Below are 58,110 nucleotides of genomic sequence, written 5' to 3' on the forward strand. Positions count from 1 at the left end.
ATTTTACAGTTACAAATTTCGGGGGGGTTTTTTGTCACCAACGAGCCGCAGTAGGCTTAATATATCATTTGTAAACCGGAATTAGTCATAACCTCTGTTATTTTTTCATCGTCAATGTAACAACAACATGGGAGGAAAGGACAGACAACTCACTCTCAAGGAGAATAAAGCAAAATTTTACCTATTGAAAGTGGATTAAAGTCGGCAAAAAATAGCAGATATTCTGCATTTGACTTCTTCAACCATCAGTAGGTTTTTGAAGCGCCTTCGTAGACGAGGTAGTGTCGAGAGTTAGCATCGAAGCACAGGGGCTCGTCACGAAGTTTTTTCAACCTTTTATATATACCACCTCTATACTATAAAATACACAAGGGAGGAATCAAAACTCGGAAAAATCGCTACCTCCCGATTTCGGTCGCCTCGTATTAATTCTTCTCGGACGTTAAACCCTGCACTCTAGGTATCATTAGATCGGGAAAGGACCATAGTTTTTAGGAATACATGTAAAATTTAAATATCGGCAACAATTTTAGAAGTTTTCACGCATTTTCTTCCAGTTTACTCTCCGGTGACACTTTCTTCGATCAGATGTTGCGCTCTCATTGGTCAATTCAATGTTGCTCAAGATAACTCGTACGCGGACTTGTATTTTAGAGGGATTTTCAAACGATATTCAAACTTGCTTTGATGCAAGAAATACATAGTCACGTCCTACCGAATGTCCGATGTATGGTTAAAATATTTCTACATAAATATGAAAATTAATACATATACTCACCACGTAATAAGAACTTCTTCACTCACCATTTGAATATCCCTCTAAAATACGAGCCAACGTACGATTTATCTTGATCAACAAAATTAACCAATGAGAGCGCATGAATAAATTTGGTGCGCAACATCTGATCGAAGAAAGTGTCACCGGAGAGTAAACTGGAAGAAAATGCGTGAAAACTTCTGAAATTGTTGCCGATGTTTAAATTTTGCAGGTATTCCTAAAAACTATGGTCCTTTCCCGATCTAATGATACCTAGAGTGCAGGGTTTAACGTCCGAGAAGAATTAATACGAGGCGACCGAAATCGGGAGGTAGCGATTTTTCCGAGTTTTGATTCCTCCCTTGTGTATTTTATAGTATAGAGGTGGTATATATAAAAGGTTGAAAAAACTTCGTGACGAGCCCCTGTGATCGAAGTGGGCGAATACGATTTATGACAGTTTGCAACCAAAAAGCACTATCAAAGATTGTAAAGAAGACTGGAGGAAAACTTTAACAGATATTACTATGGATTTTCAATAGATCAGTGCCTAAACCTGTTTTATGTGGAACTATCCAGCGAAAATAACATCGTCAAAAATATTGAAGGGGGACTGTAGCAAAGATATTGGGGGTCCGGTAAGTTTACAGGAAAAAAAGACTTAAATATTACAGGGGGAAATTAACTTGGAAGGTTGAGCAACACTGGAAAAATGTGAGTTTCAGCGATGAGATATCAAACCTGAGGGATAGCTCAAACTTTGGAGAAAAACAGAAAAGAAATGGAAAGGCTTTTGTTTGGGATACCTGGGACAGGGTCTAGCAAGTAGTTTAAAACTGATGGTTTGGGGACAATACAATGGAATGGGTATTTTGGCTTTTGCTGAAGGTAGTATGGACTCTCAAAAAAAGATCAGTGTTTAAGATGAACATCTATGTCCTGTAATTGTGAACTACTTCGGAAATTCATCTAAGTATGCCATGGACAACTATTTTTCCGTTCATTGCTCCCGAGAGACGGAAGACTGGAAACTAAGAAACAATATCTCATCTTTTTTTTGGCCCCCACAATCCCCTTATTTAACTATAGTTGAAAATGTTTGACTTATTTTGAAAAACCATGTAAAACCGTATTTTTCTACATCCGTATCATCGATGACTTAAAACAGGAATTGCTGTGTGCTTGGAATAATATTTCAAAAACTTACCTCCGATCCCTGTATTCTGTCTTTTCGAAAATATGTCGGAGAGTGATTGCGTCAAAGGACTCATCACAAAATATGAAGTCAAAATACAAAGGAATTAGGTCTAAGCTTCACTTTTATTCATGAATTTAAGGACCATCTTTTCACTTATTAAAACAAAAATTTCAACGGCCATCTTGGAAAAAATGGACATATTTTTGGCACGCAAATCTGAAACTTCCTTTGCAGCCAAACTCTTTTTTTCTAGCCTGTTCCATTGACCTTGGATTCTGCGAGTACTTCCATACAAGCTGATAATCAGGGGAAATGGAGGCCATAAATCTTATGTCCCACTTGATTCTGTATAATAATTTACACAATGTAGTTCGGCCAAAATTGTTGCTAGTACAATAATCAATAACTAGACAACATTGAGATGGTGACCATCTCAAAAGTCCCCGCTTAAATAATGCACAATAGGATGAAAAGAATTTTACACAATTTTGCTCTGACTTTGACCAATAACTTTCCAGCTAACATAGAACTTTTGTTCTCATTACCCTTTACATACAGGCATTTTTGTCCAATTTAAGCCAGTGTAGGCAAATGGGAAATATTCTACGGTCTAAAACTAATCATAATCAACTAAGACCTTGACTTGATTTAAAGTCACTGCAAGCCATTAATTAAACAGCTCTGTCTTATTGAAGTATTAGCTAAATAAGACTAAGTGGAGAGTATTTATGCTCTTAAAAAATGTTTTTTGCATGGTATATTATGACCTTGACACTTGGCCTACTAACATAATTCAAGGTCACACATTCTTTGATCAAAGGCACCATGTGGATGAAATATGAGTAAGACTGTACAAAGAGAGAGAATATATGCTCCGGACAAAGATTTTTATAAATTTCTGCTTAGACCTTCACATTTGACCTTTAAAATTGGTTCAGGTTACTACACATACATTACTCAAAAGCTCTGTGTATTCGAAGTATGAGCCAAATAGGGATAAGGGGAAAGTAAACATGCTCTGTAAAAAGGGTTTTCGCTCGGTCCGATATGACCTTGGCCCTTAACCTACGAACTTAATTCAAGATCACTGCATACCCTTTGACTATAAACAGTCTGTGAGTACATGTAAGTATGAACCAGATTGGACCATGGGGTAAAAGATATGCCCCGGACAAGGATTTTATTTATAATTCCGCCATGATCTTATAATTTTATATCTTATATGTAGAAACATGGTTCAAGGTCACTGCACATTCTTTACTCAAAATCACTCTGTGGGTAAAGTATGAGCCATATTGGGCCAAGGGAAGAGAAGATATGCTCCGGACAGGCTATCCCGGATGGACAGACAGACAGACGGACGAAGATACTGATCACTACAGGGCGCCCGCAGAGCGGGGTTCTAAAAAATAGAGAAGATTCTTGCTAGATACGATAACTTCTTTGTCATTTCTGCAAATTTTAAACTCCATACCTCTGCCATAATAACCCAATCCCAGTGATTTTCAGTCCAAAGCTTGTTTCCCCGATCTTATCCTTGCTTCAAAAGCTATATGCAATATGATTGATGAAACAACTCGCCAAACACTTATAAGATGAAGCTCTGCTAACACTGTGCAATAGGATTTTTTGGAATGTATAAAAGTGTTAGCGAAGCTCATCGTTCTGCAGCAAAAGATATCCGCCTATTAACATTTGAAAGTCGAAATGCAAGGACCATGTTTTGACTTTGTTTTAAAGTTTAAACTAATCTCTTATTCTGCTCCATCACATGAAGCGTTACGTCCCTTGTTACATTGATTACATTTCTTTTTTCCATTGTTTTTGTGTTTTGAAGATTCTTCTTAGGAAGGGATTTTCGGAGCATTGACGAAAAAATAAATTCTTTGATATAATCCCTAGACATTTGTTCAAAATTTGCTACTCACATGTTATAGTGGTATAACTTTAGCCCAGAAATTACATTCAAATGTCTAAGGTAAATATAAGTGTTTGTACTTAAAGAGACAGTACAGCTTAAAACGTGTGAATAACTTCAGATTTACCTATTGTATCGTTAGAAAATAAGAAACAACGTTGATTGTTATAGTTGAAATACTTAAATTCTTTTCCACATACTTAATTAACGTAATTATGAGCTTCCGGAAATTTAAAGAACTTATCCATCGTATATCAATATTAGCGTTATCAAATGACCAGTGGTTTGCTGATTAATTTGATATATTACTTAAGCAAAAACAACCAGGCGTAAGCAAGTTCTCGATGAAAATCTATTTTTACACACCTGAACGCGAAGTCTAAAAATACGAATTTCCGGAAGTGACGTCACATTAGTGACTCGACGATAAACAAGGAGCTTTGCCATGCCGAAAGAGAAGAAAAGAACCGGCAAGTATTGTGTGGCAGCGGGCTGTACGTCCACTAATGCCGATAATATTTCAGTCCACGAATTTCCAAAAGAAATTAAACGTGAACTTCGACGGAAATGGATTAATTTTGTTAAAACAAAGCGTCAAGACTTCAATCAGCCATCGAGATTTTCGGTGCTATGTGAACTTCATTTCGCACCAGATTGCTACCCAGCTGAATACAGAATTAAACACTCAATGGGTATTGAGATAAAGAAGAAACGTCTGCTACCAGATGCTGTACCAATCATACATTTGCCTATTACCGGTACATCGACGTCTTCGTCACACAATACCCCGATTCACAATGCCAGCCAAATACATGTCACACATATGCCCAACATAGGTGTACCAGCGTCTGCATCTACGCCAGTGAGAGGAGCATTTAGGAAAAGAGAATGTTTACGGGTATACCATAATGATCACATTTTAATTTCTGTTTGAAGAATGTAGAAAAATTCATGTTTATTCACAGGGGCTCGTCACGAAGTTTTTCAACCTTTTATATCTACCACCTCTATACAATAAAATGCACAATGTATTTTATTGTACCAGTAGAGGTGGTAGAAATAAAAGGTTGAAAAAACTTCGTGACAAGCCCCTGTGGTTTACTGAGAAATTATTAATTTAAAGTGGCAAACATTTTAGGGTTAACAGCTGATTAACATTTGGTTAATTATTATCAAAAAATATTATTATCACAAATTCCTGTTTCAGTTACTGGATTATAATAACGCACAAAACATTGAAACAAAGAATGTGGAGACACAAGAAGACGCAGAGAATGTAGAGGATTAATTAAACTTAACTGAGGTTTTTACCATTTTTTATCAACAAAAATTTTATTTCACCTATTTAATTGTTGACGTTGACCTTTTTAAAACTAAGAAAATATCTTTACAGGCAGCATGCTCTGTTGGTGTGCAGTGTACTGGGCGGAAACATCATCAAAGGTCCAAGATAATTCAAACAAAAATTAGACATTGTGAAAAGGGTGAGTACATTAATGCATTGTTGTGCTTAGATACAAATAATATTGCAGTACATTGTAATAATATTTCTCTTGTTTCTACATAGCTGTGCTGTGTGACATCCCAACCTATAAACCAAGAGTTTGCAGCATTGCAGTGCAGTGTAACAGATATCTCGAGGAATTGAGAGGTGAAAGACAATTTCATTTTTTTTAATAATGTTTTTGTTGTGTAAATTACAAAATAAAAACTCGTCAACATACATGTGTGACGGTCAAACCGGTTCGAATACTGGCACCATATAGTTCAGTTGGTAGAGCACCTGACTAGAGATTCAGGGGGCCCGGGTTTGAATCCTGGAGAGTGGTCTGGTCCGTCATTATTTCTCCCATCCCGTTCCACATGTAATTATTCATTGATATACTCTTTTTAGATAATTTTAAACCATGCAGAGTGATGGGTATGAGCACGGATGAGCAAGAAGATATTTCCATTCCCTCTAGTGAGGATGAAAATGCTAAACTAAATCACTTAAGAGTAACTAATACTTGTGGATATGCCAATCGTACAAACTGGAATAATCTTTTATCGTTTGTTTGTACCACGTGGACTTTGATTGACAGTAATTGACACGTGCTGAAAACTACAAGATCTTCGTCCGATTACGGTCATCATGGTATACTCTCTAAACGGAACACATCCTCACTTACCTGATATTTTATAAATGGTTTACCAATTTCGGTTCATTTTTAAAATGAACAGACATAAACATGTCAAATAACCCCTCCAGGGGCGTCATTTACAAAAATGAATTTTAGTTGCAGCAACTTCTATGATAAACACGAAAAATACAAAATAATAATTGTAGGTTTTTTAAAACTTTTTAACAATTATTCCCCGGGAGAAGTAGAAAACACACATTTTTATCAACAAACATGTCGAGGAGAACCTTAAGGAAGGAGTCTTTTCTGGTTTTCAACTTGTCAAACGTAAATTTGATTAATTGTTCATTAAATCAAGATGAAAGGAAATTAAAATAGTATATTTTTCTTTCTTTTTTACTATCGTACAACTTGGCATAGAAAAATGTAATCAATGTTTAGAATGGAACAAGGACTATATTTTGGGCGTAATATTGGCGTAGGAAAATATCACATGTTGCGCAATTCAGAATTGCTGCAGATTATATATATATATATAATGAGTCTGTTTTAGCATTTTAAAAACAATAACAATAATGTTGGATTTTTTTTACTAATGTGAACTAATAATATGATACTTGGGTTTCAGAATATGTTTTTAAAATATGATTTGCCTATCAAATAACATTTTTATAAGCTTTTTAAAGCGCCCATTATATACATTGATTTTTGTGAAAAAATCACTAAAATCAGTTTTTCTCTCTTATGAAACGGTCAATATATTAGCTTTTCTGTCAATTTATATCTTTATATAAAGTCTTCATAATACATAAAAATTAGAAATATTTTATTATTGGAAGCATATAAAAATAATCAAAATTTCTTCAAAATTTAAGAAAATTAGAGGAAATGCAGGCTAAGCAATATCAATTTTAGTATAAATATTTATTCCAATTTAGTAGTATAAGCTGATAGACACTCTCATGGTCTATGATTTCATCGAAGATTTGAACCTTCAAATCTTAAACAAATGTCTACAGAACTATAAAGAGCTACACTTATTTTTATCACTCTTTACGTTGAGGAAAAAAATAGTGACCTTGACCTGACCTTTATCCGAAAACAAAAAGGTCAAATTTAATTAAACTGATAGAATCATTAAGTAATATGATCCGTTTGACTGTGTCAAAATTTCATGCATTTCTTATTATAAGAAGTATGTTTGATAATGAAAAGACTCCTTCCTTAACGAGCCCTGCATGTGTTTTGTTTACCGTAAATACGCATGCGTAATAGTATAGAAGCCTGAACACCATAACACGTTGCGATGTAAATATATGATAGGTTATACGTAATTATTGATTTTAATGAAATAATATGATTTATTTCATGGAGAACTTTTAAATTTTCTGAAAGTTTAATATACAAATAATAGTACAAAAATACCGAACCCGATCGGAAAATGTTTTCAAGTCTGCTCTTTAACTCTGCCTCGTTAACAGCTATTCCTTATAATATATCATAGGTGTAACAGGTATAAACATAGCAATATTAAAAGCTATATTGCTATCATTTGCTTTCTCTAATTTCATTAATTCATCTCAAATTAAATGCACTTATTTACATTGATAGAGTCTTGAGAAAAAAATACAAGGACAATCTATCTGTTCATTCATTGACAATATTCACTACAAAAAATGTACTTATTAAGCATGATAATTTGTAAGCAAAACTATCAACAGTGTAAGTGTTGACAATGTTATAGCAATCATGTACACCATGAAAAAGAATTTGTCTAACATCAAGGACAGATCGTGGTATGTCAGCGTTTTAGCCTCGGGGGTTTGGGTTATTTCCATGACTTTTCCGTCTATAATGTTGCCATTTTCTTCATTTAAGCATGGCACAATTTTGTTTTCTTCTGCGTCACACCTGCGTTTCCGTCTTATTATTGTGAGGATCCAAGTAGGAGCAGCCGTTTCACCTTGAAAGTAGGCATACAGGGTTAGGATGACGAGGTTCACTGATATTGTACTGAACGCCAAAGTCAGTCCGAGGTAGATTGCTGAAACATAATGACAGCAATGAGATCCTGGACAGTGATTCAGACATGGCTGTGTAAACTAACAAGACACGATATCAGTGAAAGCCGTGTATATTATAAAACAAATTGTGTATGGTTTATTTTAAAGTAACTAAAATATTATATAAACTTACACAAAAAACATACACTCTTTGAGGTACTTGGGATGTTATCGGAGATAATGGACATATACACTGCGTAAGCCAGCAGCACCGTTAAACAGTACCCCATCTTCTCTCCGGATTCTGACGGTAGCTTGTACACCATGGGTATGAGAAACGCCATTAAAACCACAGGAAATATAGTGTTTATTATATGGAATAATGGTTTTCTTTTAAAAGTCATTTGAAAATACAACGTAGAAAAAGACAATCCTCTTTCGTATCTGTTGCTTGCGTAGTACGCGGATGACGAATGCAATTCCCATTCACCATTTTGATTGTAGTAATCGAAGTTTATTGGTTTATCTTCATCCAGCTGCAACAGAATTTCACCTTGTGTATATCCCCAGGTGGTGATTCGTATGATGCATGTCTGTGAGTCTAAGGGATAATACCTAATATCAGACTCGCATGCCACCTTAAAGATCCCTGAGAGGCTCCAGTATACTGCTCCGTCACTTGTAATTCGTAGAGGAATGTTAGTATCAGCCATGGTCGACACATCATCCACTCTAAAGTAAATACAGTTTACTACTTTGATGATAGGGGACCTTCGTTTTTTTAATGACTTAGTACCATTTTATCAAGACATTGTACTTTCGGTTGGACGTTATCTATTTCTAGCGTCAAAACAAGTTAAAATGACGCGATTTGCAAATGGAGAACGGCGAAAATAACACGGGGCGAAAAGAAGAAGAGACAAGGATAATTTAAGTATGCACAGTATTTGTTTTGTTTTGAGTAGATTGTAATATTTGTTTGGGTTTTTTTCAGTTCTCTCTCTCTTTCTCAACACCATGCTACTTTTAGACCAAGAACTGCAGCTCCATGGAAAATTCATGTTGATGAACAAAAGAGCTATAGTTTCATCCATACAAAAAACCTGTAGATTTATTGCGCAAAATATAAAAATGTAAATTTTTGTATATCAAAAGAATTCTTCGATATTTTACTACTGATTCATCACTTTACCTGCCTAAATATTTTCATTTTCCTATCCTCAGAAAATGGTGTATGTTAAATTCACTTTGAGATAGAGAGACAAACCACATTATTCACTTTACGAGACTGGTGGGTGTCTAAAATATATTCAAAGACAGATAAAGAAATGAAAATTTTTAAAATGTGTCAGAAATGCATTGGCATTAAATTTAAACAGAATATTTTCCTAAATTAGTAATGTGAAATCGGCGCAACGTTTGAGCGCAAAAAAGGTTTTTCATATGGACGGAACTGTAGCTCCACGGTCCGTCAGCCCGAATTTCCCGTAGAGCTATACAATTTTGCAGCTATGTCACTCTATACTTCAACGATTAATGAATATTGATAATACCAATAAATGAATCGATACACACCATGTTCAAGCTTTTCTGAGTAGCAACTAGTCTACACTATGATAAAGATTACTTAGAGAACACATATTGTTATTCAAAACGTTGAAACTTTACTGAAAAACAAATACACTGCCATGAAGACACCCTAAAACCTATAGCTCGCACAGGTACTTATCCTTAATTTCAAACAAAAGATATATAAAAACATGGTGCCATCCTTTACCGCTAAATGTACTCCGAAAAAGTAACCCTATCATACCTGCATACATTCAGTACTAGTAGAAGTGATTGTAGATATAGGAACAGTAAGTTGCAAAGTACATGTAATACGCGATATATGGTACATGTAGTTAAATGTTCTACTTACGAATTCTCAATGATGATCGTAGGGGTCCATAGATATTTTGCCGCGCTGAAGAGGTACACTACATTGGTATAATCTTGTGACGTTTTGGATGGATTGTTCCACGATAGCCGGTTATCTTCCCATGCCTAAGGAAAGACAGGAAGTTTATGGAAAATTAATAACTTTTCAGAAATTAAGTGTTGTGTTCGTGAAATTATGTTGAGTATATTGGAAATCTTACTATTGTAAGGTAACCAGAAATCGAAAGATACTGGTCTTTGATGTTCTGTAAAATATAAAATATTAGTGTTAGTGTTTTTATTTGATTCTCAGTACCTAGTGTATGTAAAATCATTTCAAAAAGTTATTTTTTTTACTTTTGTTAAACACTAGATCCCCAATAACTAATGATCTTGTCTACATGTTAATTAAACACAATAATAAATCTATTACTTCAAATGTTATTATTCATATTTTTTTGCAGTTTATTCTCTTATTAATTTTATTTCTACGAGCATAAATGAAAGCATTTACCTAGTATTTTGATAATAAGGTTCTGTATCTAATTTACCAAATGGATCAAATTTACAAGCTAACCGGTAAAAGATTTTACTTATTACAATCATGCAACAAGTAAATGCGGAATAAAGATACGCAAAAGTATTGAAAACTAGCTTCGTAAGTATCAATGGATGGCACTTACAAGTTCATTCACAGTGAGTATAGTTAAGGACACATTTGTTGTCACCCTTAAAACAGGACGCTGGAGTGGCGAATACTGGTTCGTCTCAAACAATTCGGTGCGGAGATCAGTCTCCAAAGAAAGTGAGTAAAATGGACGAGAAGGTTTCCCCTCTGTTTGACCAAGGTGAAACATATGCACCACTGAAAGCATACGATATCATATTATTAAAGTTTGTGAGTGAGTGGATCCGGTTTGAGGCTTCCGCTGACAGATAGCTAAAAGACGGTGCCCCGTGGTCTTTTTTTTTTACTAACAACATGTAACCCTTTAACTGACTGACTTTTATCGGTTAGAATTTAATATTTCTCTATTGCTTTATCTATAATGATAAAAATAACGGCAATCAGGGCAATTAGGAAAGATCTGCCTCAGAGTTTGAAGTAAATTATTCTTTTCCGGGCTCCTTTTTCTAGTTTTATCAATATGGGAACCAGTAGGCTAAATTCGGGGCATATTTCTTAATAAAGAAAACGATGTATCATCAATTCATGTGGATGATGCAAAAGTTTACACAGAAAGGAGTAGGTGGCGAACATATTTTTTTGAAATAAAAAAAAATAACCCATGGGATATTTTTTAAGGTTAATCTTGTAAAACGGATATCGAGTTAAGGGATTTTCCATCGATTGCATTATTAAAGAAATCTAATAATAATCTAGCTAAATAAATATAAATGATTTGATTTTTTCCGATAACTTGTAGTTTTCTCGTGTTATCTCTTAGGACTTATTAAAACTGTCTTACTAATGCATTGTAAACATTAAATCGGAAAAATAATTTTTGACCAATATCGTGACCATGCCCCTTTTAAAATACTTTGCTTTTTATTTTGAATAATATTGACAAACATTATTTTGCATTGATCAAGTTTTCTTTTAAAATCAATGTTTTAAAAGTAGATTTCTTGTACTTACTCTGTATATTGCAAAAAATTATGCCCAAGATCTTCATCTCAAAATCTGCTGAAACGGAAGCTGTTTAGACTGGTTTCCTTGGGATTACTAAAGTCCAAAGATCTACATATACCTGTCTACATTTATATGGTATTCTCGTCAAATGATCTGATCAAATTAGCTACCTGCTGACAAGACACCAATCCATGACGCATGCTCTGAATACATTTGTTTTATTGATAACAATTCCAATGAGAAAAATAACCGATTTTAAACTAGTTCTCTTCAGTTGTCGGTTATTATTACATGTAACTGCTGACTTGGTTAGATTTTATATCATACTTAATTTACGGAAGTTTGAGAGACTATGGATGTTAAATAGCCTTAAACAAAAGTGTAAATCAGGCCAAAATCATGAATTTATTCCTTTTCCAAATCGTTTATTTCTGCCCTCTTTGTTTATTCTGACTCAAATTTTATCAACAGTTTCTTTGATCAAAGGATGTGCAAAGACCTGAACAAAGTTATAGCCCAAACGTCAGCCCTTGTTAAATGTTTTGTATGGTTCATATGTTCTCTCCGCTTACCGTTTTGACCTGGTTCTTTACCAAAAGAGTGCTTTTGATCACAAAAATGCAGCAACATTAAACCGCGTCTTGAGAATAAATGTTAAAGCACATCTCTTAAACTCCAGTTTTTTTGTCACACTCCCTTTGACTTAATCTTGCTCAAATTTGCTTGTATATAATAAAAGGGTTTGCAGGGATTTAGGTCAAATTCAAACTTTTTAAAGCCAGATGATTAAATCAAAGTAAATTATATAATTTTAATCTTTGTGACAATGTAGACATAATGATATCGGTGCACTTTATCGGGGTTGGCATACTGTAATGTTAATGCCCAGTTTTAATGAATGAATTTGTAAGTGTGGGGAAATGGAGTGACTGAGAACCTTTGAATTAGTCTACACCAAGGGTATATCAACAGCTGTGCTGTAGACATTAGGGAATGGCACATGTAATAGAACAGCACGAGCGATATCATGAAAGAGAAGAATGGTAGAAATTGTTAAATATTAGACAGAAGAGATAGGAATGGCAAGCAACCCAGGGAATTAAAGTGAGGTGCTTAGTACACAGAAAGAATAATCTTACCGTGACCAGGCTACGCTCAGGTCACAGTAAGAATTCGTCCCAAATACTTGCAATGAAGCAGCCGCGATGCGAATCAGCTTCGCTTCGATTTTAAGTATGTTAAAAATAATATGCAGGGGAAAAACTACAATTTATATATTACAAACCTTTTTAAACAAGCATATGTAGTTTAGTCAACAAAATATCCATTTAATGAGTCGTACCAAGGCATTTTGTTAAAATACACGTTTGAATTTAACTGCCATTTTGTCGAAAATCACTCTGAATGTCTCGGATTTTATCATTAACATGGCGACCATAGACAGCCAATTTTCAAACGTGATGTTAAAAGTGGTAGTGATTTCGTTGTAAAAACAGTTATTATGGTAATATGGGCATATAACAGAGCAACATTGTAGGTATTTGAGACCAATTATATGAAAATTTAGGCGAGATACAGCGCGATATATTTTTTTTCATTTGCTAAGAAGTGAGTATATGGGACGAATTTTATCGTTAAACCGGGTCCGTAAGACTTCTGTCATTTTAACGATAGAACATTTTATCTACTTAGTACAGTAAATCTGACAACAAAGACTCCAAGTGCTTCTCTCAAAAGAAACAGGGTGCAGGAACACTATTAATATAATATTTTATTAAAGACCCCACCTTGTGTCCCCATTGATTTCAACATTATCCAATTAGAGTATAAATATTACGATACCAATCATTCTTAATCCATGTAGAGTTAGAGGAACATCGTCATATGATACACTTGGAACCCAGGTCAAAACACGTAATAATTAAATAAAATAATTGAAAAACACTACCTACCGCATCAAGAGAAATGGAGTACCTTAATATATGCAATATTTTGCCAAAAAATGACGAAGTTCAAAAGCTGGTATTTTTTCATTAATTTTATCAGAAATTAAAAGCCTAGCAATTTGCACACCTCTGATATATGTACAATTGATCTGCAAAACAACAGTTTCCTATCTTTAAAAATGTAGCAAGAGTTATCCGTACAAATAGGGTACCCGTTTTGCAACCGTCCGCCATTTTCACCATTTCAATAACCGGATTTTTCCGTTGGAAACCCTGATTAAAAATGAAACAGGTTCTTGAAATTCTATATCAAATTCTATATCAAATAATGGGAAAAGTTATATTTAAATTAATGAGGAGGTCAAAAGCTTGTTTAATGCTAGTTAAAGATAAAACTCTGAGGTGTGATTCTCATTTCCTTCATATTTAATACAAAATGACAGTTCAAAACAAAATATGTCATTGGGTTTTCCATACACAATATCAAACAAAGCTTTTGTTATGAAGCATCGTTAAAAGAATTTATGTCTGGAATTTTATAAACCTGTAGACACCTTTCATTTACTACTAGTATATCTTGACCTTAAGAAATATTAAAACAAATGTTCATCAGGATTGATCACGTGATTACATCCTGTGAATCCAAAAGGTTTTCTCAGAAGATTTGATCACCTACCAATCAAGTTCATATCCCAAAGAACTTTTTAACATTGCTGTTGTTAGGTCTTGAGACACGGGTAAAGAAAGTGATGTCTACAGGGATTTTGTATTGCAGCATGCCCGGATGATAAAGTTGAAACATTTTGCTAGGTATTCCTAATGACTTCCGAATTGAGAAAAGATGTAAACATTCCCCATTATAAATCTCCGTAAGAAATCTGGTTTTGTTCCTGTGATATTTTTATGGAGTGAAAATTGATAACGTGTCAATTAAGATATCTTGAAAATTTTTACCTTTCATGCATTTTAATTGCACTTCTTTCACAGCCTCAGACACAGGTGTGTATTTTTATGAGAAAAAAAAACGTCCAAATGTGCTACATAAATATCTTGGGACAGACTATAACTGAAATGAGCGTACAATGAACAATAATTATTCAGATACTTAAAAAATAAAGAATCGATTGTTTTCATTCATCGACGTAGAAGCTTTCAGTTTAGGAAATCCAGGGTATTATTATAATGTGCATTAATAATTGATAGCGCATTCATGTTTCTGCTAAGGATAAGAAAAACTGCTCAGTTATGTATGAAAAGCAGAATTTTTTTCTTACTAACATCTTTATAAATTAAATGTTAATATGAACTTAAGGAACTTGAAGTTTCCAACTGTATAAAGAATGTAATGAATGTATTCATATAAGAATACGAACGTATAATATTCAAAACTTTGATGGGACAACACGCAAATTAATGTACTACTAGTAAAAAAATATATATGCATGCGCAGATCTAGAAAAAATTCTATGCGGAGAAAAAGGTCATAGGGGTTATTTTGTTTGCAGGGCTGAGGTATCCAATATCTTGTTTTGGTAAATTTACCATAATTATGTGATTTCAATATTCGGCCCCCTCCCTATGATACATTTGTGTAGACATTGATTGTTTGTTTAAAGAAAAAGATGGACATAAAAAACCTAATTGATCTGAAAGATAAAACATTTTATGCCGCTGTGCGGTGGAGGGGATCAATCAATGCGACCACACAATCACAAAAACAAGAGAGAGTACTTTTAGTCATTGTTTTATATTTAATGTTGTTAACGCCTTTATCTTTTACAGGATTGGAGTACTTTGTTAAATTCTATAACGTGTTGAAAGGCATTCTTACATACTTAAATCTGAGTCATCTATACTCTACACATGTTGAAAGATAAGGAATATGCATAATGCCAAAACGCACAAGGGAACACCCCACCCCCCTTGACCCTTAACCATAAAACATTCACCAGTAATCTTGAAGAATGAAGGAGAATAAATTAAAAATTTTCAAGGAACATGCAACAAGGTTCAAAGTCGCTTCTAGTACCGGTAATTTCACAGATGAATAGCCATTTTCCACCAAACCTTTTAGAAGCTGTTAGTAGAATATGCAATCGATTTTGAAGTCGACTTCCGCACGTTATCACTCTGATCGACCTGTGCGTTTGCTTAAGTGGACAATGTCTTTGCTCCGTTGGCTTGTCAATTAACGGAGATTGATCGTATAGAAGTAACGCTTACTCTTGTAATGTTCTTCCCGTTTTGCATGTATTTAATTATGATTTATTGCGGAAACGAAAATGGAAGGTGTATACATTAGTGTGAATCTTTTATAAGATGAACGATTAATTACGAAGCCATATCGCCACCATTAAGGCAACAGAGAGCAATCTTTACAGATTTTATATAATTATATAGATGTATCAGATGCATTATACCATACAGATTTTACTTAGTCTCATAAATTTATCCTTTTTATTGTCGACTTTGATTTATTTTGATGTGACCTCTAACCGATCGAGGTTAAGGGTGATTTATCTCAAAGTCGTAGAATATCCATGAACCCATTCTACACCAACATATGGGTATCCATCCAGGTATATTGAAAGTTTCTGTACCTATAATAATCTTCCTAGAACCCTTTCCGTCTAACTATCTGCTGTAATGGTGTACAGATGCGGATACCTTAGACCTTATCGTGATCTAAACGGACTTGTTTCGCCCGTGTAGTCAAAACTGCTGTCAAAGTATTTCCCTTGGTGCTAAAAAGTTGGTGCGCGAAAGGTCTGTGGTCTGAGAGTTCTTTGGATGGCTTTCGCTACATCTGATACATTTATGAATGCATTCATTGAATGTACAGCAAAACTTGTCATACTGTAGCTGCTTTGAAATATTAAAAAAAAATGGAATTATTTGTTGTGAAGAAAGTGGTATAATAAGTGGTTTGGTATTGGGGTTGACCATTCGGCTGTATAAACATTAGTTATTATACTTTCATGTTTTAAAAATACTGAAATCTGTTTGGTTGAGACGAAGTTTAAAATCCGTTCTATTACCTTTAGCATTAGCAACATACTTGGCAACGGGTAACTCAACGAATTGTTACATGCGCGTAAGTTATGCGAGTACGGTTCGCTGTAAAATTCACGTCATTCTTAAAGAAGTCAGTTATGTATTTCAAATAAAGCGATTTGATTATTTAAAAAAAGACTGTGATTATAGCCTCCGATAACACAGGGGCTTTTTTTTTGGGGGGGGGAGGTATATAGGAATTACCTTGTCTTCCGTCCGTTTGTGCAAAATTCGTATCCGGTCCATATCTTCCTTATGGGGAAACATTGGAAGTTCTTACTTCTCACAATAATTCTTATCCCCTGAGGATGTGTTATGACCTTGACCCAAGGTCTTTCGGGCAAGGTCACTGACATGAAAAGTACAAAATTCGTGTTCGGTCCATATCTTCCTTATAGTGAAACATTAGAAATTCTTACTAAACACAAAGATTGCTCATGAAATGAGGATGTGTTACGACCTTGACCTAAGGTCATTTAGGTTAGGTAATGGTCATTTACAGAAAAAAGTGCCAAATTTTTATCTGGTCCACATCTTACTTATGGAGAAACATTAGTAGTAATTACTTCACAGAAAAATTGCTCATGGTCAGAGAGTTTGTCAAAACATTAAACCAAGGTCATTCAGTCAAGGTCAAGGTCACTGACAGTGAAAGTTCAATATTCTTGTCCGGTCTATGTCTTCCTTCTGGAGAAACATTAGAGGTTTTTACTTCACGCAATGATTGCTCATTACCTGAGAGTGTGTCATGACCTTGACACAAGGTCTTTTGGGCAAGTTCAAGGTCTTTGTTTAAAAATTGTTTAATTCCTGTTTGTGACTTACTTGTGTTAATTGAAGGTAAAATTCAACAATAAGCCTGCTGATGTCAGGCCACATTGAATTAATAAAAATTGTGTGTAAAAAATTTCTGGGAAAAGAAATCGGGTTTGGTATACAATAAATTCAAAGTATCAAATGGTCACATATCACTATTTTTACCCCGTGCTCATTGATCAGGCAAGTATTTCTATTCTAAAAATGTATGTTTTTTTCCAAAAATTCACAGGGGTGCTAAATGGGCGAAATTGGCGCCTTTTAGGGCATGGATGGAAAGAAGAAGGATTCAAAAAATACTAGCTAAATTTAATTGGGAAAATCGATCTTTAAAGGCGCAATAGGAAGGGTGTAAAGAGGCCAATGTTTACAAATATTCCGAAGTGAAAGTGGATATTGCAGGGTAGGGGTTATTGTAGGGGCCATATCGCAGCCCCCTCTCGGTTGATTTTCCTGTACTTTGGAAATGTTGTTGGACTAATGTTTGTCTGTCATTAGGCCAAATTTGAATAGATTTGAGCCGGTAAAATTTTTTATATGAATTTTTGTGATATAAAGGAATAAAAGGGAAAAATAATTGTGGTCTGTGTCCAAATGGCTGGTTTCCATGTAGATTATCGTTTGATTCCTGTCCCGTTTGTTATTATAAGGATGCAATTGTCTTCAGGCATTTACAGTTAAGTTGATTAAGATATGGATTTTTTAGAATTAAAATTGGTTTGTTTACTCGTATTAGCATTAACAATTTGAAAATACTGTGAAATAATGCTTGATCTGCAAGAAAGCTTTCAATTGGCAAAGAATAGTTTTATGGAGTATTATGGTGGGTACAGACATTAATACACGTACGTGTGCAAGGTCCTTTTCCTGGTTGTACATGTATGATGATGTTTTTGAATAGGTTTTTAAATAGCCGCTTGTAATTTTCATCTCCCTGGGCAAAAGGAATTTCCTGTTGCATCTAACTTCTCGTCGCTGTGATACATGTACATGTATGTCCCTCCTCCGTCCTATTCCTGACTTTAGTCCTCGTGGATCCTGTCAGTCCGGCTGCTCCCCCCCCCCCCTTTTAGGTGGCATTTCTTGCTCAAACAAACAGACATGTTTAAATGATATTGTAACGTGTAATGTGAGTTCAAACCACGGATAATAATTTTCCCTAAACGTTTCCTACGTTTCTAAATGATTGGAATAAAATCAACTCTTAAACACTGTCATCAAATTAAATAAACACGATGATTCTAACTGATTTATAACGTATAATTTTCCTTCAGCTAATCTGTACAACACTTGGTCTGAAACCACTGTTTCAGACCACCGTTTCAGACCCTGTTCTAAACCTAGTCCGAACTTATTTATTTCTGAGCCTATGCTCCCGGACTATATGATATAATCTAATGTTTCAAATGGTCCACCCGCTCCCGGACTATATGATATACTCTAATGTTTCAAATGGTCCACCCGCAGTATTTTGGGGTCCCGCAAATGAAACATAAACCGTACCTACTATTATCGCTGTAACTCTGCTCTCTGAATGAGGTTTTCTCTCCTCTGCGTCTATCAGTAGACTAACAACTATGCGCAGGCGCGCTTCCTATTTATACCCTACACTGTACGTCAATTCTGCTGACTCATCGCATGGTCATCAAAACGTTTGAGACAGTAACCCACACCCAAGGAATAGCTTATGATTGAATATATTTGATTGACCCTGAATGCTCTATTTACATAATCAAAGGAATTTTCATTACGATATTATTTAACAGTAATATTATAAACGTGTTGGTTCATATACAATTATTGACATGAGCGAGCAAACTCTAATTTAAGTTTGAATAATCCAAACCATCCATGTAAAAAACTTGCCAAACCTATAGCATTTGATGGTATAGAGATAACAATAAGATTTCTTTGAAATTTTTATCATTAAATCTTTTGGACATATGCATAAAACAACAGTATTTTTGAAAATAGTTAAAGAAACTTTTTTTATGTTTCCTTCTACTTCAATATGCAAGTCCAAATTAAAGATTTAGTAATTAAATACTGATCATAAAACTAGTAAGTGCTGTAATACACTTCAAGGCCGACTTAATTTTCCTTATATACAAACTACTTTTTGATAAAAAAAAATATATTATATGTGAAATAAGGATATTTATTGTATGTGAAACTAAAGAGAATTAAAGTTAATGTTTTCTTCGGATTATCACAAAACGATATGGGTGAGTTTGTTGATTTCTTAATTCTGAGGCAAAACATTTTAAAACAGATTTCTTGTTTTAAATACATCAGAATCTCGTTATAACTACCAGCCAATAAGAAAATGAAACTAGTCTGTATGCCGTTATATTGTGGGGGATTTCTACATTTACCATTAAAATGACAATTTAATACATTCTGGGTTGTCTGTTGAATTAAAGTATACACATAAAAAACAAGATATCTGTGAGCCAATGTTCACTAGTGATACCCCCGCTCTGATGTGAATATGCAAAATAAGCAAAGTCGACATTTAACAGTAAGCTGGCATCCGATTGGTACAGAAATATATCCCACAATATGGCATGCCTAAACAAATATTGTGTTAAAATTTCAAGCATCTTCGATAAATAGCTGCTGAGAAATCTTTGAGGAAAATTTGTTTGAAAATTTTGGCTAAAATAAACAAAGTAATCATTAAACAGGAAGTTGACGTCCGATTGGTACAAAAATACATCCCACGATATTGCATGCCTATAAAAATACTGTGTAAAAATTTCAAGCATCTGCGATAAACAGTTGCTGAGAATTCTTTGACGGAAATTTGTTTGAAAATTTTGGTTAAAAAATAAGCAAAGTCGTCATTTAACAGGAAGTTGACGTCCGATTGGTACTATATATCCCACGATATGGCATGCCTTAACAAACACTGTGTAAAAATTTCAAGCATCTGCGATATATAGTTGCTGAGATAAATGCGACAGAAATTTGTTTGAAAATTTTGGTTAAAAAATAAGCAAAGTCGTCATTTAACAGGAAGTTGACGTCCGATTGGTACTATATATCCCACGATATGGCATGCCTTAACAAACACTGTGTAAAAATTTCAAGCATCTGCGATATATAGTTGCTGAGATAAATGCGACAGACATTTTTGTTACGGACGGACAGACAGACAGACAGACGGATACACAAGGGTCCTTCGGAGCGGGGGTATAAAAAATTATACATCATCAAAACAGTTAGGATAAGTGATCAATGCCAGCCATTAACAAGGCAACCTGAGTCATTTTCTTATCGATTTTATACAGTTATATAATTAAATCTCGTTTTGAGTTTAAAGTTTTAAATTAGCATTTCATAAAAAAAGAACGACAGCTTCTTTAATTTGCTTTCTATTGATTACGACCCACATCTTCGTCTCAAGCTCATATCGGAGTCTGCATAGCTATGGAAGAGGACTGTACATATTAGTCTTGGTTTGTGACGATAAAGGCACAAAAATTGGTATAAATAAAGCACGATATATTTAATTTGTATAGCTTTAGGTATTGGCAATTAGGAAACAGCATTTTTAGGGCGGCTAGCTAGATGATTATGGTCATTCTATGATATAAATTAACAAAGAATGAGACTGAAATAACTCCAATGTAAATATACAGATCTATATACTTGTTGTCAACCACAATGCATTTTAAAGGCAGTTTCAAATGCATGCTTCAATATACAAACTTAATTTTAAATATTTGGGATGTTGCTGTTGTTCGATAACGGGAAACTAAGCGGAAAGGGTGGGGTATCGCCAGGCATTAAAGCGATTTTCATGAGCACTTTACAAACAACGTTAATGAGATCTTTCCACTACATGGACGTTCAGTAATTGAATGCAATCAATTAAACTTTAGAACAGTACATTGTGACCAGCAGATATTGGGTGGGTGTTTTTTTTAAAATATTACAAAGTAATATATTAAGGCAAATGGGAGAGGTGAAATATCTGTTTTTCAAGCAGGAATTGAATTAATTAAAGCAATATGAGCTGTATTTTTTATAATTTTATTTCGCTGCAAAAACCTGCTAGTATGATAAGTCTGCATATAATTTAAACTTTTATGATAAATAAGATTTGAAAAAATCATGAATTTTTGTCAAAGGAAATATTACTCTTCTAAGGAATATATACATGTAGCAAATCAATTTTTGTACAGGACGACAATAATTCAATTTTGCTCCAAATAAGGCTTTTATCGGCCTTTTCCATGAAAATATGGCTAACAGAAATTTAAAAACCATGATATTTTTGTCATTTTAGTAGAAAAGAACATTTCAGTAAAAAAAAAATTTAAACATGAAAAATGCAGCTCATATTGCTTTAAAATAAACTCGGTTAGTGTGAGATATAAATCTCCCCTTTTTTTGTGAAAATATGCATATTTCTACAATAGAGCTTTGTCAAAACAGGTTCTCATCACATTTGGTGTGTTCACTATGAGAATGAGTGTTAATTTTGTAAGAATGAGAAAAATCGTGTAAAATGTATAAATACTTAGAAATGACCAATCATGGTTTAATCCTTTTCAAACTGAAACAATGCTGTATCACAATAACACTGTCAAATCAGACGATACATGTATGTGTAATCTTAAGCATTCTGATTCTGACAGCTGACGGATTCAAAAGAAGACGATATTCAAAGCCAGAAAAAGGACAGTCAAGACCGCAGAGGGAGTTGCGCTGGCACTGAGCCAGCAAGCCCACGATACCTTGGAGATTGACATCTGAAACATACCCATGTTGTTTGACACCATTGTGTCCTCATCCAACTTCATGTGGTTGGTGGTAAATATGAGAACACCGACCACGATGCTACTGACTGGAATATAAAAAGGAGTAGCATTGTACTAAATGACATCATGGTATAATGCATAGATGATGAATTAATGTGAATGCTTTCGTTTCAAAGAAACAGAAGACGAAAGGCACGCTTTTTTGGAGCGATGTTTATTACATGTATCAGATTGTGATTAAGGTGGCTCTATACTTCCACAGTTTATTCCAATTTTTAAAAGAAGAACACAAAACATAAAGTTATCAAATATCAAAATGATGATATTGATACTACATGTACAGGTATTATTAAAGAAAATTTAAGTGCGAATTCGTGTTTTTGTGAAATAATTTTTAAAAAATTTACTTTTAACAAATTGAAAGTAATTTTTGTCAAATGATGGATATTTCATTCAGACACATTAAAGAAAATAAAACACTTCATAACATTCAAAAATATTATTATTGCAATTCTTATTAGTATTTCCTTAAAACATATAATTTCATATCTTCTTACTCTGTTGACGAATCATCTGAAAAAGCCGCTTGATATTTTATGAAAATGTATTTTAATAAATGTGACATTAAAAAAATGAATGAAAATCATAACAAATAAACACAATTTTAACTTCATTTGGTATGAAAAGTCCTTAGGTAAGCGTGCGTTATCTTTCGGAAATTCCTTAGTCCCATGGTCCAAATACCTTGGGGACACCCAAACACCTTGGGGACTTTTCAATTTCTGAGTTGAAGAAAATTTCCTAAATATTGTTTTGGAATGATAACTACTCACATATTTCATTATAGGCCTATATAAGTAAATATATTCGTCTTAATGTAAAACTAGGCCAAATAAATAAAAGAGAAAATTAATTCATATGATCTATGTATCCAATCCTGAGAGATTTATAACTACATGAATGATATACAAATTATATCCTTAAAAATAATAAATCGGTTTCTACAAGTGTTATTGTATTTTAAACATCGTACTTTAATTAAAAATTATCCAAGTATCAAATTTAATGTATTCAAATATAACAAAATTTGCAAAAGAGCGGTTCCCGTACAATACGTGTCAGTTTAGGTCAGCCAGTACCGGAAGTACATGCTTCCATATTTACTTTTTTGCGTACTGCTTCAACAAAAAATGGTGTATAGAGCCACCTTAAATGACCTTTTAAATAGTTTATAAATAATGAGTCTTTTGCTTAAAGGAAACAACCTTGTAGACAGATTAAACCACTTACATTATATGATAAGTACTAGTATAATAAAAACTGATTCATTTGGTGCTTTAGAGTAGGTTACCTGAGATGACACTGGTCAGGAGAGTCATCACATGGGTGAGTAACATGTCTGCCGCGATGGACAGGAATAGGCACATAAGGATCAGGATCACTGTAAGGAGGGACATTCCCAGGGCCAGGATACAGAAGCCTCGGGAGCGGCGGATCCAAGTGTACCCTATGAAAAACATCAAAGTACTTATTTAAGTCAAAACCAGACCTCAGGCAGGAAAACCATCGAATTCGAAAGAGTTGGTTCCAATTGTATCTTTAACATGTAAATAAAACAATTTTCAAATAATATACATGTAATTAGCATCTTACTGTTAATCATTTATTACTCTTATATGTTACTGGCAATTAAGTTCAGATAAATATAATTAGCTTCTTAGTGGAAATCAATTTTTATCTCAATATGCAAATGATACAATTTAATAAATATACTCGTAATGAACACATCAAGGGCTGTCCAAGAAGGTTTTGGTTAATCGCGTTTTAGTCATTTTAAATATGTTTATATACATGTATCATAACCGGTATGTTTGTTATGAAATTTAAATCAAACTAGAGTGGTTTTGGGTGTTTTCCCATGAAATTAGTCTAAAACGTTGCTGTATTACATGGCAATCGGTTTTTAGGCACTTAAAGGGGCATGGTCACGATATTGGTCAAAAATTATTTTCCAAATTTTAATGTCTACAATGCTTCAGTAAGGCATTTTTAATAGGCAACTGAAATTTAAGTGTCATTCGTTGAGTTATAAGCGAGTTACAGAGCTTACAATTCTTTGCTATGTAAACAAAGTTTTTGTTTACATTTTGGATGTTGAAGTGAAAACTCCAGTTTTAGACTAAAAATGAATGTGATAAACGTTAAGATCTGTTTATTGATGCTTAAAATGAATAGGATGAAAAAATCAGCTTGAAAAAGACCTTTAACCGGTATACAGAACTAATGTAAACAAAAACAGGACACGAGTCTTGTTTACATGACAAAGAATTATGAGCCCTGTAACTTGCTTATAACTTCACTAATGACTCTCCAATTTCATTTGGTCATTGGAAATGCATTCCTAAAGCACTGTAAATGATAAAAACAGAAAAATAGAATTTGACCAAAATCGTGACCATGCCCCTTTAAGGGTCCTCCACACACCTGGGAAAAGTTCTGCCTACAAGCCATTTCTTTTAAATTACTTAAAGATATGGATTTTTAGCCTGTGTCCGACTTGAAAATGACCCTAAAAATCTCAACAAAAAAAAATGTTTTGGGGGGGGGGGGGGGGGGGGTGGGGGTCAACTTTTTAATTTTACCGCTGTTCATGAAAATAAAACCCCCTGCAGTATTCGAACTCGGGGCTTGCGAGTTTGTAAACTGAAGGAAAACCCACTGCGCCACAGAGATGTACAACATATATTGCCATCTTATGACGTACTGTCATAAAAAGTAGAAGTTAATGGGTGTCAAGGATCCTTAAATTGTGGTTGCCTATTCAAAATACCTTAGCTTATCTTGCGGGTTTTCTGACGTAACAATAGAGCTTAACGTAAAGTGTTGACCGTCAATCGGTCATAGCAAACCCATCCTTTTTTGTAATTGACAAATGATCTTTAGAAACATAGAAGGACCTTACATACAGTTTATGTAAACATTTATAATTATCAAGTGCTCACACTTTAAGGAGGTGTCAAACATTGTTACATTTTGTTTAATAAGGTACGATTGTGCGTTGGAACTCTTCTATTTCAAATCATGTGTAGACAAGAAAATAAACTGAATCGTATGTATTTGCTTCACTTTTTTTACAATGAGAACTTCAACCAACGATCTAACTATTAAAATTTATTTGGCTTTAGCTTATCATCGTATACGATTACAAACTGATTATGACAATAGTTGTATGGTAATTAATTTTGCATTTATTGACTCAGTGTTTCATGAAAAGAAAAATGGCCATTGTTCTTCTCTTCACAACCTTACATTTAATATAAATTATATAAATTATTGCATATGTGCAATCATAAAAATGTCTAATTAGTATTTATATGTTCTAACGATGAGTAAATAAGCTAGTCTTCTCAATCAACGGATTTTTATTTTTTGTTCTCAGACGTAAAAAAATGATAACGTCGTGCTAACGTAATAATTAACATATAAGGTTTTGCGAAATCTTTTTAAATTTTTAAAGTTGTTTTGCCAAAAATTGGCCGAAAACACATATTGATTATTTTTATTAATTGATTCAATATTATCTCTTCAGCTATTGTGTTGAGAGATATTAATTAGGATCTTTTAAATCGTTTAAAAGTTTGAATCATAGTTCTGAAATGCGTTTTCCGATTAAGATATGCATTTTTTGCTTGATTTTATCAGCGACACTGTGCTTGAAACACGATAACATTATTTCTACGCACACGAATCTCAAATAAAATTTAGAAATAAAACTCTGAAACCTATGGATCACGCGGACAAATTTTCAGGGTAGGTTTTCTCGCAAGCAAGCAAGCAAGCGAGCCACCTTAAAGGGTTGGGGAAAGTACGTAAGGCTCAGAGTAAAAAAATTCCAACGTCGGTAACGGAGGTTTTAGAAATGAATATTTACAGTTTAAAAAAACATGTCAAAACATCTGGATCTTCAATTGTGAAGTAGTTAGTATCGTGTACGTCGTTTTCCTAGGTTATTGGAGCTGTTTTCAAATGGGCGGAGAATTTTCAAAGATATGAAGGCAAGAACATGCCTTTGAAACGCCAAAAAAAGTTACGTTGGCTTACCTCATGGAGCACCGCCTCATCTTAAAATTCTGCATCGGCTTGGGTAACACATTGATAAAATACATAGTGTTGGGTTTTTTTCATTTGTTTACTTTTAATAACTAAAATTATATACCTTTTTATGTGTGCAATATTGAGATGATTGGTCGGAAATATTATTTATTAATATTGTACCAAATTATAAGTAAGGTAAAAAAAAATCAAATCAGCTATTCATAATTGTATGTGTCTTTGATTTCAACGGTTATTTCAACATTAATATTATACAAATATTGACTGGGGTTGAAGGCAACATTGGTTATATTAGCCCCCGAGGGACGAAATATTGCCCGACGCGAAGCGGAGGGCAATATTTTCGTCCCAAGGGGGCTAATATAATCAATGTTGCCCGAAAACACAGTCAACATTTGTTTTGTTATATGAAGAAACAAACCAAAATCAAGAAAGTAATTGAAAACAGATCGCCGTAATTTCCCGGCTCAACAAAGAATTCACGAATTCAGTTCTGTATAAAGTTCATTTTCAAAATATCCTCAGCATCAAACGGTCACTGGTGATATTCCGCCGATCGAAAGAATTAATATACAGATGTTCTACCTGATTTTACTTCATAGTAATTCGCAAATCCTTTAATCCGTTATGATAGCAAACCGTCGCATTGTGCGTCCGTTGTTTACTTGCCTTGACCGACTGTCTATTATAACGTCACCTTGTTTTGGAGTCGCGAAGAGTAATTTACGTCATCGTTTACGAATCAACTAATCAGAGGCGTTTATTTGAAATAGAGGGAATATTCTCTAGATATTATTCCTAGCCGGTCAATATCAAAAAAATATTGACCGGTCAATATTTTTCAGACGAGCTAATATTACAATTATTGACTATTCGTCTATATAGAGTTATATAGTGAGAATATACTACTGAATATAACAATAATTGTTACTTAATGTATACAGAAAAATATTTGCCTCCGTTTTAGTTTTGCAACTTTCGCCAACGTTGTTAGATGGCGAATTTAAGACTGGGCAAATTCCAATGTCTCAGATTATCTTTCTCAAAATACAAAAGTGTCTGGGCGAATTTAAGACGGGGTGAAATTGTTTGCAAGTGTACAAGGGCGAAATTTACATGGGGCGAAAAAAAACCTGTATGCATTATATAATAAATATGGGTTCACAAAAGTAAAAGCGTTCAACATACATCTACTATTTCTTTCTCTGTGAAGTATTAACATGTATACTATTGAGGGCTCAGGTGGTTGATCATGAAGGTCCTTTTAATGTAAAGATAGTAATCATGGTAAAATAGATTATTGGAATATTATACTCCATGGAGAATAAGTCAGGGTTGGACATTATCAATTATGCGTAAGTAAAAGCACGCACACATAGATAGCATTTGTTCTGTAAATGCATTTGAATCAAACATGGGTTAAGCCAGTGCAGTAAACAATACATCAGTTAAAGCGATTCCAATGGTATATTTGGAATCTTATCGCGAAAATGTCAATACCAGTCGCTTGTAATTCTCTGTGTGTGTATGTCAACCATGGCTTGATGTAAAATAAGAATAAATCTTGCTTTAAATTATCATTAAGTAGACTATTTTATGCAGTTCACTTTATTATCAAAACCGATTTGGTTTGACTTTTCCTATAGCGTCACGATCATTTCTGTCAGCTACGTCATGCATAAATTATACACGCCGCCGGTGTGAAAACTATATGATTGGTTAACTCCTATTTTTAGGCCGAGTTATCAGTATACGCTTATGCAATGCCAGAGCTGAAGGATTTCTCAGAACAGTTTATCCCCCCCCCCCCAATATTATTCATTCAAAATCGACTATCCTGTATGTTTAAATTCTGTGCTAAACCCCCCCCTCTCTCTCTCTCTCTCCTTCTCTCTCTGTGTAAACGGGCGTTAAACCATAGCCTCAAGCTACGGTCCAGAGTACGGCGTTATAAAAAATATAATATTTAAAAGTTGCATGTGCTAAGCGTTCATTTCATGTAAATATCGTAAATGTATAATGCACATGTATTACCTACTAACTTGCCAGTCAAAGTGATAGGTATGAATTCCTCGATTTCTACACCTTTCGATCGGCAATCGACAGTCAATAAAAGTATTGAACGATGGTGTGAAAGAACGAGACGGAAGTGGAGAGTGCAAGGAGGTTTGTACATGTGCGTCTTCATTTCTCTGAACCCCCGATCACCCGCTCCATACATGAACACTGGTTTGTTTACATACATAAAAAATACAGTTCTTGATCCGCTTTCCGAGTACGGTTAAAGGTTGTTTAATAGGAGAAAGTTTGGGGCGGGTAAAGCTACAATTATTAACAGTAGTAAACTAAATGAAGAATTATTTAAATGGATTATTTGCACAAAATGTGGTATGGTATGATGTAAATATTTTTTAAAAATAGTGTTATTTTTACACGCGGCAAATTGCCGTAAAGTTTTTTTGTACATGTAAGTATTGTATGCACTGTAGCTTTATATTTTCTAACCCAAAATTTATACACAGAGCTACAGCTATATATGTTATGTACCGTATGTATTGTTTTATCACAAGTGTACACTTTCGAAAAATAGCCCAATTTCGACAGTCACGAGTACCCATGTGAATTTTTCATTCTCTGATATGTTGTTGTTCTGTCCGTGCATAATTTAGTCTTAGTTAACCAGCAGCCAATCAGCGGTAAGCTGAATCCACCAATAAAAAAACTGTGGTTAAGGTGCGGGTATTGTTTATGTATGACGTAGCTGAAAAAGTTGAACGCGACGCGATCGGAAAAGTCAAACCAAATCGGTTTTAGTAATATATCAATAAGGTTCATATCCGTGTTGTATGGTAAGAATGTGTCGTCACACATATTAATATGATTATAGATACATGTACGATGTAATTACATGGGTTAAATTGAATTCCATTTTTATAAATTAAATATTATCATCTGATAAAGCAATGTATGCCAGTTTTCTATTCTTCCAATATTAGAGCAGTTGTAACTCTAATCAATTAGCATACAAAAGCATAAAACAGTCTCAGTAATTAATATATTCAAACCAAGAATAATTCTATTTGTACACACTATTTTTAAATACATCTGAAAATAAAAGGATGATAAGAATACCATAAAATAAAATATTATTCTATCTTTTTCAGCATGTCCATTTTGTCAATGAAACATTCCATTTTATTTGATTCAATACAGTTAAGACATTATCCATACTACATGTACCAAGTACGAAGCAGTTACATTTACCTTGAGTTTTAAACGGCGGTATGCAGTTTTCATCGGTGAGGAATTTGGTGCACACTTTGGTCTCCCACAATCCCACTACAACATAGGCTGTAAATAAATCAGAGGCATCATAAGCAGGGTACAACAAGGAGCTGTCGTTTAAACTGTCCGACAGGTTGGCAGTTTGTAGAACGTGGTCTGCAAAATCTTGCGTTTCTAAATATGAGAAATTGAATTCCTGCGCCCAGTCTTCATACAACATCATGGACATGTTACCATCGGGATCCATACCATCAGAAATTATTTGAGACTCGTCAAATATGGATGGGTTACTCGCAGCTAAGTTGTTAAAGTCCAGGTTAAACTCCAGATATTTCCAAGAAGGGATAAGGAAACCAGTGAGAAATATAATCAAGGTAGCACTAGAAGAAAGGAAACTGATGCGCAGAAATATTGTTGATTCGTAAAACGCATCGTTCCATTTTTCCACCATGATCTTTTGGCCTCCAGTTTCTTCGCTCATGATGTCAAAAACATAAGGTGAGCAACAAACACTGCTGACCAGTCTTGTGTATCCTTACTCTAATCAATAAAATAGCGCCGGTTGGTCTGATTAGAATAGCGTGCTGCTCCTTTTGACATCAAGACACCTATAGTCATAGTGAACACAATACCTCATAAAATAATTCCGTGCGCTTACATGTTTTTTTTTAATTCCATGTTGCAATCAATTTTTGTGAAGACTTTCAGGAACATTTTTTTCTGAGACATTTCATTAACTTAAAAAAAGGATTTTATTTTAGATCAATATCGGCGCTAAATCACGGGAAAATGTATATTCGGGGGTGTTCCAATACTGCTGATAACATGGCATTGAACCAGTTTTTCTCAAAGAAAGCCGTTAGTGACAAGCTTTAATACTGCTTTACTACTTGGTTTGCTTCCCCTATCGTCCATCATCACCATGAATTTGTAAAATTGCTTGATTGCTCTTGGCGGGGCGAAATCATTGTTCTCTTTCAAACTTTATTTCTGCACTATGAATTATTTATTATACCTTTATGGTATAATTAAGTTATACATGTATTCATTCTATCATATCCATCACAATAATAAAACGTTATGCTTACTAGAATGATAAATACCCTCATAAAAGCAGACGTATTCCGAATTTTGTATTAATAAATTGGACGATGCTCACATTTTTTGTAAATACCAATATCTATCAATATTGATGATAGATAATATAACATGTATCCTGATATATTTCAAACCTTTTTTCGCTTGGGATATTAATTTGACTTCATGTCATCTGTTAATTAACGAAGAAAGGACAGATGAAATATAATAGATCCTTTCGCATTGTCTTTCCTTTTTTAAAAACAAGCAAGTTCAGCTGTGGTTTCACTGCGAAAAGTCGCATCTGGTTCCGATATTCCATCTATGTAATTATTCACATCTCTCGCACGGTTAATGTTAATCAATTTCAGTTTACCCCCAGAGACTCACGATAAATGATAATTTGATTAGCTACTTGACCAGGCAGAATCATTTATTTACACATAGCGTTATAGGTTTGCTACCTTAATTTGATTTCACATTTTAATAGTACTATCTAAGAAAGGAAAACCAAATTTATTGTCAACACCCAATCCATATTGTTATAGTGTGTAAAGGTAAGCATATCATTTTATCATAGTGACATGTGTTTCATAAACAATTACAGAGACATTTATATTTTTTTTTATTTATTTAAACATATTTTATTGATAATTCAAAAGGATAAGGTATCAAGCAATGTCAACCCTCTCCAAAATACAAAGTCAAGCAGTGATTCAAATAAATAATCTATAGAATATAGTATTACAAGGGATAATTGAATTCTAGATAATGACCTTGACTTTTTCCATACACGAATAGTAATATAATTTAATGGTTAAATTAACATATATGTTTCATACATTTACAAACCAACCACCCCATTCATACCCGCAGACAAACAAACATAAGAATGAAATGTTCATGATCTAGCCCTTTTGAAAAGAAAAGTAAGTAAAAATACAAATAAAAAATATAATAAGAGTACTAATGAATAGCAAATGTATATTGTATAATAATGTAAGGAAGAAAAACCCGGCCCTTTGGATCTGTATATCACTTAATTAATAAACATAAATATACAAATAATTGGTCTACGTATGAAGCGCACTTTTGATCTTACACCGGAAAAATAATTGATATCCACAGATGCGGCCTTTCTTAAAAGAAATATTTGTGAAGTAAATAAAACTGAGGTAAAAGACCTACTTTTTCGATGAAATATTTGGATGATTTGGATAACATAAGATAAAGGCTTACCCTACAAGAAAACCGGTTTAAATAAAAATTATTCCAAAATTAGCTAGGTGGGTTGAGTGGTTGTGGCCAACTTTTAGGGTACATTGTATATTGATCTTCTTGGGAAGAAAATTTCTGTATCAAAATATAAGTAAATGGTTATATTTATTTAAATATAAGAAAATGGTTATATCTAAAGCTAAAATATATGCATATGGAATTTTTCTTTACACAAATTTAAAAGATCATATCTAAAACATTGAAGTCCGGTCTGATGGTTAACTCATTAACCATCCGGTGTCTGAAAATGATAAAAATTCCAGGGTCTAGTGCTTTTTTATAATGTATATCACAGAACATGTCTCTTATAGACATTCCATATTCGGAATCTCTGAAGACTTGCATCATTTGAGAGAAATTATTTGTATTTTACAATTTGCAAAAGGTCAAGTCATAATGATTTTTTAATTATTTGTTGTTTCTGTAGATTATGAAAAATATTTATCCATTCTTATGATTTCATTTTTAGCTCACCTGAACCGAAGGTTCAAGTGAGCTTTTCTGATCACCTGTTGTCCATCGTCCGTCCGTCTGTCTGTCTGTCCGTCCGTCTGTAAACTTTTCACATTTTCAACTTCTTCTCAAAAACCACTGGGCCAAATTTAACCAAATTTGGTACAAAGCATCCTTATTGAAAGGGGATTATAAATTGTTAAAATAAAGGGTACAGCCCTTTTCAAAAGGGAGATAATTGCGAAACAGTGAGTATAGGGTGCGTGTCTTTAAAAATCTTTTTCTCAAGAACCACTGCACCAGAAATGCCAATTTTTACACAAAAGCTTGTATATATAGTTAAAACTATATATTGTAAAAATTGTGACCCTCAGATTAAAACTGGGGCCTCAGGCGGGGTTCAAAGTTTAACATAGAAATACATAGGAAAATGTTTTTAAAATCTTCTTCTCAAGAACCACTGCACCAGAAATGCTAATATTAACACAAAAGCTTTTATATAAAGTGAAGATTCTATATTGTAAAAATCGTGACCCCCGGACCAAAATTGGGGCCCCAGGCGGGGTTCAAAGTTTAACATACAAATACATAGGAAAAATGTTTACATGACTTTTGTTCCATTTATTCAACTAAATTGTGCACCAAAAAACCCATCTGTGTCCCTGATTATTGACAACTCATTGCATAAGCATAAAAGGTTGTTAAAATAAGAAATGACGGATGAATACGATAAGGTGTAAAAATTCACTAAATATTATTTTAGTTCATCGCTTACATTTTTATTGGATACCGTACCCGATAAAAATAAAAATTGATGTATAAAATTATTATTTATCGGGCACGGTCTCCAAGATAATTATAAGCGATAAATTTATCTTCTGATTTTGTTGCAAGATTGCAGCTAGTTTGGTTGAGCATTGGCAGATCAACGCACGTGGTGTGGATTTATTTGTAAACAACCATACCATAGATAATCTTGTTTTACACGGGAATTCAATTTAAAAACAAGTATGTTTTATTATAATTAGGGAAACACTGTTTATGTGTTACCCTCGTATACAAATGATGAACCCGTAAAATTTGTTCAAAGAGTGTTTAAAGCAGAAAGAAGATAATTTATTTATATTATGAACTTTAAAATTTCTTCGGTTTTTGTAACCATGATGAGTTATGATTCATTGTATTACAAATGCACACTACGTATTTTATAAGGAAATGTACTGAGTATACAGTCACATGGTGATGTTAAAATTGCATATAAAAATATAGTTGCATATTGTGGTATTTATGGACTTCTTGTACGTACGACCTAACTCAGACAGTGCGTGCAGGTGTCATAACAGTATTTCACTGACATGGCTGAGGCAAAATAATTCCCGAATTTTCCTTTGAATTCGGGGCGTTTCCGCACGCAACAGGAGCTGATTTTTTATAAGATAAAAACAATGTGTAAGAGGTCTAACTATCCCTGTTTTGTAATAATGCGAGGTAATTTGAATTTTTGATGCGTGTTGTTTCCGGAGGGGGGGGGGGGTTAAAGGCCTGGGCTTGATTTTCAAACACATGTGTAACTTGGAGGTAAACAAAGTCTCACGCCTTGCTGGATGCACGTGTGTATTTTGCTAGAAAATTGTAAATGAAGCGTTGTTTAAAAATATGTCAAGAGGATTTTTTCCAGAAGTTCGTTTTGAATTTTTAATCTGTATGTAAAGTTGTGCAACTTTGGTAAGAATATATAGTAAAATTTAATACTGTAGTGACACCTGCACGGATCTCCGCGAGCTCCCTGGTCGAGGACGGATGTGTCCCGGTGCACGGCGAGGGCTTTTGTTAACTCTTATTGATGAACCCATGTTTTATGTGTATTTGTATGTTGTCTGCTTGGCAAAAAATACTATAATATGTACGAATTTAGTTACACAAAATATTTTTATTCTGATATTAATTGATATACGACTATTGGTACAGAAATTTAAATTAGTGATACCTATCTTAAAGAAAATGTCAGCTCGAGGCCTTTGTGGGCGTTCCGGCCTTTGATATGTATAGTGAAGACTCTAAATTGAAAATCTAAATCAAAATCTAAATTGAAACCCCAGGCGGGGTTCAAAATTTAACATAGAACTACAATTGTACATAGAAAAAATGTTTAAAATTTTTCTTCTCAATAACTACTGCACCAAAAATGCAAATATTTACACAAAAGTTGTATATATAGTGAAGATTCTAAATTGTATAGATCGTGACCTCCGGACAAAAAGTGGGGCCCCAGGAGGGGTTTAAATTTTAACATATATAGGAAAATGTTTTAAAATCTTCTTCTCAAGAACTATAATGCAACAGTTTGGGATATTACTATGCATACATGAACATCCTTAAATAATGTAGATTCTAATTTGAAAAATCGTGACTCCCGGACAAATAATGGGGCACCAAGGGGGGTTCAAAATTCAAACATTTTAAAAAATATAAAGGAAACGTTTAAAAATGTTCTTCTTAAGAACTACAATGTTATAGTTTGTGGAATTACTATGCATGCATCCCTGGCTTATGTAGATTCTTAATTGGTAAAATCATGGAGCCCCAAGAGGGGTCAAAGTTTATTATAAAAATATAAAGGTAACATATTTTGAAAATTCTTCTTTTTAAGAATTACAATGCTTAAATTTGTGAGTTTACTAGCATGCATAACACCTTGGATAATGTAGGTTTGATAGTTTTAAAATAGTGACCCCTGGACTAATTCTGGGGACCCAAGCTGGATTAAAAGTTAAACGTAGAAGTATAAATGGAAAATGTTTTAAAATCTTCTTTTCAAGAACTACAATGCTTCAATTTGTCAGATAACTACGTAAGCATTCTCAAATAGTGTAGATTCGAAATTATAAAAGCCGTGACCCTCGATCTAATACTGGGCCCCAAGAGGCGTTCAAAGTTTAGCATAGAAATATAGAGGGAAAATGTTTAAAAATCTTTTTCTAGGGAACTATAATGCTTCAGCTTGTGAGATTACTATGCAAGCATCCTTAAATAATGTAGATTCCAAATAAATAAAGCTTTAGCACTTGACTAATACTGGGGCCCCAAGATGGGTTCAAAGTTTAACCTAGAAAGATATATTGAAAATGTTTTTAAAAGTTTTTCTCGAGAACTATAATGCTACAATTTGTGAGATTACTATGCAAGGATCCTCAAATTGTGTAAACTCTAATGTAGTGGAACCAAAAGTTATCTTTCTTGATGTTGTTCTGTACAGTCTGAGAGTTATTCCTCTTGATGTGGAACTCTTCTACGTTCATTTTTTCAGGCATTGTACGTGCGGTTCCGCCACAGTGCTACACATTTTCATTCCTATGTTACTATTTATGTTGTTAAAGCCAACTATAAACCTCGGACCAATACTGGGGCCCCATAAAGGGTTCAATGTTTAAAAATAGAAAAAAGCATATGCTACGAAATAGAATGTCACAAGGAACTGCTGTTCAGGTGAGCGATTATACATGAGAAATAAAGTTTGATAAGACATACATTGACTCTGTCGCCGTAATAACCAATATGAAACTTTTACAAATAACAATGTCAGTAAAAAGATGTCATTATTATACTTTCAAACAATACATAATTATACAATATTCAAGTACACGGTGTTATTAGTAAAGAAATTTTAAAATAATATTCACTTTTTTCTTTTTATTAGAAATGCTAATACTTACGAAATAGTTAATATTTAAAGGGACATGATCACGATTTTGGTCATATTCTATTTTTATTATTTACAATGCTTTAGATATGCATTTCTAATGATCAAATGAAATTTGAGAGTCATTCATTAGTTAATAAGCAATATACAGAGCTAACAATTCTTTGTTACGCAAACAAGGCCCGTGCCCTGTTTTTGTTTACATAGGTTCAATATACCAGTAAACAATCTTTTTCAAGCTGATTTGTCTATCATCTTTTTCATTTTAAGCACAAATAAATAGTTCCTAATGTTTAATACATTCAATTTAGGTCTAAAATTGGACTTTTTACTTCAACACTCAAAATCTTAACAAACTTAAGGTATTGTTTAAATAGTGAAGAATCGTGAGCTCTCTAACTCGCTTATAACTCAACGAATGGCACTCAATTTTTCGTTGCATATTAAAAATGCCTTACTCGCGGAATTATAATTTTTGACCAAAATCGTGGTAATGCTCCGTTAGATTTGGTGGCCAATATTTGTTTTCTTATTTGAATGAACTAAAGTATTCTGAAGTTCGTGCAAATTTAAATACACAAAAAAAAGAAAGATTGTTGCAAAGATGGAATAACTTTGTATTACAATAAATGAATACTTTCTGCGGAAGTAATCTCTCTCTATCTCTTTCCTTCTCTCCCTCCAAAAGATTGTTACTAATAAAATTCTATTGTTTATAAAATCGGACTTTAAGGGAGGAAAACATATTAATTGTCGCAATCGACTAGTGTATTTAACTATTCAATTTTGTTTAGATATGATAACAGCATTACTTGATTTGTGACACGCACGATTATATGTATTAATTTCACCGAATAGCTGCAAATTACATAATGCGCAACGGGAGGTAAACTGCGATATTCGAAGACTTTGATCGACTGTTCTGTATGTAAAACATTGTGTCGGCTTAACCTACGTGGCTCTTGTAAGCACATTCTTGATAACAACTATAAATATGCCCAGAATATTTGTGTTATTCTCTTATCAGTCATCCTGAAACTCATATTCTAGTCATAAAGAGTTGTTTTTATACTGTATACACTCCTCCGTTTGGGAGCATTGTAAATAAAAGTTTAACATAGAACCATTTTAGAAAAACCTTGAAGTTTGGTGGGACGTTACTATCTTCTTCTTGCGTCAAAACAAGATAAAATGACGCTGGTTTCAAGCGAAATATGCACCAATTGCGTAGTCTTACCTCAAAAGCTAGACAAATCTTGTTGATTTCAAAGAGCCATGACTGATTACACAGCAATGAAATAGACAGGCCTACGTCACGTTGCTGTTTGACACAACTACCATAACTCTAAGCTCTTGTTAAAATGGTTCTAATCTGAACACCTCGGGTGTCTTGAGTGTGCGAAACAAGAGGACCACAGGCTCACCTGAATACAGTAGCTCGTAGATGAACCTGTCAAATTGTCTTGTGCTTGCATTTTAATCTTCATTTTTGGAGTGTAAACTAAATACCCTTATCCGAGACTCCTCTGACTGTTACCCTGCTCTTGCTCTTTGATGTTTGAAAACATCAAGTCATAAGAGGCGGACGGGTAAGAGTTGTATTGATACAATAGTAACTAAAGTGACCTAAAAAAAGAGTCTGAACCCCCGCCCCAGGGACAGTGAATTTTACTATTTAGAAAGAATTCATGTTTTACTTGCGCTTGAAGACAGAACCGACCACCCACCCACTCCTTCCATCCCAAACCCCAGGTACCTATACCCCATGGACTTTGCTCATTTTTTAAAAATATATTATCCTTTTTATGACATACTTATAAACTAATGTATACATTCATTGCATAAAATTGTCTTAAAACAAACATTTTGAAAAAAAAAATCATATCCCCTATATATAATACAAGAAATTGATAACTTTTCTGCCAGCCGAGAGGTACTGCCGATGAATATTTGTTGAAATGTAATCTCGAACTGCATATCTGAAGCACCTTCGATCTATTTCATCTGCAAAAAAAGTGTATTATTCTCCTTAGTATTTCATAATGCATAATGGGAGTATGGTGAATACCAATTCTGCATAATCATCGAGACAAAGTTATTGCCTTGTAAAATACCCATTCCATAGAAAAATTTAAGTTGTCTTCCTTTGCTTGTCCGTACAAGACACAGAGTTACCAAAGTAAAATTGTATTGATTGAATTGTAACTTTTTTTGTAAAAGAAGTATAAATGACTACCTAAGTAATATGGTGTGGGTATTTAATGACATGTACGTTTAAATTATCATGGAAATAATCTATTGTTTAAAATCTACTACATGAAATTTATACTGTTTGAATTAAAAGATTAATTTTATGACAACCTTTACCAATGTGTAAAATATCAAGGTCACTACGGCCTTAAACTGTTACTAATTATACATGCCCTTCACCATTGAATGAATTGTCAATTATGGTAATCATAATAGTGAAAAAAGATCACTGTGAAGCAAAATTGAGAGAAAATATGAAATACAATATAATTTTTATCTTATTATGTTTCTCACATTTCATTTACACGCATTTGAGTTGACCGAGTTTGATATATAACACACTGTAGACTGCAGTTTACTCTATTTTACATTAAATGGCAGATCACAAATTTATGTGTACTTTGGAGTTATAACTTTTCAGTGTAAGACATGAAGAGGGTCCATAAAATGCTTATTATCATTTTTTAGGAGGACACAAGACATATAACAAAAAACCAAATGTGAATGAAGTATACCGTTATTAGACATCTCTTTCTGCGAAACTGTTTCTCTTGTTTTAAACGTATTGGATAAGAGTTGCGTAGTCTTTAAAATGTAAATAAAAAATCAAATAATTATATGGTAATAAAATTTGTCTAGTGTCATCATTTAATATCAATGCTTGAATAATTAATAATCAATGTTTTAGCTATATTCAAGGCAATTTCATGGAGGTTAAGACCTCTTTATGGAATGAGAGTACCAATGCACCGGATGTTGACATCAGAGAAGTGTTAATACAAGATTGAGCCGCGCAGAAAAAGGTATGGCTAAGGTGATTGGCTGAATTAATTGCTGAAATAATCATGATTATTTCAAAGTAAATTTATCACTGTTTAAAATAAATGATGGATTGAAGAAGTACTGCAAAAAGTAAAGAAATAAGAAAGGTTGAAATAGGGGTGGATGCCAATTTTGGGATTTATTTGCTGCGAATCGCTGTAAGTTGTAAACAAGCTCAATTTTGACCTATAAACGCCATGGGACCCTATGTATTTCTATTGATTTTGTGTTAGTGCTTGGAATGAACTTTCAAATGTGACCAAGGATATATCTGTAAGTATAATAGCAAACTAGCCAGGTGGGTTTAGGTTAACATTGAGCCCTATGGGAAATGAATTGGTACTCTTTTCCTTATTATACCGCTTTAACGAGGCTGGGGGTGGCTGCCATATTTTCCAAATTTTATTTTGAAAAAATGAATATGATGGTAATGAAGCATCATTTAGAAAGTCAATTGATGGTAACAAAGGGATACAAGACGCCAAAAAATCATTTTAGCTGTTTTTCAGCACCTTTTAACTATTCAAAGGGAGGTAACTTGTAAAACTCCAAATATTTTGTTCAAATATTTTCTTTCTTTCTTTTTTTTTTTAATTTTACCATCGAGAATCTTTTTTAATGCTCAATCTTTATTACACATGTATTGATTATTATCATGTTAAAATTTGGAAATAATTTTGTGACTACTTTTTTTTTCTTTGCATATTTGCATTTGTGAGACAAATATATTTTTGGTAAAATTGTGATATTTTTCTTTATAACAAATAATGTTAAGTTTTTGTTATGAAAGGAGAAAAAGGGAGCTTTCAAAGCTTTGGTTACCCTGTCTTAATATTTAGATGGTTAAAAATTTTCTGAACCTTTGGCAAAAGAACTAGTTTTTCATCTTTGTCGTAGTTTTATGTGAATATACGGTTTTTTGTGGAATGGAATTTGTTTTCCTCTTTGAATTAGACTCCATATTTTTAAAATAGATTATGTTGGGTTTCCGTAACGCTATTTTTAAACAGAGGAAGAAAGTAAATAAAAGCAGATTGGAGGCAAGATTGATGGCTATCTGTTTTTGTCCGTCGTTCGTCGTACTTCGGTTGTAAACTTTTAGATTCTTCACTGGAACCACTAAACCAATTTCAAACAAATTTTCATCTTTGGGTAAATGGGAGTAAAAATTGTGAAATGCATGGTGCTTGCCACCAAGGGCCTGGGGAATAGGGCTAAAATGAGCGGGGCTCTAATGATTATATATTGAAAATCTTCTCCTCTGTTCCTGGATATTAAGACAATACACTAAGAGCATGGTAATGATGAGAAAGAGTGTCACTTCCAAAATTGTAATTTTCATGGTCCCTGGGTCAGAGGTTCTTGTGTTACAGGTAGGGCGGGGTTTTGTTGATTATATAGTGTAAAAACAAATATCAAGCGGATAAACTTACAGTAATGAAGAAGAAGAAACCCTCTTCCAAAAGTTCATGGCCTCTGGGTCAGGGGTTCTGGTATTATGTTTAGGCTCAAATAATTATATAGGGAAAATAGATTAATTATTTTAGAATCATCTCCTTTGCTCCTGGGTATTGAGCCCAATACCTAGGTACAAAGTTATGATTAGAAAGAGTGCCTCTTCCAAAATTATGAATTTCATGGCCGTCCCCTGAGTCAGAGGCTCTGGTGCTAATGTGGGATTCTAAATGAAAGCAGTAATTCTTTGAAAATCTTCGCTCCTGAATATCAAGCATATGAACTAAAGTATACATTTGTGATGAGGGAGAGTGCCTCTTCAAAAACTATTAATTTCATGGCTCCTGGGTCAGGGGTTCTGGTGTCATGGCAGAGCTTAATTTTATGTAGGGAAGAGTGGTTTCATTTCGACTGATTATCTTTTTCGTACTTAAGATTTGCTCAGTTATGTCATCGTATGTTATGCAACAATTTTCAAAAAAAAAATTTAAACGAAAGTTTTTTTGGAATAAACTCCATGAATAATAAAAATGATTTCATTAGCCTTGTAATTGTAATGCACTTAAATATACATTGTAAAAGCCACTCTGCATTTACTCAGGTGACCAATAAGACCCATGGGCCTCTTATAAAATGTAACATGAAAGCAAAGACATGAAATTCTTGTAACACCCGATATCGTATTAATAGATTTAATAATTATATTTGGCTATATTTAGAGCATCAAATCGCGTTAAACCTACTTATATATTCATATTAATAGTTAATGTCAAGTTTTTGAAAGCCAATACATTCTGATAAAATACTTTCTTCTTTAATCGCAATGTTTGAAGTGGCGATGGTTTGGGGCTAGTAGCTTTGTTTATAATCAATTATTCTTGTCGTTGTTCTGGTAATGTACATATTTTTGACGTAAGTCGTTTAAGAATAAATGTCAAAGGTTTGAAATAGCTGATGGTGAATTTTTCAGCCACTATAATCACGACTAAATCACCTTTAATTGATACTAGGAGTACAAATATCCACGACCACTGTGTCAAGGATTTCGAATACCAACAGGAAATGGTCACACGGCTCCCACCTTCTCCAATTTACTGGTCGGCAAAAATTGTCCCCAGTGTTCTTTTATTTCTTCATTATGTTGTTTTTCCTTTCCTTTTGTTTCGCTTTTAGGGGCGTTTCGTTGAAGAAGTATCAATACCCGTAGTAGGCCCAAAGCTGTTTAGACCCTTAATTGATATGACGTTTAGGCTTCTGGATGTTTAGGCACCAATTTTAAGATGCTTAGACCCCAACATACATTTCCACTATAATTATATCATAACTGAACACAATCTACAAATTATTTTAAAAAAGTCTAATCTGCATCTTATGCATATTTTATTATTCTTTTTAATTAGGCCTACATAACCTACACTGTAACTTTAAGCACCGGGTATTTAAATATTGCATATTTATTGTAAATCCAAGAAATAGTAATCAATGATTTCCGTCTACTTTGTTTAATTAAATTGTTAAAAAAACCAACACCCCGGCCATTGTTTCCTCTTTCTAGATAGGTGCAGGGGAAGATAATGAAGAGATCCTGCAATACACTGCGGGTTTGACTCCTCACTTTGGAAGTAAACTATGAAGAGACTGGTCTCTAGAAGAAATTTATTATTATATCTTCGCAACATTATGTGATATTACCTGTTGTTAAGCGGTGTATTGTGTTCAAAATATACTTTACATGATCGCCTGTTTATTTAATTTTTGTTTATCATTGAAAATAATAACCCATTATAATCTGTTAATCCATCCACATAAGTTCCCACCCAAATAAAAGTTAAGAGTTAAGCTTAATTAAAAGCATTATATAATTTAAGGAGATGTCTTTCTACTGAATGAACGACTAATGATGACGAAAAGAACGTTGGGTAGTAAATTGCTTTCAGGATATGATTTAAAAGAAAATATTATACTCAGTTCATATTATTAGCAAACTGAAGAAGATGGTCGACCTTTTATATGTATAGCTTTTAAAAAGCTTCAACGATCGATATATGGGGTTAAGATATACATAAATGTGAAGAACAGGTGCCTTAATATCTTAAAATTATAGGTGCCTTAACATCCTGGGGCCTATACATTTTAGCTGGGGCCTAAACTTCTTGACTTGGGCTTAAATGTATGTAATTTCTTGGGATATCTTATTGCAATTTTATAAAATTGATCTTGATATTAATTACGCATCCTTCAAGCTTAAATACATGTTGCTTATTGGAAAGTGATGTAAAGTTATTTGAATGACAGAAACGAAATTTGTTTTTAACATGAGAGAAATACAGACTGGAAAATTTTATCATTATGACATTGAAAATGATGAAAAATTATTTGATATATACAAGCATCTGCACAATATAACGTAAAAAAGAGTACATGGGTATTTTTTAATATACATAAGGTTTAGATTTTAATAAATGATTTGCAAACTAGAACAAAACATATCAAACGACATTAACAAATGAATTATTTTCAAACAAATAAAACTAGTGGCCTGTATATAATTTTGAGTTAATCGTGATGAAACAATTTCACAGTCCTTTCAATTGCCAGTTGCAGAAGACCTTCACAGGAAGCTTACAGTCATCAGAGCTGACACCTCACGCTTCGATAAAAGGCATTACTTGGCGCATTATGCGACTTATACGGAGAGCAAATGAGGAGATTTAACTTCAAAGAGGGAGCGTTTTATGATTTTTATCCGCAAGTTGAAATTAAATTTTGCAACAGCCTTGAAGCACATTTGAATTAGATAATTTCCGGATTTAGAAGTACAGATTTATCAAGCATTAAAGAAAAGCACACATTGCCAATCGTTATATTTTTAACCGATTTAAACAAAAACAGCGGGTTTTTTTGACATCTCTATTTCTAGAGCATGTGCGTTTTCTACGTCTCGATCTAAATCATATTTGTATTTGCCTTGTATATATGACAATGTTGAAATAGGATGTAAATATATATTAAATGTAATTACTAATTATCCATGTTTTGTACAATGGTCATTTGAAAGGATGGAATACAGAGGCCCACTATATCGATTATCATTCTGCATCTCAAAGACATACAGTAAATCTGTTACAACATATAGTCAATGGACTTAGTCCACAGTGGCAAAAAATTCTCCGGCAAGGTATTGCGTTGGATTTATTTTTTGCGCTGAAACGCTGAGAGGGTCATTGTGTTTCTTCTTCCTCTGACACCTTTTATACTGAAGTCGAGATGGTATGCGAGTCAAAATTTGAAAGGTGTCAAAATCTAGAAAAATTGTTGCGCAATGCTTTCTTATAACTATAAATGGACTGTCACAGGTTTTTCTAAAAAAAAAAATGATAACGATGTTTAATATTTAAACAACCGATAGATTTAATACAACTTTCTCCTATGAATTATGATCCATAACAAATAAGTCGCGATGGCCTATGAGGGGCACAGCGCAAGGGAAATTAAGAATTGAAAATTTTTATTTTGCCATCATACAGGTTTTTACGTCATGACTATGGGAAGGATGCATGTAGATTTGAGATTTATTTTATACTGAAATCCTAAAATATCATTTGCGTCAAACAAAAAAAGTTTATTTGATATGTCTGTAAGATTTCATTGACCAATGAATATGAAACTTCGTCAGTCGAGACGTTGCATGAATAGAAATGAGCGACAATTGTCTCCTTGCAGATAAACTCGATAAAGGGGCTTTTTGTATCTGAGAGCATTGGCTTAATTGGTCGGCTTTCTCCTACTTCACTCCCCCGATGTTAATACTAATGGTCAAGAGCGATAAAAGAGGCCAAATGACGGAGAACCGTGATAAACTTTGATACTAAACTCAAAATCGTTAGCAGTCTTAATGAAGAAAAATGAATCTCAATTAATTCCCTAATATTTATAGCTTTAATTTTGTCGGCGCCCTTGTTTTTATAGAATTTGAGCATTCAAGCGAGAATAATGCCTGCTTTTGAATGCATTTATAAATAAATCATACATGATCAAAATTCGCTTCTCCGCAGGAAAATGGAAACTTGTCTAACAAAGCGCAAAGACTTCTGAAACAAAATTCTCATGCAAAGCTAGCATACGACGAACGGGAAGTCTCGACCGAGATTTTACCAACAAATAGTTTTAATTGGAACAAATCATTTTAATGATGACATTTCCTGATTTTACAAAAAGCAAATTTGAAGCAATTAAAATAAACTCACTAGGTTTGAAAAATTATAGTGTCAGCTAAAATATTTAGCAGACTTGATATGTTATTCATATCCAAGACTCCAAATTGTGATGGAAAGCTACAATGCAAAGAAACACATTGTCAAATATATCATTGTAAAGACTTTTAATTGAAAACTATTTTATAGATACCGAAATAATTTATCATAATACAGAGTAAACGACGTAAGGGATAGATATAACATCTAGGAATTGTTGAAACACAAATACAAAGCAAGAACTTTTATTCAGATTCGGCTTGTCTTATATTCTTAAGCTAAAATATATATAAAAATTGGCAAATATTTTTTAAATTTGAGTTAACACGAATCACAGCATGAATTTAATTTTTCTAATTTGAAATAACGTTAATTACATCGATATTGCTCTTGTTGGATTACTTCTTATATAGATAGCATTATCATTATAAGAGAAAAAAATATGCTTAATTCAGTGATACTGAAGACAATTTACTCTCTTTTTCTTATAAGCATTTCATGTTAACAAATAAATAATAATTGTTTAATTCTGTGTTTTGTAAATTGAGGTAACTTTTATTTATTGATAAAAATTATGCATCATAATTTGGATTTTTTTTATCCCGAAACCTTATCCAAACGTCGGCATTGCGCAAGATTTAAAAGTAATGATAATCAATTCATAAATTTCAGCTAATTGATACGGGAGAAAAAAAATTAGATAGAAATCGGAAACGGGGAAAGTTACAATTGCCACAATCTTGGGTAATTCTGTGTTTCGTGTTACTCAAGTATGGACATAAAAGGCGCTAAATAAAAGGTGGGTATCGAAAGTCAATAAATCGCATTATGTAACAACTCCGAGGCGAGCCCTGTTACTTTCTAATTAATCAGGCACTGAAGCGCGAATATTTGACGTTTTGCCATTGGGATCCAGCAAAATGTCCACAAAAAGTCTTTGAAGTGACGTGTGCCGATTTAAAACAAATACGTTTTTCAGTCTAAATTAAAAACCTTTTTAAAGTTGAATAATGACTATTGCTGAAGAAGGAAATGTGAAATTTGATACAAGACTCTGTGAGCGATTTTTATCTCAATAACCAGCACTTTTTTACGGATAAGCAAACATATCTCCTTTTGGTACCTTTAACATTTACAATACTCTTTTTAAATTAAACAATTAGAATTTGTCTGTGGATTTAACTCTTCATAAATGAAGTGTCATCAATGCTTATTGAAAAACTACTGATGAAATGTTAGTCTTATTTTTGATTTTGTATTGTCTCTTGACTTGTATTAAAAGTAAGTTTTATTTTTTATGTTTTATTTTACTTTTTGTATATATGTTTTTTTAATAGAATGTACACGTGCAATAAGTAAGTAAGTTAGTAAGCGTGACATTGATCATTATACGTTTTGTAATTTATAACGTTAACAAAATAAACTTTAGATTAAACTTCATCCGGCCAATTAAAACTCTAAGTCACTCTTTTCTACATCTATGGAATATGACTGAATTTGATTGATTCCTAACTATTAACAAATAATTGAAACTAGTACCTTGTTAAAATTAGTGTTAGGGTATGAAGGGATCTAAGAATGCATAGAAATGCCTCTAAATTGTGTTGTGTAATAATTCTGATGGTTTGGAGGGACAAGAGGCCAAGGTACCACATCACTGATCAGAAAAGCTTACACCATCTTTAGAGTATCAAATACCAAAAAGCTAGACAAATAAGTAGATTATATCTTATAAAGATTTTCAATTTTTTTTACACATATTCTGAAATTAAACACTAACCTTGTTTTGATGTTTCTGTTTTTGAGAAAAAATTTCCGGTTTCATCTGCATAACCTGTGCTTTTACACTAAGTACTGAGTTTTGGACCGAAAACTTTCCCAGAATATTTTTAAAGATTTTCTCTATCAATTCCTATGTAAAAATTCAAACCGCCATCACGGCCCCGTCCTACCACTAGGGCCTGGGATTTAGCAAACTTGAATTTACACTACCCGAGGATGTCTTTACACAAGTTTAAGCTTTTCAAGCAAAATAGTCCTTAAAAAGAAGATTTTTAAAGATTTTCTCTATATATCTATGTAAAAATTCATCCACCATTGTGGCCTCACCCTACCCCTGGGCTATTATTTAAACAAAATTGAATCTATACGATCTGGGGATGCTTCCACTCAAATTTGGGCTTTCCTGGCCTAATAGTTTTGAGAAGAAGATTTTGAAAGATGTTCTCTATATATAAAAATCCATTCCCCCATTGTGGCCCCACCATACCACCAGGGACCATGATTTGAGCAAACTTGAATCTACACTACCTGAGGATGCTTCTGTTTTAATTTGAGCTTTCCTGGCCTAATAGTTTTTGAGAAGAAGATTTTTAAAGATTTTCATTGTATATTCCTATGTAAAAATCCATTCCCCCATTGTGGCCCCACCATACCACCAGGGACTATGATTTGAACAAACTTGAGTTTACACTACCTGAGTATGATTCCACTTTAATTTGAGCTTTTATGGCCTAATAGTTTTTGAGAAGAAGATTTTTAAAGATTTTCTCCATATATTCCTATGTAAAACTTGTTCCCCCAATTGTGGCCCCACCCTACCCCCGGGGACCATGATTTGAAGAAACTTGAATCTACACTATCTGAGGATGCTCCCATTTTAATTTGAGCTTTTCTGGCCAAATAGTTTTTGAGAGGAAGATTTTTAAAGATTTTCTCTATATATTCCTATGTTAAACTTGTTCCCCCAATTGTGGCCCCACCCTACTCCCGGGGACCATGATTTGAACAAATTGAATCTACACTATCTGAGGATGCTCTTATTTTAATTTGAGCTTTTCTGGCCTGATAGTGAATGAGAAGAAGATTTTTAAAAATGTTCTCTATACATTCCTATGTAAAACTTGACCCCCTTTTTGTGGCCCCTCCCTACCCCCGGGGACCAGGATTTGAACAAACTTGAATCTACACTACCTGAGGATGCTTCCACACAAGTTTAAGCTTTTGAGGTCGAATAGATTTTTGAAAAATACCGACAAATTTTCAATAATTCTCAATTAGCTCCCCTTTAAAGAGGGCGTGGCCCTTTATTTGAACAAACTTAAATTCCCTTCACCCAGTGGTGTTTTGTGCTAAATTTGGTTGAAATTTGCCCAGCGGTTATTGAGAAGAAGATGAAAATGTGAAGTTTACAACGAAGACGACAACGAAGACAACTACAGACAATGGACAAATTGTGATCAGAAAAGCTCACTTGAGCCTTTGGCTCAGGTGAGCTAAAAATTGAACAATTATTGTAGAATTAGAATTGTGTTAACTATATAAAATGTTTTAATACCTGTTGTGAAATTAGTTTCAAGATCCTGTGATATTTTTTGCACTAACTGTATCTCTCTATACACTGTATTATACAAACTTAAAACAAATATTATCGGATATGTTTGGGGGTCATGTAATGTATGAAAATATCGATCTAGATGTAAAGATTTCATTTTTTTGCGATAATAAATAACATTCTATGATATGTTTTAATGATAAAATGTATGTTAGAAGGAGTTTAGTCAGGGCCCCATCCCTGACAACTGCCTTTCTTTTTAGTTATCTTGGAATGTTAAGGATTTTTACTATGTTTTAGACTAGGAACCTGGGAAATAAAATTTGGAAAAAAAAAAAAAAAATAAAAGACAGAAAGAGTACTTTGGTAAAAATTGTTGAATACTTAAGGTATTTGATGTATAACGACCACATTTTATACCTAATAAATGAATGGCCCGATATTCTTAATCATGATATCATTTTGAAGCTGTTATCAAATAAAAATTCTCCACCTAAGGACTTTTCAAAATATCAATTATGTTCCAACTAATTACACCTTGAATTTTGCATTAAAGTCTATGGGCAACATACAGTATGTTTTAATAAGATATTGTAAAAAGTAACTTAAAATTTGTAAAACTCTCTTGGTTTATACACGCATAAACTTTCTCTTTATTAAAATATGAAATAAAATGAATCATTTACCGCAGATATTTTTACGAAATTTTCTTTTTTTCAACAAGGGGAGATAACTCTTTTAAAAATTTAAGGTGCATAATGACCGTCTTATATGTTGTCAATCATATGAATTTGGTTCATTTCACTTTCATTGTTATCTTGCAATACATATTTAACTGGTTTAAAATGATTCAAAATTGTTCAATATCCCTGCATTATACATTGAACACCTTAATTTCAGGCAGCTTTGTTTCTGTTATTTTTAAGCATAATTGGTTATGTTCAAATGTTGTTTACATACACCAATGCAGTAAAAAAACAAAATAATATATAATCCAAAAACTACGCGAACCATTCTAAGGATGTGGTCTGATGCTTTTTCTTGTTCAGATGCCCCAGGCGTGGGAAGAAATAAACAACTTCGTGGTTTGTTGACAATATTCACAGTGTAAATGTTTCCTTATTTAGTGGCAGAGGTGATCATACCCGTGACTTCTTCACTGCAACCACTCATCGTTCTAAAGTACGAACTTGTTGTAAGTGATTCTCCGTTAGTACTCATTTCCTGTTTATTGTTTTGAGACTACTCAACCTTTCCCAATTCATTGCTGACAATATCGATTTCAATTTATCTGGCTCAAGATAATACTTTTCTAAATCTGAACATGTATTTGTTCACCATTCCCTCAACATTAAACGTTTGTAGAAACAAATTATATGTTTCACTAATGCTAACTGGGTTTTTCAAATTTAATAGTAATCAGCCATGTGTTCTTTAATTCAATAACAAAAGAAGGGCATTTCAAAAGAATTCCGGTTTGTAATGCTAGATCTCATCCCAAAAAGATGCAAATTTACTTACGTCGTTGGTACTCCAGGTAGGATAATGTAATTCATCTTAATGCTAATTTGTATCTTAATTTTTTTTTTACCATGACTTTTCCGTACTGTTGCATCTGTATAAGCAATAATTTTCGTACTCCTAGAAATACCGAGGATAAGCACTATTCTCTTATATATCACAATATTCAAATGAATGCAGTAAAGCCTTTCGGTGTATTTCTTAGTAATATGAATAAAATGACAATGCCCTCCAAGCAAATATCTTAACTAAGTAAAATCCATGATACATATTTAAGAGTACTTTCATCTTTATAGGAAACTAAACTACAGTTTCCCTATCTTAATCTAGATTTGCTGTTGTAAATAAAAGACTTACTGGTGGCAATATTTCTTTCGTTCGACATTAAGATGAAGCATCTACTTCTACAAAAACAGACAAATCTTCTCTAATCGTAAATTCATAAGACAATAAACATAAAAGTCCTGGAAATAGCTAGGTATGACCGGGCGTTCCCATTTCTGTCTAAATCAGATTTGTCAACAAACAAGTATGAATGGTTCAGACAATTCTGTACAACAACCTTCAGACTGTTGATAGAATTTACTGTAAATATTTTCCCAATGATCATTGTTTAGTGGACAATCTTGCTACTGTACAGTTTAAGAATTCTAATCACTATTTACTAATACAATAATACTATACCGGTATATGTAAAAGTTGTGTTCATCGTTGGTTTGAACATATTTTATTGTATATATAATAAACAAAGGGTTCGAACACAAGTTCTTGCAACTTACTAAGTTCTAACCCTTATACAAGTAGCGATTGTCATAAAGCATGATATATACATATATATATCGAAAAAAGGTAAAGAACAAAATAGTATACCTTTATATGCACAGCAGTGAAAATTCTAACATTAGTTTTATAATCTAGGTTGTCATTACCCCATAGTAAAGTATGCGAATATATAAATACATGTAAATACCTAAATTTCGTATTTGGAAAAGTTCATTAAATTAGGTATTTTTGCATTAGAAAATAGTTTGCAAACAAATAAAAAATTATATACATCTTTTTTCCACATATGCAATTAGGAGAATCAACAATATTTCTTCTGTGTAAATCATAATTTAGTACAAAATTGTGTCTTAATTTTGTATGAATGGTGTTAGCTACTCTTTTACCATGAAGAAAATATTTAGGAACTTTTGAATCACTGGTATTATTAGAGATACTTCTTTAAAACTGGCGGAATGATGTTCATCGTGAGAACTCAAGACCTCTCGATCTCGCTTTCTCTTAACCTCTTGATTTCTCTCTCTTATTATAACATAACATATACCTCATTGTTTAATGATTGAAACACGAATAAAGTGTGAATGTGTAATTGCTTGCTTGTTATGCCTTGATGTCTCCTAAAGTTATGTTAATTTTAGTTCTTCTCAGTATCGTATAGGGCAAATATTTAACATTTTTAAAATGTTTGTCATTTTACATTAAAACAAATGTCTACGGGATTTTTTTTATTGTGACTAAATTTCTCAAATGGCGAAGTATTTTATTCTTTACAAACGTTTTTAGAATGATTCAGAACTATTTTTGGAGCTGTTCTGCAATATGTTACGAATTTGATTTTAAAAACATAAATATGAAATATTTATAGAATCCACTGGGTGTATATTTTTTCTATTCGCTTTTTTTTCCTTAAATATAAATTTCGTGTAAATTACGTCTAATTAAAACTCAATACATTTAAAGTAACAATAATAGTAAATAGAGAAGTAATTGCACTTTTTCTGTAATATGGCGTTAATAGATCATTATATCGATGTTTATAAAAAAAAAACAATGTTTTTAATATCATGACCTTGTTTAACTCTACTGTACCAAAACACTTACATTGTAATTCATCCCGTACTTTAGTATAGGTGAAACAGTAGTTCTGTCTGTTCCTCTGTATACGCACGTGTCTACAGTCGGTAACCATTCACTGACGTTTGTAGTGATGAGGAACTAGACCCCGGGGTATCCACCTTAGATCTGTGTTCTATTTTGCAGGAAATGCATCTATATTCTCTTGTCAAACATAGCACTAAATCAATATTTTCGATTATCTGCACCTATATTCGTAAGAATAAAATTTGCACTTTAAAGTCATAACTAATCTTTTAATTGAGATAAATTGTGTGATTACTTTATTATGCGTCATAAAATAAAGACAGTGTATATCCCAACAGATTTAAAGTGTTGAAGAAGTCTAGATCAATGGCGCTCTTCATGTACAAACGCTAGTTTCTTATTTTTGTGAATTAAATTATCAAACAAAAATTAATTAAACACCTACTTTTTAGCGCACTTGCCTGTCTGTACCAGTAGAAAAAACTACCGGTAGACCTTCAAGGTATGCTTTAACCTTTTCATCAACTGTCAATTCCGTCAGAAAATGCCATTATAAAATTCTCTGTTAAATATTTACTTTCATTATAGTATTTCAACGCACACTTGCAATTGGCATTGACGTTCAGCAAAACACAATTTTACAAGTTCTGAAGAGTCATAGGTTAATGTGATGGGGTTTAAACTATTTCTATAAACCTACACGTCTTTAAACTTTACATTTATATACATTGTGACAAATCCTTACGTGTTTTGCAATGCATGGAAAACACACCAGTGTTTTTGGTACGCATCAAGTAGGAGCTTACCATCCCAATATTTTAGAATATAAAAACAGTTGTGATATTTCAACTTTTTAATTTGAATTCAAATTATTTCAACATTATTCCTATTTTTCGCGCAAAATGCCTCAAATTTATCGAATGGCTTGGCATTTTGCATTAATAATTCAATTATGGGTTTTAATCAGCCACTTCCCTTAATAACCATACAAAGTGTTACCTAACAGTTGATTTAAAAAGTTCTTTCCAAAAAAAATATTTTCATTTCAAAATAAAACAGCTCAAAATTTTATCACAAAACTTTAAAGTAAAACCTAGATTATTAATATGCCATAAAGACTTATTTTCATCTAGAAATCAATAAGGCCACATAGCTCAATCAAAATTATCAAATTTACAGTAATTAATTTTATTTTTAATAGTTTAAGACGTATTAATTTTAAATGAGCTCCATGCCTTAACCTGAAGTTTATAATACCTCTTTTGGTTAAAAAAGCATATAAGAAACAGTTTAATAGTTATTAGCACTAAGTCTTGTTAGTTGTTATATGATATACTTTTCATTTATTTAAAGGAATAAGTCTTTCTAATAGGCGTTGAACTACTTTAACGTTGCATTGATGAAAATAACTAATCATTTCATACTTATCAGACTTATCAATATCTCATTTCTGTTACTATGTTTGAAATAACAGTTAAATCATTTCTAAAATCCGAAATAATATTGTTAAAGGGATAAGCTAGCAATCTTATGAGTTGGCTAGCAATTTTTAAAAAATCTAATTTCATTCATTGGTGATGTTTGGTTCAAGAAGATGCCATCGACTTACTCATTTATAAATGTATTAATCTGCGTTAATTATGGCCCCTGCTTATTCTGATTTCGAGTTTCGTGTAAATATCAGTTTGATCAAAATCCACGATTCTGGGATCGCGAAAATTCCAAAATAAATACCGTTTTTCTGATGATATTTGAGAATTTTGAAGACTTAATTCTAATGACAACATTTAAAGGAACGTTCCTTTTATAGAAAAGTTTGAAGAAAGGGTAATCTTAAGACCGAAGCCATGACTAACGCTTTTGTGGTATTTTTTTCAAAGCAATAATTGAGGCAAAATCGTAAAAATACTTTGAGGTCTTTTATGTTGTGAATCAATTAAATTGGCCTTATGTTATGGCTATCCTCTATGTATCTCTAAGCTAGCTTGCTTGACAACATATTTGATCGCTGGTTTCTGTGTGAAAAGTTTTACTTTCGCTACATGTCCCAAAATCATTAAAGCCGTGATTACGTTTGGTTAACCAATTCTACTGCGATGTTTGAAAAAAAATCCAACTTTCTCTTACACACATTGACCCACTGAAAATATGTGACATTCTAAAATTAAGCTTTGCCATTTGTCAAACAAGTTATTCTACTTTTTGATATTTTTCTGCCTTTTATACACAGGTATATTTGGCTTCATGGAATAATTGCAAGTAGATGGCCACAACTTTTACTGAAAGATTAGACAATGGTTATCTCCTTGATCATCCCTTTCTTCTTTATTGAAATGAAACGTCTCAATTTAAAACCTAATCAAGTGATTCTTCAATCTTCATTATGGTGTTTTAAGTTTTACTTTATCATTTTATTGCAATTCACAATTCTACCGTTCAAAATTTTATTCAAACAACGAAAAGGAATAAAAGTATCACGATTCATTATACCAATATCCCATCTTGTAGTTAATGTGTGAAAGCAGTACGACTGCATAAAGTTTAATAAAGGAATAATACACAATATAATTAAAGACATTCATGCCTTACCACATGTCCTTGCTATCACATCCTTGAAATTTGAATGTCAGCGGAAGTCGTTGCTTTGCCAAGATGTTGGATCCAAAGGTACCGCTGATCAAGATGTCCTACTTCCTTAATAACTTGCATTAGATGACAGATGATAGGAGATTATTTGTGCCCCGAAACCGGTGTCCGAGGCAGATGAAAGAACGGCATGTTGGAAACATGATGTGTAGGTGTACATTTACAAAGAATTCTGAAAATGCACAATTTTGCTTCTCAGGCAATGATAGAACTTTGATCTGGTGTATGTAAATATTGGGATTCTTAAACACTTGCGTTGAAACTAAGTGGAATGAGATATTTTATTGGATTTTGAATAATCTTCATATTTTTTTTATTTTAGAATATACTTGTAAAATAATATTTAAATTTTTTCCATTGCTAAAGAGTGACAGTCTTTCTTCTTATTTATTTTCATATGTATGAAACACGACTTACTTCATTTCATGACGTACAATGTAATCGGTAAAACAAATATATCTAACTTTAACAAACAACCAACTCGCATCTTACAATGTATCTCAGTTGCTTTAAGCGTACTGATAAGAAGGACAAGTGTTCGAGAATAGCTGGATTTATTTTCTCACGTTTTGTTTTCTTCGTTGTTGTTTTTTTAATTTTTTGTACAAGATTTTGGTCCGTTTATCTGCGATTGTTTTTGTGTTGTTAGTTTTTATTGTTTTTAATGATTTTTGAACAAATTTTGCATTACTAAGTATTTGAAGAAACGTTTCATGCCAAATAATGTATATAAAAAATCTACTGTGAAAGTTATGTCTAGAATCACATTTTCTCTATCCTATTAATATCTTAAAGTTCCTGTTCCGTCGTAATTAAAGTAAATTGACCAATAAATTTTTCAAATTCTTGACATGATTGTAATTTTCATCACAAATTGACTTGAGTATCCTTGAAGTAAAACATTCCTCAATAAAAACGGAAACTATATATATGAATTATAACTTAGTCATTCTGCTAGTGTAGATATGCCTGCAGTCAAAAACACGGTCTTGCATACTAATACATGTTGTAACATTTGTTGAAATAAATTAATAAAATTTAATGAATTTGGATTTTTAATTAAATCATTTTATAGCATCCGCATCTCCTATGTTACGTATATGACAATACGTATGACTTTTAATTATTATTTATTATTTTTTCATGTATTGTTCACCTTTATACATGTAAGTGCTATAAGACGTATGTCTTTGCAATAAAGAAATTGAAATTGAAGAGATGGTAGATAAAAAAAAATTAATATAATGGATTTTTTTTTCATTTTTAACGAGTTGGGAAAGATGCTATTTGTTGTGGGGTTTTATTTGTTTTTTAATTTGGGTTAGGTTGGGGTTTGGTTTTTTTTTTGGGGGGGGGGGATAGTTTTTCAATTATAACGATCTGTAAGGGGTAACCAAACTTAAAAGAAGTTATAATGAACCCAGATACAGACTGCCAGATACATTCATATTTCTGGGGCTGAGGTCAATATTGAATAAGAAATAAGTATTACTCAACGATGAGAGTAGGGCGAAATAGAAATATTGATCATGAAAATAAATTGATGTATTTTCAACAGTTTAGTGTAGAATATACGAGTTTGTGAAAGTTAATCGCATCCAAGGTATAGATTCAAATATCTACTTTTTTCATTTGTATAGAAAGACTTGTTTAAATAACATATCATATTGCGAACTTAATCATTGATGGTTTGAGATGTGATAAAAATAGTGTCATGTGCCAATTAATATTTAATTCATTGATATTTTTAATATTGAATTGTACTATACGATTGTATTATTTTAAAAAAATAAAACACGCATTATATCTTGCTTTGGGATAGAATTTTAAAATTCAATGTTTAATTCAAATATTATTTGATCATTAATATATTCTTATAAATATTCATTACAGGAATTTATATCTGTAAATTCATTCAAGGTCCCAGCGCATTATTGACACATGAAACTAATTTTTAAATGGGGGTTTTTTGTTATAGATGATTATTAAAACTGACTGTTATAGAATGTTATTAAAGCATTAAAAATGAGAGATTGTTCTTCATGATCGTAGCTGAACGACTAACTGCATCTAGCCGTCGAAAGGAGTCTCAAATTGGTTCAGTTTATATTTTGATTTAATTCGTGTTGTTATACCACTTTTGAATAATTGCTCAATATTATATCAACTATGTTTTCAAATGTTTTTGTTAATTTAAAAATCAATATGCCAAGCAAGACTCTTGTAAAGCAAAGGTTTTGTGAATTTAATGTCGAATTATTGTTGTGGTACTACCTGAACTTTAACCAAAACACTCCGTACACATATCCAATACAATTAATATTTTCGTCAATAATGTTTCACCTTGTTCCGCGATCCATGACTTAAAAGGAGTGTACAAACATTAAACAAGGAAAAAATATCAATCTTGGGGGCTTAATTGAGTCATTAGAGGCGCCTCAATTCTAAATAAAACGGAATACCTCTCCCTATGTGTCAATTGATTTCCAGAATTTGAGAACCTTAAATTATCAAGTGCTTCACTAAAATTCAAAATTTTCTTCTTTGAGCAACATATGCATTACATGGCTATTCCACGTGGCGTCACCTTTTTTAGACGTTAAACGAACTTCCCACAAGCTAGAAATGATACAATGACTACCTTTTCGTTCTTACTCTTCATTTATGACTTCCGGTATTAATGGCATATATATGATATGTTATCATTTTTTTTCTGGATTAGTAATTAAAAAATGAATGTTGTGCAAAAATAAAGTAATTTCTTAATATGAGATTCCCAATGTTTAGTTATCCTTTTACATGGAGAGGTTTTGTTGTCATAGAACATTTAGTCGTTCTCCCTGGACATATTGATACATGTATGTACTGACAGGCTGTACAGTTAAATCCACTGTTTCGGTGAGATATTAACCGCTTTTCTCTACAAAAAGGATACACTGATTGGTCGATCAAATATATACGTAAACTGGACCATTACGACGTTTGTTTTACAAGTTTAAATACCATATATATGCAAAGAACATTGTTAGAATTGTAAAAAATGGTCCTTTAACAGTTGTTATCCCCGTATTACTACAAAATACATACATGTATGCTTAAATCTGTTCTGTATCTCTGAATTCGTGTCAATTTTAAAGGTGCATACAACGTTAACTGAGTTATTGAATGATCTACCACACCTGTTGATAAAATAAATCGTGAAAAATATGATATTGGCACCTTCCGAAGGTCAAGTACCTGCACCTGGAGATATTGAAAAAATATGTATATTTCAGCACGACCGAGGTAGATGTTAAAGTAACGCATACTGATTTCCATTGGCATCGCTATCACTAAGGGAAACACATTCAAATTGTACATTTTTATACAAGTTTTGTATAGTACGCGTACCTTGTAGACTACTAGCATTTGCATAAGAATTATAAAACCAAAGTCTGATCCACTGTTACCATCTCTTCCACGTCAAGCCTTTCTTCCCAAACCCTTGACAGATCTACCTAGATAAAACTTATGGTGAAAATTTTACTGGGTGCGCTTTCAGGAACAATGCATATTGGTGAACATTTGGCGCTTGCATCATAACGTACTTTTTTTAGATCCACCGTGAAGCGTGAGAAGATAAGTGAATCAAAGGCTTTAGACTTAATTGGGAATGTTTCTCACAAGTCATAATAATTTTTTAACAAAAGGTGAAATTTTGATTTCCTCATCGTCATCAGTGACATCATGAATGACACCTATCATACTCTATCCGGATTTTCTTCTTTTTGTTTAACATGTCATCATTTTTACTCAGTGAAATCGAAAAAAAACAAAGTAGATTTCTGTCATCAATTTGGAAGTTCTTAGACTATCGTGCATAAATGCACGTTTGCAATGCAAAGTTCTGTTTAGGTCAGACC

The 58,110-nt window shown here is 33.0% G+C and overlaps 2 protein-coding genes and 1 long non-coding RNA gene across 5 annotated transcripts; 1 reads left to right on the forward strand and 2 right to left on the reverse strand.

Moving 5' to 3' along the window:
• The first annotated feature begins 522 nt into the window (after positions 1-522).
• On the forward strand, positions 523-6,256 carry LOC117690636 (uncharacterized). Of its 2 annotated transcripts, XR_004602562.2 has the most exons (5): positions 523-4,771; positions 5,081-5,176; positions 5,267-5,357; positions 5,441-5,524; positions 5,768-6,256. It is a non-coding gene; the product is annotated as an uncharacterized lncRNA (long non-coding RNA). The 2 variants fall into 2 exon arrangements; XR_010714227.1 differs by lacking the exon at positions 5,768-6,256 and having other exon boundaries at positions 5,441-5,730.
• Positions 6,257-7,075: 819 nt separating this feature from the next.
• On the reverse strand, positions 7,076-13,566 carry LOC105336856 (neuronal acetylcholine receptor subunit beta-2). Of its 2 annotated transcripts, XM_020070869.3 has the most exons (6): positions 11,559-13,563; positions 10,603-10,784; positions 10,141-10,185; positions 9,921-10,045; positions 8,193-8,731; positions 7,076-8,040 (listed from the first exon to the last, which is right to left on the reverse strand). In XM_020070869.3, the coding sequence occupies exons 1-6, from the start codon at positions 11,593-11,595 to the stop codon at positions 7,682-7,684; spliced, it is 1,287 nt and encodes a 428-aa protein (XP_019926428.3). In that variant the 5' UTR covers positions 11,596-13,563; the 3' UTR covers positions 7,076-7,681. The 2 variants fall into 2 exon arrangements, with proteins under 2 accessions (XP_019926428.3, XP_065940931.1); XM_066084859.1 differs by lacking the exon at positions 10,141-10,185 and having other exon boundaries at positions 11,559-13,566.
• Positions 13,567-21,903: 8,337 nt separating this feature from the next.
• Positions 21,904-30,333, reverse strand: LOC105336853 (uncharacterized). Its single transcript, XM_011441330.4, has 3 exons — positions 29,515-30,333; positions 23,489-23,644; positions 21,904-22,223 (listed from the first exon to the last, which is right to left on the reverse strand). Exons 1-3 carry the CDS (start codon positions 30,014-30,016, stop codon positions 22,024-22,026), a joined length of 858 nt encoding a protein of 285 aa, XP_011439632.2. The 5' UTR covers positions 30,017-30,333; the 3' UTR covers positions 21,904-22,023.
• Positions 30,334-58,110: the final 27,777 nt, after the last annotated feature.

The sequence above is a fragment of the Magallana gigas genome, chromosome 5, assembly GCF_963853765.1.
Source record: "Magallana gigas chromosome 5, xbMagGiga1.1, whole genome shotgun sequence".
Classification (NCBI taxonomy): Eukaryota; Metazoa; Mollusca; class Bivalvia; order Ostreida; family Ostreidae; genus Magallana; species Magallana gigas.

What these genes read in the sequence shown, in the direction of transcription:
- LOC105336856 (XM_020070869.3), bottom strand. Translation starts at nt 11,595, where the DNA reads ATGAAGATCTTGGGCATAATTTTTTGCAATATACAGA. An exon ending in TACTCACTGTGAATGAACTT is followed by an intron (nt 10,186 to 10,602) that starts GTAAGTGCCATC and finishes TATATTTTACAG; the next exon opens with AACATCAAAGACCAGTATCT. An exon ending in AAAGAGTGTATGTTTTTTGT is followed by an intron (nt 8,041 to 8,192) that starts GTAAGTTTATAT and finishes ATTATGTTTCAG; the next exon opens with CAATCTACCTCGGACTGACT.
- LOC105336853 (XM_011441330.4), bottom strand. Translation starts at nt 30,016, where the DNA reads ATGAGCGAAGAAACTGGAGGCCAAAAGATCATGGTGGAAAAATGGAAC. An exon ending in ACCGCCGTTTAAAACTCAAG is followed by an intron (nt 23,645 to 29,514) that starts GTAAATGTAACT and finishes TGTTTTTCATAG; the next exon opens with GGTACACTTGGATCCGCCGC. An exon ending in CCTGACCAGTGTCATCTCAG is followed by an intron (nt 22,224 to 23,488) that starts GTAACCTACTCT and finishes TTTATATTCCAG; the next exon opens with TCAGTAGCATCGTGGTCGGT.